Here is a 53,429-nt window from a genome sequence, read left to right on the forward strand (position 1 = left end):
TTGCTTCCTGAGCCGGGCCTTACGGCTTACGAGTCCTGCCTTGTGGCTTGGGGTGTGTCAGCCTACATCCCATCATTCACTTCCGTCCACCTTTGTCTGTTTGGCCCCCTGTGCTCTCTGTGCAGCTTGGCTTTGGCTTCCTAAGACCATGCCGCACATTTCTGTGGGTTGTAACTGTGCCTGAGGAATCTGTTTGGCCCAACCTGAGGGAGGCATATCCCTCAGGCAGTAGCCAGACCCGCTTATCATACTTGTCATACCTACCAGCTTGGATTGTAGCCAACATGGGGGTGGGCTAGGAAGGCAGACCGGTAAAATGTTCACTGGTAACAGATTCAATATTTTTAATATCAGATCAAGCTGTTGGTAAACACCTGTCAAAGCTCATGCCTGTCAATCTTTCCGTGTTTGCGTGAAACAAGCCTCACCTTATCGCTATCTGCATCGGTTTGCTGCATGTCACCATGAGGTGGCAAGTTTCACGCATCCACCTGATCTCTCATCTTATCTGCCTTCACAGATTTTGCCGGAAGGCTAGCAGCCAATTGCCAGGAAGGATCACCTCCAGGGAGCTTCCTCAGCTGCCCTCAAGGGCTCTGCTTCTGGGGTCTCCTGGGCCCACAGTACTGGGCCAGGGTCTCTTTTCCTTAGATCCGCTGGCCTTCAGTGCAGCACAAGCCTAGTATTGTGGAACGGTTGCAGAAGTCATCCTGCTATGAATATTTAGCAGTCCTTTCTTTGTCTGGTATGTGTGCTATGTTTTTGCATGAATCAACACCTTTAACGACATGGTTCTTTTGTATGAGGGCATCCAGCCCTGGGCCAGTAAGTATTGCAGGTGTCATCTTCCCCGCTCTTGCCCGGTGACATGCTTGACTGTCCAGTTACTGTCGACACCTGGACCACCTGAGCTGACCGTGTCACGGCAGGTCAATGCTGTCCAAGACACCAGGCTGGAGCTGTAAATCTCCCTGCTGCTAAGAGCCTTTGGAGCCCCAGCGGAGAGCCTAAATCTCTTAGTTTGCCTTCCTAGCACAGCTTAGGCCACTTAGTGCGCGTCAGGCTGGCAGGCCACAGGATGTTCGGGTTCCAGGAAGAGCCACTCATGCCTGTTGGACCAGGTCGAGCTGCTTTGGATCCCAATATGAGACACCAGGCTGTCCCATCCAGTGGTTATGATAATAAATAATAATGAAAACTTTATTTATATATCTTACACGCAACCTAATATGCACTTGAAGGTCTGAGAGCACGGTTCAGAGTATATCCTGAAAGGCTTTATATGATGTATTCTGGTCCCAGTCTGTTTAAGACTTTGTAAACTGTCAGGAAAACCTTTAGAAATCAGGCCCAAAGCGTATAGGTAACCATTGCAATTGATCAAGTACAGTTGTCATATGAGCTCTTTTTCTTCTAGCTTTCTGTACCTGCTGTACTACACTATCAGTTCGCTTTTTTGGGAGACCAGCATGAAGAGCCTTACGATGATGAGTCCCACTAGTGACAAATGCACAGGTCAGTTTCCCAGCAACACAGTGACAGAGAAGCTCGTAGTTATGATGTTCCTGCTCCTGAAGAGCTGTGTTAAGATGGAGCCGTAGTTGGGGGATAAACATGCCAAACAAAACTACCGAGTACTGTTTTGGCGCATATGGAGTGGAGATGAGACCTGTAACTCTTGGCTTACATGCGCTTCTTTCCTGGACCTGTTAGTTTAACCGTAATCTCGCAAGTGGATGTGGCAGGTGCATTACTTATTCAATCTTCTTTTGTTTTTATTTTTATTTGCGAAGGGGATCTTGTACTTAAGCATTATTGGCTTTGCCCGACTAAGCGTGCAAAATGACAAACAAGGTTGCCTCTCGACCCTCCTTGTCTTTCTTTAGCCAGGTAATCGGCATCAGGGCACCTGATCCGTTTTAGCTCGTCAGCCACCCGCGCTCCGATCCCCCAATAAGCCGTATTTGTCAAACTAAACGCTTGATCTGTACCAGGGCATCCGCTTCAGGTGAAGCTCCAGGAGCAAGATGAGAGTTTTTCAGTTGGGGTTTAAAGAGGACGCACTTCTTAGCTCCTATTTTCGCAGCTGCTTTTCTGAGTTAATCCCAGGATCTTTCCCTTGCGAACATGACGGCAAAGCCATCCTCCACATGGACTTACTGCAGCTCAAGTGGCTCTGGGGTTACTCCGCGTGCCTCTGAAAGGGCTTTAAGCTACGAGGTGGAAGGAACACTTCTTACGAGGGGCTTCGAAGTTAAGGTCTTCAAAAACAAACAAAAAATACTCAGTATGGTCCATGAGTCGATTTGCCTAGTGTCCTCTGATTGTGCCCCATGATCCCACATTCTCCATTCGTGGAGACCCCAAACTGACCATCTTAAATCATTAAGCAGCGGTGATGCTGAATGCTTCTTTTGTGTTTGTGCAGATTCGTGGCAGGCGGTGGGCATCCTCCGCTGGCTTTTGGGGTGTCGTTACTCCTCGGCCTGGCAACACACTCGTTCGTGGGCGACACGGTGGGATGGGATGGTTGCTAAGTTAATTAGTCAGACTTTTCTGGGGTTTTGGATGATTGGATTCAAAGCACACAAAGCTGATTCTTGGATGATTGGATTCACAGCACACAAAACTGGACGCACTGAATGAGAACACTGGTTCCCAGTTTTGCAGATGCATGTTTTAGGTGTGTTCACTTATTGCACCTCATGAACGTGCACCAGTTACCCCGGTATGATGACTCCCAGGTATCTGAACATTTCAGTTCATAAGTGCGCTGTTCACCAGATTGACGTGATCACATTTTGTCACCAGCCCCAGAGGATGAACACACACACACACACACACACACACACACGACTGTGCGTACAGGATGACGATATGTTGGGAACTGGTGTCTTCGCAGTTCATTTTTACATGCAATGTTGCATTGTGTTCTGCTATGAAATGTGTCAGGAGTGATGAGAGAAACAAAGCTGTGAAGATAATTATAATCTACCATACTTTGTACAGTGTGAAGTGCTGTAGAACCCGTTTCCCTGCTTACTTTCTAGCATGTTACATCATAGCAAAGTCCTTTGTGATAAACGGGTCATATTTCACATAAATTATTTCTACTACAAAAATCGGTCCTTAAGCACCCCCAACAAATAAGTCAAAAATCAGTTTTTGCTACTTTTTTAATGCAGCTATGAGAAAGACTGGCAGCTAGATTGATAAAAAGGGTGGTCTTTATAATAGAATAAAACAGTAATAAACCAGGGATACTGTTATTGTGTATGCTTGCTGTCATTTCTGAGTGAAGTTGTGGTGGTTCTGGAAAGGGTTAAAAATTTTTTCCTTTAGACATAATATTTTCTTTGATATCCAGACCTATATTTACGTGACATTTGTGTTTATTTACATGAGCTCCACATTATGCACCTGTTTTGAAGAACAGATAAGGTATGGATGTAGGGTGAACTGGATATAGTATTTCTCAGTTGTTTAGGATTCAAACTGTTAAGCAGTCATTGAACTAATCACACATTTTTGGGATCAAACATTAAAATTATTTGTACAGTACAAAGTACATGGTTAGGGTTAGTAGAGTACAGAAGTACAATAACTTTCACCATTTGCTCATCCAGTCTTCATTTAGCACCAGTTAATTTTAACCTGAAAAAGCAAGTTGTGTACTAACACATTTGTTTTAATATGATTCAATTCAATTCAATTCAATGGGGGGCGCGGTGGCACAGCGGGTTTGGTCGGACCCTGCTCTGTGGTAAGTCTGGGGTTCAAGTCCTGCTTAGGGTGCCTTGCAGTGGACTGGCGTCCAGTCCTGGGTGTGTCCCTTAATCCCTCTGTTACCAGGTTAGGTTCTGGCTTGCCTCAGGACAAGCGGTTGTAGACATTTTGTGTGTGTGTGATTCAGTTCAAATCCCAGGAAATTGAGAGCTGAGCCGGAGAGGAAAGAAGCATCCCAAGCAGTATTGCAGGCAGCACTGTGCCAGGAAGGTGCTGGTCTTTTGGGTGTCCTTTGCCCCCTGCGTGTGATGTGCCCTCACAGCCATCTGGTGTAGGAGGACTGTGGCATGTGACAGATCTTAATCAGGTCACTGGGAAAAATGTGCAACCATTATCCTGATCTTCATGCCCACTCCCTCTTTGTGTCTCCTCTTTGTTTTTATTAGGTATGTGCCTGCTTGGCTGCCTCAAGAATTCTTCTGTTTGCTCAGCAGAGTGCACTTCTTCTCCTTAAGAGAGCTCCGTCCGTTCGGCTTTGGCTGCCTGACCGCAACGAATCTGGTTTCGGTGGCTGCACTGCAGTTTTTCATAATTCTTTCATTTCTCAAGTCGACCCGAGTCAATTTTTGATGCGGTGCTTGTTTTTGTTCATTTCCGCCGTGGCTGTCTCACGGTGATGCTAATTCTGCTGAGAGCAGATCTGAGTGTCAAGGGTTCATTTCTCTTTAAAACAAGGGGTCACAAATGATTTGGTCCTGTTTCAAAGGAACAGGCTTGGAGAAAGTAGGAAGCGTTTCGGGGTGGGATGAAAAGTGGAAAAGCTGCTAACTGCTGTGAAACGGCCTAATGGTGGAGGGTTCACACTGCTCTCCAGTTGCAGTCCAGCCTTTTGGCCAGTAGATGGGATCGGCAGTCCAGTTCAGAGGCCTCGGACGGCACAGCTCAGTGTTTCGGCAACTGATGAGTGACCCATTGTAAGTAGTGTATCTAGCAGTGTAAGTCACCGCGGTGAATAAGGTGTGTGGGCTGATAACACTACATAGAGTTCATTGGAAGTTGCTTTGGAGAAAAGCAACTGATAAATAAATAAATGTAAATGTAACAGCGCAAGGTGCTGTCCCCGCACACATGTACTTATCGATCTCTATGAGCCTTTTTAGGTGCTCTGAACAGCAACGGCATCCTCTCTGCCAGCCTTTATGGGTTTTATTTATTAATGATCTTAATGCACCTCATATTCCTCACTGATTTTCAGGATTCCCAGAGTCACTCCTGTGCCCGTTGAGGTCATCATCAGAAAAGGCGCGGCTCAGATCGTTTGCTTTTCCACCTGCGGGAACAGGTAGCGCTGTCAGCAGGATGTCTGCGTTCGATTTTGTTGTTCATGAGATGTGAGCGATGGAGAGAGAACTTTTGCTGCAGTGGCTGCATTGTCGACCAGTCAGTAGTGGGCAGTGGGCCTGAAGTGAGCGGGGCGTTTGTGGGGTGTCAAGACAGTCACTCGGCCTTCTGGATGAGTGGCACTGAAATCCATCTCGTAGTGTGCAGGGTGGCGGCAATAGAGGCTGTGGGCGATGCGTGGAAGAGAAAGCGAGGTGAGGAGCCGATTCCCATTTCCTGCCGCCGTTGCCTGTGGTCAGAGCACCCCATCTGTTTAGCTCCAGCTAATCCCACCCCAGCTGCGCCCAGTGGACCTTGTGACAGAGTTGAGATCCTGTACTTTTGCCTGGACTCTTAACGGAGCGGGCTGGTGGGGGGTTGGGGGTGGCGGGGAGCTTCTGGCGTTTCTCATGACTCCCTGGTCACATGATTCCAGGCTGTGTGACACATGACGCGCTCATGACATTAGCCAAGCTTGCCCCCATGTCGTCCTCTCCTCTCTGCTCGAACCTGCGCGAACACTGGACGCGCTTCGCAGGCTGCTCTCCCTGCTTCCGATCAGCAGAAGTCGTCATTGGCTGGAATTTTGGGAGGCGGAGACAGGGTCCCGGGGCAGCCATCGCATTGGCTGGTTTTGGCGATTGAGGGGCCAGGATGCAGCGAAAGGAGGGCAGATGGGATCAAACCGGACCACAAGGCCAAGTGCGAACTTGGCGCAGCTTTGACTCACACACACAAACACACACGCATACATAAACTTATTCGCTGGCTTTAATAACAGCTACTTGACTAATGGAGCGATGAAGTCATTTGCAGGACGTGAATCTAAAGGCATCAAAGCAAAGCCAGAGTCGTAACGATGTCATGTTTTTCAAAAACGTGCACACATTTGAGGGACTTCTGAATTTTCGATTTTGTCCCCACACATCGACGTGTTAAAATTTGATTGATTTTGCAGCCAATTTGCAGCAATGTTCATGAGGGTACTTAATTCTCTTGGAACTACTTGGATTTTGGTTGTGTTCAGCTGCCTTAAATCTCATACTATATCAACATCATGTGATTTAAAAGGGTCGAAAGTTAATCTCACTATCGTTGCGAATCCATTGTCGTCTAGCCTTACTGTAAGATTTACCTTACTGATGCTTTGGTCCAAAGATATATGGTAACATTATACTTCTTGTCAACATTTTTTGTTATCCCATTGGAGCAGAGCAGATCTACGTTTATTCAGAGGGCACATCTGCGGCAAAGGATCCTGTGATCGGTTTCATCTCCAGTCCTAGGCTGATGCATTTTGGACAGGGGCTGGACAACACGGGGCTGGGTGTGGGCGGGGCCTCTTTGGGGTTATCGTAGTGCCTCGGCCCAGACGAGAGGCGACCAGGTTTGGGTGTGTAAAGCCGGCCAGTCGCCCAGCAGATCCAGCCGCATGTGGATCAAATCAGAATTATCCACTAATTGACTCTTTACTGGGCTCCAGAAAGTCCATAATGGACTTGATATTAAATCCCCCCCAAAAGTATTTAAAGTGTGTTCCCGAGCGTTCCTGCAAAGGAGGCGGCCGTGCTGCAGAGATTGCCTTTTACAAGGGGGGCGAGTTAAGCCCTGCGGGTCAGTGCGTGCCCAGCCAAGGCTGCTCTCAGACAGGATTTGGGGACGGTGGTGGAAAGCAACAGGAGGAGGGCAGCGAGGAGCAGGGAGAGGCGCAGGAGATCCGCACCAATGACTTCCAGATGCCCCGCACCTCCCCTTTTTCCCCCCCGCAGATAGATGCTGTGGCAAAAGTGTGCAGCACAGGGTTTAAACCTGGCTTGGCTTTAATGGAGATTGACTGCTTTTTATGTGGAAATTCAAATAGCATAAATTTTGAACGTCTGGGCTGTCTTTTCATTCTGCATTTAAACTGCGTGCTTAAAAAAAGAAAAGGCCAATTAGGTTTCGACTGGATGAGAATGAACTTTTGTTCTTTTATAGCAGTTTAAAAATGAAGGAAACAAAGGCAGAAGGGAAATGGTTTTAGCCTGGTAGAGTTTCTCAGATTTGCTGTTCCATCGAGGTTTTAAAGCATGATTACCTCAAACCACAGGATACCTTTCTCTGTTTTATGTTTTTCTTCTTTTTTTTTTAATTATTATTATTATCTTGTTCCCCCAACCTCCTCTCAGGTTGTTTAGGCATCAGAGTATACTTGCAAGAAATTGCTGCTATTCAGTCATTTCATGCAGAAGTGACTCACTCGTACGATTACTTCTCCAACCAAACATGTTTAAAACATCTTTCAAATTCTTTTAGTTTTTTCTCTGCCTTTTACTCCAAATAGACCTGGTTGTTCCCGGCCACAGTCCAGTTTTCTCACAGATCTGGATCGTCAGTCCAACCATTAGAGGACCTGATATGAGATGTCCAGTCCTGTCCTGTCGGTGGGCTCTTTATCGGTAGTGTTGTTGGATGAGACATCAGTCGGATGGATCACTGTACCAATATCCTTTTTACTCCATAAATTGTATTAGGATTATTATCAAAAGCCACCTTTCTGTTTAAATTCTACACATCATGAAATTCATGCTGTTTATGTTTTGCAAAATCATACTGCATTTTTTTTTCCTCAAGGAAACACCTTAGGTGGGATCATACATCATACAATGATATTTAAAATCTGTATGCGTCAATGTGTCTTTTTGGAAATATGTTTCAAAGAATGTGACAAGCTTTTTATCTGTGTTCAGCCAGTAGTTATCATTTCCAATAAATTCAGTTGAGGTCTTATATGGTGTAGTACTGAACATTGACTGTTTTTGTCGATCTTTGCTGTGTCATTGTTTCTTGCCGTTGATATGGGGTGCTGTTAATCCAGGCTAACTAATGTTTGTTTGAATACTATGAAAAGTAGTAAGTAAGTCCAGCAGTTTCCTGGAAAACCTAGGAAACTGATGTAAGAAAACCTGTAAGCCTTTAAGAGGTCCAGCATGGTTTCACTTAATTATGCAAGTGGATTTATTGCATCTCTTCAGCTCTGCCTTCCCTGCACTTCCTCCAAATGGCCTTTAATGAGCTGAGCTCTACCTGCAATAGAACTACATGAACCTGCACCTCTCCTGTTAATGTCAATATCTTCTTTAGTCCTTCCTTAGTGAAGGGAAGAACCACTGTCGTCAGCCCAAATTCAGTTTCCCCAGGCTCTCCCAACAAAACGGGAGAATGTTTCTACAGGTTGAGGCCCCTTCACATCACTGCTTTTTCAGCCTTCTGCTTGGAAGCTTCTGTCCTTTGAGTGGTTGTTCTAGTGGAGAGTGACTCCCATCCGACCATGCCAGAAAGAGATATGGGTTCTAGAGAGATCTAGGGCAGAGGCATCCCAGTAACTCCAAGCTATGATGAGTCTATTTGCTGAGAATAAGGAAGAATTTTAAATCATCATCAGTTTTTTGAAATTGCTATACCCATGACTCTAAAATAACTGGTTCACGAAGACGCTGGTTCAGTCATGGACACGTGATGCAGCACAAAAGGAGTCTGCAGTATGTCTAATAATACTGTGTGGACTAGTCTGAGCTGTGGTCATGCACTTTTTACACTGTCTTACTCCACAAATCTCCAACTTTTCCTGCCTGCTGGTTCTCTCCAGTTTGCCATCCCTTCAGAAGCTCTTTGCTCCCTCCATGAATGGTGTGTTGTTGGGAGGATACAAAGAGAGACAGTAGCTATCGGTTATCAGCTGCATTCCCCATGATTGCGGAGGACGAGACAGAAGTGATAAAAAGCTTTGACATGGTGTGGGTCAGGTCAGAAGGGTGAGAAGCTATGTATGGCAAAAGTCATATTCAGGTCAACAGAAGACTCCTTGCCCAGGGTCAGCTGAAGAAATGTGGGAGAGCAATAACTTTAGGCTCTTGTACTTGTAATATGTCCTCTGTAGTGATGCCTTCTACAGTCCTTACATAACTGTGGATGGAGGTGTCTGTAGGACTTCAGCTGTTGTCTTGCTTGAACATTTCCTGGATTAATTGTGTACAAAAAAGCAGGGGAGTCACGATCTGAAACCCTCCAGAACCTGGCCAGTTCCACATAAAACATTTAGAATAGAACACAGGTTTAAGTGTGAAATCAAGAAAGCAGTCATACGGGTGTGAATCAAATGGTGGTAACAAAATTTGAATGTTTAGCCAAGGAACAACCATGGGAGGCATAAAAAAAATTATTTATTCAGGAGGAGTGCGAAAAGACTAACATTTTCAAAAAAAACAAGCCGTACACTTGGAAAAAGAATAGGGTAACAAGGATCAGCTGACCACAGTATTTCCTTTCTCTGTATCCTAATATCTAAGATAGTACAGGTCTAGGGAGAATGATGCCATGCCCTGTCCTCTCCCAGTTCTCATATGGCTTCTTGCCTGCTAGAACCATTGTGTATTTTTTTAAATAAGGATTTCCCCCTTGCCCCCAAAACTAGTCCATTTGGTCTAAGATTAATACTTTATTCTGCTCTCCTTAGCTTCACGGTGCTTCTCAAGCTCCCATCTGGTTGCAGGGGCAGTGGGACGTGCTACCATTACAGGTACTGTTGAGGAAAGCATCGAACCCCCACAGAACAACCCAATCTCCCAGCACTTTGTGCTGTAGGATTTCAATCTCCGACAAAGTGTCCATCACTTTGACCAAACTCGTTTTATAATTGCAGTATAGCGTTTGCACAAAAAATTCAGTCAGTAACAACATCTTCAACACCGACTTGCAATTAAAGCAACTTGGGGACCTTTTTTTTTTTTTTAAAAAAACATATATTGTTTTTTAATAGCAACAGTTATGGCTAATTTGTCAGAAAAGCACAATCAAAAAACTTGGCCTTCTTCAATACAAGAGCCAGAAATCTCCTTCATAGCCTAATACTGTCTGCGGAAAATGCCCTGCTGACCCAGCTGTATGTGAACTCACAGGTGAGACCTGCAGAGAAACACAACTTAACCGTTCTGCTGTTGGCTAAACTGAGCAATGTGCCCCTTTCTAGACTGCTCTTCTCTCAAATGAAACGGACCACTTGAGGAGCCTTGGTGAACACCTGAGAAAAACGTGAAGCAAGCAGTCAATGACACTAACCTCTCACTTGTACCATTGAGGAAGAACTTGGCACAAAAATATCAGGTAAAACACACAATATAATTTATTTACATTCTCTTGCCTTACTTTGTTGGTTTTTTATATCAAACAAAAAAATCTCCTCAGTATTTTGTTAAAAATGGGTAATTTTTACCCTCTTGCTAGTGCTAAAATCATTGTTTTCAACGCAATATCAATAAATCCTAAGAACTGGCACTATTTTTTTTCCCTTTTAAATTGACCCGAACAAGTAACACCTCACATTTTATTGTAGTGTTACAGGTATCCTTCCATTGTTTTGTCTGATCATAATTTTAGACAATATACACTCAGTAACTGTAAAGCTTAAGTTCTTCTGACCATTTCAGCAGACTATAAATATTTTTTGTATATGCCTGCTCTAACTTCAGCTTTTCAGCATTAATTGATTGGCACAGAGCAGTAGTCTTAATAACAGTATCTACCATGTTACTTTTTTCAAAGAAAGATCCCATAAATCCCATAAATAACGTATACTTACTGATTATTATAATTATCAAAAATATTTTTGCGTATCAATGGTATCTGATACAGCACATTAAGATCACTGTGTGCCATCTGCAATGTTTCAGAATTTGTTTTATGGAATTCTGTACAAAATACTGTAATGCAAAGTTTTTTAGAAACCAATAAAAAAACAAGTCAATGCAGACAAAAGGCCTTTAGCCTGCGAGCCGAAAGAAATGTGCTGCTTGAATTTAACCATAAAGTCTGCACCCTGCTCTTCCTAAACTACTTACTAGGGCAGTTGTTCCCGACCCTGGTTCTCATGAACCTGTGCATTCAACCAGTCACAGTTATGCTGTCCATTGGATGAAGTGCATTATTGAAATAATACTAAACCAAACCCCTTGCATTTATGAACTGTAATTTATTGTATTAAACTGAATGTATGCCATTTGCAGAATATCTGTTATAGTGAAAAGATTGGCAAACGTTTTCTTTCTCATTGCTGAATAATAATATGTTCATTATTTTTTGGGTGTGTAACTGTTAAGTACTTAATTTTCCGTAGCTTTTTAAGTTTTGATGAACACTGATTTATTCAATTCCAACTAAATTTCATGAAAAATAAAATGAATGAAAAGCTGTACTGGTGAGAATGAACTATTTCCATACGCTAATTTGGTTTATGGAGCATGTCCTCTAACGTTTGTGGTTTGATGTGTTTTGAGTAATGTCAACACAAGAGATCCTTGCAACAAAATCCCTCATGCACAATGGTACACAAGAACCACAGTTGAGAAAGACTGTACTATGGCTTTAGTGTGCAACTCGGTAAGATAATCATTACTGCTTATGTATGTAATCTCATTTCAGGATAACTAGAAGAGAGGTCAGCTTGCACGGAGTGACAGCTCTTATTGTGCAACTTGGTGTGGCGTCTCGGACCCGCACTAGCTGTCAGTCCAGTGGACCCCGGTGTTGCTCATCCCCATTGGGTACTGATAGGGGGGGTCCCTCACAGGCTGGGGGCTCTGAGGATGAAATGCTGAAAAGTCCCTGTGTGGAAGGGGTCCTGGGGACGTCCCTGGCTTCCTGGGGTAGAGGGAGGGGTGCGGCGCTCTGTTCCCTGGGCCGAGCGCAGGTGAAGATGAGGATGAGGAGCAGGGGGAGGAAGAGGAGTGTGCAGGTGGCAGACCCCTCTGTGTGCCAACAGGAGCGTAGATGGTCATGTCAGGGGGTGGGGGCTGTGGGCGCTGTGCTGAGACTGAATGGTGAGGCATCGTGGCAGAGGCGGCAGCAGCAGCACTGCTGAAATGTGTAGCAAAAGGCTGGTAGGAGACAGCATCCACCGCCTGCATGCTGTACCGAGGGTAGGGCTGCACAGATGCCCACATATTACAGTTTAGTGAGGGCGGTGCCAGGCTGTCCACTCCAGCTGGCCCCCCACCAACCCCAGGATCCCCTTCCTCTCCTCCGTACATGCAGGCTTCTCGGGTTCCATGTGCTTCCCCACAGTAGGAGTGGGACAGCAGAGGGGGCTCATAGGAGGTCGGAGAACGGAAGTAGTGCTCTTCCGAGACAGCAGAAGGCGCCGTTTCCAGGTACGGACGCTTGCATCCCAACTCCAGGTGCCTGGAGTTATCTGAAATTAAGGAAGTATTAAGCGCTATGGAAAATAACATGTAAAGAAAAAGCTGCAAGTTTTAGTAAGAGCACGTAATTTCGATATTTCAAATAATCTGTTTTTGCTCCCATTCAGTTTCATTTTCATCTACTCATTGTTTCTTGACTTTGAATACTGTGCAGTTTCAAATAACTACACAATTTTTTTTAAGCAAAGGCATTAAATCGGATGACGAACCAAACAGTAAAATAACCTGAACAGAAAAGCCTTAACATTCAGGGCAAGTCTGGGATGGACCTCATTGAACCAGGATACCATACCTCTGTGTTTGAAGCAGTGGTAGAGCAGGCCAGGCTCTCGGCCAGAAGGAAAGGCGTTGGCGAGAGTATCTTGGGTATCAGAGTTGGCCAAGGGGATGCCGCTTTCATACTGGTAGTGAGGCAGGACTTGTGGGTGTGCCTGGAGCAGTCCTGCACCGAGCTTTCCTGTCAGATGGGTGTGTGAGGTCACCAGTCTCTGCCGGACCATATTCTTGGAGATCACAGGGTAGTCCTTCCTGTGAGGGATGCAGGGTGGAGAGGGAGGTGAGTGGGTCTCATATGACTTTACCATATGTGTGGCCTCTTTTAATGCCATGCTTGCGGTTTCCTCCTACTGCTCCATAAGTGCCACCGATCATCAGTGGCGACTGCTGTCAACCCGGCGCTTTGTGTGAGAGCGGCTATCAAATACAGACCCATGCTGACGAGACAAGCGCAAGTCCCCTTCGTCACTGCCCCGGAAGCCCTTAGCAAATGGGTTGTTCTCGATCTTCAGCTGCGTGATCTGGCAAGAGGACAACATGCTCAGTCTGCGGTTTCGCAGCAGCACCTGCCAAGCCTCAGCCTGCCTGTGATCATGATTCATTTGAACTGTACACGGAGGTGTTGGGTGAAACTCAACCTTGTGGTTTTGGTAGGACGTCACGGAGATGAAGGCCGTTTCGGGGAACACGTGGGTGCAGTAGGCGGTGTTTTTGGAGCCGAAGCCGTTGTTCTCATCCGCCTTGACGATGTGCAGCCTGGGTTGGTACTTGTGCATCGAGTTGAGGATGATCTGCAGAAAGGAAGTGGAATGAGACTGGATCCCAAAAACACAGCAGTCAACTAATTTCAAGAAAGAATCGCTACCTTTTTATGCAGTAATTTAGGCTAGACACACAGAAGACAGTGGCACAAGTGATATGAACACATTTCCACTGTGGTTTACGGTTGTACGTGGTGCTTTGATCGGGAATGTTTTCCAGCAGATTCTGCGTAAGATGTTGACTATGGTCAGATTTGGGGCTGCTGTACGTTTCTCCCGTCAGACCCTACAAGCTTACTGGGTAAACCGGATGTGTTGGTCATGCTGTTGAGTCTCAGACTGCAGGTCTGTGCTCACTGAAGCGTTTGGACGGGGTCACCCCCAGCCCTGCTCTGTCAGGGGCGATGAACATCAAACCTTCCATCCCCCCTCTGCGCTCCAGAACCGTGGAGCCTCCCAGCAGGCTCGGTCCAGGTCAGACCGGGGGTAGAAGAGGAAGGGGGATGCTGTCGCCACACTTTCAAAGAGGAGTCAGGACCAGCAGGGCACAGAGGGCAATGCGGGGTTAAACCCAGCCAACACTGCAACTACTGCTGTGCCCTGCTGACTGAGAGATGCCTGGGTGCAGTGGGGTGGGGGGAGTCGAGGGCGGGGCAGCTGGAGATGCTGGTGACCTTTGTTTGGTTGGCTGGCTACCATCTTGAGATAATGCCTTGTGATATATACTGCAGCACTGATGCAGGAACCAGGCTGAATCCTGTCCCATTCTATTGATCAAAGGGATTTCTCAGATCAATACAGCTCCTTAGCGGATTCTTCCCTTGTCGATATGCCGCCGCCGCCCCCCAGACAGAGTGTGCAACGCAGCCGAGCTCCGCTCCGGAGTCTGTGCGTTCTGCCCTCACCGCTGATGAAGCAAGAGCATGAGACACCACAGGTGAATATGAAGATGAAGGAGGACACACATGAGCTAGTGGCTTACTGCACCATCTGCAAGGGAAAGGGGGGCTGGGGGTGTCGGGTCCCGACAGGAATGCAGCCGTTTTAGAACAGCGTCGCATAAACTGCCCGGCATCGGCACAAAAAGTATTTGAAAAAGCCAAGATCAGGGAAGTATTTTCACGCTACGCTCCACACATGTAGCTGATCCACAGGGGAAAACTTCTGAATATTTGGAATGCCATGCACTGCATAGACCCCCCCAGCAGCAAACGACTGGCCAATAATGCCTGGAGATGACAACCGAACAACACTTCCTCCAGCCTTTCCAAAATCATATTCTTCAGCAGCGACATCTTTTATTGTATTTCATATAGTGTGTTGATTTGAGTGTAGCCTTTGATATCCCTGCTGTTGTTTCTTCCAAGGAATGGTTCATTTTTTAAGTTAAATTGACTTTTACAGGGGTATTTGAGAGGTGAATTTTACTGTGCACTGGCTCAGCTATTGGGTCTCGGGAATAGCGAGGTGTCGGGCAGGTGAGCTGGTCCCGTTGCAGGGGCAAGGAGCACTGAAGAGCCCCCCACGGACACGGGCGTCGCTGGGGCTTAGTGGCCTCTCTCCGTCCTCATTACTCGCCCTTATCACTTCCCAGGCACTCGACTAATCCTGACAGCCCGACCCGGCGCTGATCCAAGAGGTTATGAACCTAATGAGCTTGCTTCTGACGGGGATGTCATTTGACAGGCAATCCCAGCGTCCCTCTAAGCAGCGCTACCGCGGTCTTGCTCTTCGTTCCCGTTGTGCACGCACATGCGCACCTTGGCCTCAGAGTTGCGCGACCCCCCCCTTGAGAGACTTCCTCATTTCCCTGTCTGAAATGAACAGTCAAGATTGGCGCTTGCGTTGTGCTTTTGTGGGAAAGTCAGCCTGTTTATGTTCTGCGTCAGCCAATACCAAACAAGCCGTTTCTGGTCAACGCTCTCTTATTCTTAGTGTGTTTCACCCTTGTGTTAAGTGAGAAAGTATCATGGTCACGTTGTCCATGGTCTGCCAGTGTTGGTCCCCTCCTTTTTTAGTACCCATGTGGTTGAAGTTAAAGAGTGGTTGGAGTGCTTGAGTGACTCTAGGGGACTTGGTCGGTTCTCGATGTAGCTGAAGGTCAGGGTTAGGGCACAGACTGGGGTTCGGAGACTGGTCTGAGACCCATGGGGTGGTAAGTGAGCCCTTTGACCTCGCTCTCATTGTGAAGATGATGCTCCATTGTGTGATGCTGACCTTTCCACCCCTAGTGGCTGTAAGGGCTGTACAGGGTGCAACCTCAATGCTGCCATTGTGTCCAACGCATGGACGCATGTATGCTGTCCTGGACTCTCTGTGACAGCCTGCATCTTTTGGCTGTGCGGGGCTCTGCTGCTTGACACGTCAGTGTGTAGAGGGAGGGCAGGAGGTCAATGGGGTCTCTAGCCAAAGAAAAATTTACCCAGATAAACACTCTCATTCTCTAGCCTTTGTGTGTGTGTGTGTGTGTGTGTGTGTGTGTGTGTATGAGGGGGAAAAAGAGACACACTACTTTTCAGAATACTGCTCCTCTTCCTTAGAGAGCTGCTGGCCTAAAAACCCACCCGACTCCCACTATATCACTGTCTCCCTTTGGGGAAGAAAATTATACAGAGGCAGTGTTTTGTTTATGCGGTTTGCACTGACACTTCTCTTTGTGTGTGTGTGTGTGTGTGTGTGTGTGTGTGTGTGTATGTGTGGGACTAGAAGGGTGTGTATGGGTTGGGGTGTGTACTCATGCACAGATTTAACCATTCTCAACAGCATAACCCCACCGTCTCCCAGTACCCATCTGCTGACTCACGTGACCAAACGGATCCAGGTGGTTGTTGGTGAGCTTCAGCTTCTGAAAGGAAACGAGCTGCCGCATCCAGTGGGCGCCTGTAGCTGGGGAGTCGGGGTGGACGTACAGCCGCCCGGGCATAGCCGGCTCCGCTTTCCCCGCCACCATCCTGCCAAGGGACCGCAAGGGACCCCGAGTTCATTAGCACCGCACCCCTTGTGACTGCAAATCCAGCAAGGCTGGTTCAGAACCCCTTTTTATGTGGAACACATGTACAGGAATGGTGGACATGGAGCATGCGAGGTTTTGCGGTGACATTATGGGATCGTTTCCCATAGGACCGGAGGGGGGCAGCTGCTTCAACCGTAACATCATTGTTAATCGCGTGCTTCCGAGGTGTCGCTGAAGGAACCCAGAACCAACGCTGGCAAACGCTGGAATTCCAGGCCATCCCACAGATCTCGAAATATGGCCGTAAAATGTCAGTTCTTGTTGGATAGTGCACGTTTTATTGAGATTTTCTTGGCATGGCTACATTTAGCCTTTTTTTCCCCAATAGCTAGACACAGCTATTTTGTTCTGCACCAACCTCATCCTGTCTGCTGTGTCCTTCCCTGGTGGCACTGCTCAAGGCAGAAAGGAAGGCAATGCGATGGGCAGCAGGCATCGCCCAGCTGATTTCAGTTCAGTGCTGCTGTCTAGGAAATTTCTAGCATCCTGCAGTTATTAACTGCACCTGCTGTTTTCCCTCAGTTGTATGTTAACTGCTATAATAATAATAATATTAAGAATGAATATCCCTTTGAATATTTACAGGTTACCTGCATCCTCCCTCTAAATTGGGATACTTCAGAATCACCTCCCTTTTACTTGTGTTCAACCTTTAATGTAGCATTTCACCTTGTACTATGGCAAAGTCAGTTTAACAGCTTCTACAGGTTTCCTGTGTGTTTGGTCCAGCTTTATCATGTCAGGAAGTTTGTAACATTTTCAAGAAATATTGAATGTATTCACACCCTTTTAAGTGACTATATATGGGTCCTGTGTGGCACAAAGCTCTCGTGATGTGATAGGAGGGTGGCTGTTAATAGCATTATCTTTAAATGCTTTTTCATAAGCAGCAGGAAAATGACTCTGGATTAGCTGTCTCTGACCCACCACTTGTTGTCGCAGAACTTGTAGCGGTGATCATCGGCCGGGACGATGTCCGCCAGGAGGATGTACTTGGTCTTTGGGTTCATCCCCGTCACCTTCACCTTGTAGCCAGGGAACATCCTCCTGCAGAGGGCAATGGGATGTAGGTGAGGATGCTCGACCGTGCAGACCGTCCGCATGCAGTGCCGTTCTGAACACCTTGCAAGTCCACCGTGACCCATGACTTTGTCCTTCACACCATCAGTAACGCAACAAGCACGTTGACCAAGCACCACATTTCCGGTTTGTGTTTCTATTCACAACAGTACGTATAATTCATCATGCTAAACTCTGCCTCAGAATAAATGTTCTCTCCACCAGTGGCTTAATGACAACTGGATTGGAGCAAAGTGTCTTTACCACCACGGTGCAAGAAGGGCAAGCGTGGATAAGTCCTTCTTACGCGCTTTCCGTCGGGCTTTTAGCAGGACTTAAGCGTGCGGCTGTCGCAGGAGGTGTCCGCTCGGAGGTGGACGGGCGGCCGATTACAGTCCGCAAGATCCACTTTAACGTGTTTGTGAGTCGGATTAGTTGTCCTGTGTCGCGAGACGGGTGTGAGCGGAGTAGAGGGCGCGCAAGATGGGCTTGACCTCCACCACGACCTTCTCCTCTGCCTCATTGCCAGTGCTGGGTCTGCTCAGACAGGTCCACGTGAAGCAGTACGCGAAACAACGAGACGACCCCCCTCGTGGGTAAATACCAAACAGGACACTGCTGTCTGGTATGCTTAAGCATTCCTTAGTAGAGCTCATTCTTAAATCTTAAAAATGCAAGACCGTGCCTGATAATGATAGATATATTTTGGGGGTTGAACTCCTTTCTTCTGATGGTTCTTCGAAAAAAGCCCAGCACCGTGAAACGCAGGATTGCGGCTGAGCTTTCAGACAAGAAAGGCCAGGATGACAGACAGAATATGCTAATATAGTCGACACAGCCGTAAAACACATCAATGGAGCTACGGTCCCTGACCTCTTTCCCGAAAAAGGTTTTTTTTTTTTTTTTTTTTTTTTTTAATACCCTCCCATCTGTGTCAATGCAGGTTGCTCAAGAAGACTGACTCCCTTATAAACCCTAAGTGCTTTTTAATGGTGGCTCAGGTACTGCTACAGTTTACACAGCTGGCACATCAGTGCCCCCGAGCGCGCATCCACAGAGCGCCGTCCCATCATGCCACCGGCAGCCGCCAGGAGTTTCGTGTGCTCGCGTCCTTAAGAGAGCCCCTTCCCAGAATGCCGTGCTCCAGACGGTTCTGCAACCCACGGCTCGAGAACTCTGCGGCTATCAGTCATGTATGTCAGGATCACGTTACCTCTAATACCCTGTAAGAGAAGAGGAGAGATTTGGAGGGAAAAATGCTATCTGTCTTTCCGGCCTGATCCAGTGACAGCGATCGCTCTCAGCGTTTTGCGTCTGCCGAAAGGGCCATGGGGCCAAGGTGGGGAGAAGAGGCCTTCACCTAACTGTGGGGGAGTGGGGATGAGGATGAGAACAGTTAGTGGTTGCAGAGCCCGGATCGCTGTCCTGCCAACTAAGCCTTAGCTGTCAGAACAGGACAATCTACGAGAGGCCTGAACAAAAACAGGACCGCGCTACAGTCCTCCTGCAGTTTCACCATGGATGACACGGAACAGTGACTCAGAAATGTAAATCCGGTAGGAAAAAAGGTAACGATGGCCCGTTTGTCTCGCAGTCCTGCAAACAATTCGTAATGGACATGTCTCAGAGATTGGAGTGTTATAATGGGCCTTAAAATCGTTGTCTAATGCACTAACTCCACGGTTCAACACTCGATGCCATCGGACGGTGTGGGGAAGCGAGGGGACCGGTTACGTCTAGTAGTGTTCCGGCCGAAAGTGTCAAGCAATCAAGACCGAGATGAGTGTGGACCGTCACACTGTCTCTGGAGCAGGCGGGCGGTGTCAGGCAGCTGGTGGAGACCCATCGGACGTGGACGCAAACATAATCTCTTCCCAGGTGACACTTGAAGCCCCGTGTGACATCATACCCTTTGGGGACAGAGCAGTAGCCCTGATGGATCGCATGGCATGTCTAATAGGGCTTCTTGCCGACTCTTCCCAGATCAGAACCTGTCTGCGCACAGCTTTTGTTACCGGCTGCGGTGCCAACTGATGGAGCGTCGCTCCTGCTCTTCCCCGAAACAGAGCCATCTGCCAGAAAGCTCAGATTAGTGCACTTCAAACCTCCAGAAATCATTTAATAGCGGATTGAGTTGTCTATATTACAAGTAGGAGTAACAGGACTTGACTTATTTTGGCACGCTGGCGGAAAATGACGAGTTTGGTACAATTGATTATACACATGAAGCTCTGTCCTCGGTGCAGGGGCTTCTGGGTAGAGTAACTGGTGGTCACAAGTTGAATTCAAGTGCGTGAGCTCGTGTGCATCGTGTCAGTGTCAGCGCGCGCCCGGTCCCATCTGTTTCTCCCGCCTCCCTTGCCTGCCTGGGCTCCCGGTGACTCACTCTGTCTCTGGGAAACGCCAGCGACGCGAGATCAAACGGCGGCGCGGGATGATGGAGCTGCTGGACCTGAGAGGCGGTGCTGATCCGTGGGGTGGGGGGCATAGCTCCTCTTATCAGCCAACCCCCACCCCCCCCAAACCCCGGACGGGTCCTTGCACAGACGAGCGCCGCCCACTTTGAAGTGTGGGATTAGGCTCTCCGAATAACAAGCTGGCCAGGTTCAACTGGAGTTCTCCAAGGAGTGCGTGCAGCGGAGCCGTCCCCACACACACACGCACACACACGTTTCGCATTTGCTGCCTGCGCACCGACGACGCTTTACCGCCGCATCTCTAACTCGCAGTTTATTCGGCGCCGTGACTTCTCTCATGCCCGCTTTTATGGCTCTCAACATGTTGCGGGTCCAACGCAGGAGGATGTTTATGCCTGGAAGGTGTGTGCAGCCACAACACCTGGGCAACATCCCTTTTAACAGTCGGCGTGAAGGAAAGGCAAGGACAAAGTGCCTGCCTGTGGACGGGAGCCCCACACCTCGCTGCGAACCTCCTTCCCAAGTATCGTGCACCGAATACAAAAGTGTCCCTCCTTCCTTGCCTCCAACTAAAACAAATAATACCACTTAACAGGCCAGTAAAGTGTCTGCTGCGCGTAAGTGCATCAGAAGCTGGCCGCTGTCGGGCCGCTTTGCTCTGCGGAACGTAAACAGACACAGCCGCTCCCCCTTTTAACAGGTTCAGCCTGTTTTTCTGGGGTCCCAAGAATCACGGTCATTCTTCTGTTTATCGCCACTTTAAAGTTGTGAAAGAAGATAGTTACACCATTTTATCGTTTGTTTCGGGATATAGAGCGTTTGACTTGAAACCACTCCCCCCCCCGCCCTTTATTCGGTGATCACCTCCAGGGAAAATAAGGGCTTATTCTGGTCACATCAGCATATTAGAAATCTTCCCTTAGTTGCCATCCAGGTATATCCTTTTTTCTGTAATGCATTTAATCACTGCTCTTCACTGGCAACGTGCAAAGGTGCCTTAGATGACCAAGGCGGCCGTTCAAATTTTATAGTTATTATTGTTTTATGCGTTTTTAAATATTTCTACCTTCTGAAATATGACCATTGTCAGAAGCAGTAAGACACCTTTAAGTTTACGTTGTTTTAAGTGTAAAGCACTATTTATGGTCTTTAGCGTAGTAATCATTTATTTTTTCCACTAAATGTTATATTATTTTTGCACGGTATGAAATAGTTTTTTATGGTTCAGAAAGAGAAATAGAAAAATTGTCTAACTAGTGTATATATCTCACTGTAAACTATTTCAAAAGTAGACACAAAACTTAATCCATGAGCAGTAATTCTAAGGTATATTCATATTCAATTTATTTAATGTTTTCCAGGTATACCCTTTCTGCAGCATTAATTGGTAAACTTGTCATGTACATTATTACAGATGTAACCCTATTAATGTCAAATGTCATTGGTCTATTAATCGCCAGTTTTTGATTATGTTCAGCTTTTCGGACCTTACAGTGTATATTATAGACGGCTTTGGTTTGTGACACTTTAATACCTAATTTGATTTTCCTTTTCAGCGTGGCCTGCAGCTCCAGGGAACAACCAGACACGTCAACATTCCACCTTTCGCATGCGGTGAGAGTGACTTGATTACATTTCCATGTTATCACAACAGAAATGTTCTGTTTTTTCAAAACCACTACAGTTGTGTGAACATTTCTGCATTGCACTGATTCATTTGTAATTATTTGTGAGGCCTTTCTCTAAGGTGACTAAAGGAAATAGGTTAATAGCACAGGAAAAGATAGCTTACAATAAACTATAATCGATAGGCACTTAAAGTGTTTACCTACCGCATCAAATTCTGTACGTATTTTTATTGCTGTGATGCTTAATTTTTTATTGTTCAGGCTGAAGGAATTTGCAGTATATATGTATGATCTTAAAAAAAGCACGTTTATCCTGTTAAGTCGTATTAATGATGTGATCATCAAAAGCATTTATTACTGCTGATCGTTTGTTATTGACATTACGGTAACGCTGAAAGCCGTAGACAGTGTGAGCAGACCCAGTGACATGCTGGGTATATTCATACGTTGAGATGCCACCCTGCAGCCGGTGTGGCGGCGGACTCTCACCCAGCCCATTCCGAAGCGGTGCTAAGGCCTTCAAAGCGGCTTTACGGAGGCTCCGCAGCCCATCTCTCACGACACCGCAGCGCTAAGGTGGAATTACCATGACCTCTTACATTTCCAGCAGGAACGTTTAGAGGAGTGAGGTTTCACACTGGCAGGGAAGCGCCTTGAGTCTCCCTCTGGTTAATGTCCGGGGTCCCGAACCTAATCCTCAGGCGCCTTAAATCTAGCGCTTGGAGCAGCTCTCTGCCTTTCATAAAATACTTGCTGGCGTTGGAATTTGGGCTCGGCAGAGTCCGAGGTGCCCCGCTCCATTTCTCACCGTGAGAAAAAATAATAGTACTCCTGATACACGAACAAGATAACGAAATAAGTAAATGCACGTAAAATGTACGTCCCATTTTGCGTATCTGAACTATGTGCGGATCAATACTTGGAGCGATGTGAGCTTGGAGCCGACGGTCACTTGCGGACATCGCAGTTTGACAGCACTGACCCTAAAGCCCAAAGCCCTGCACGCCGGCTGTGATCGGCTTTGGCCTCTACTCACCGGCCCGCTTTAGTAATGATCATCTCGGTTCCCGCCTCGTGAAACTTCTTCCACAGCTCCCGCTCGTGAAGGAACACCTTGATGTTCTCAATGCTCTGGAAGCACCAGGGAATTTGCAATTAGTCATAGTATCCCCACTACCCAATACGTTCACAATATTAATTTCCTACCGTTAAAATTAACGTCTTCTTTTTTCGGAGAAAAATAACAAAACCTTTCGTGTGTGAAGCTTGAGTCAACAGGCCTATTAGTTACCCTTTAAATTGCTGATGTAATCCACTCATTGTGTTGCTCTCTGAGATGTATGTCACTATGGAGAAATGTGTCTGCTAAATGAATAAATGTAAATGTAATTAATATTGGCTCTGAATCACAATCTTAGGTTAAGACTATCAGGGGAAAAAAAAAAACACTCTTCTTTACGAAGACAAATGGTATGATGAAACACCAAATGAATACACCACAGTCGTGGAGTTTACTGCAATTTTATTACTTTGTTTTCCTGGTTATGCTATTTTAATTTGCAGCTCTGCATATCTGGCTGTGCATTTTTCAGGCCAAAAAAAAAAAAATAACATAATAATAATATATTATATAAATTCTAAAAAACAATTGCATTTCTCCAAGAAGCAACATGTACTTCTGTCCTGAATATTAGTCTGTAATTCCTTCAAAAATTATGAGAAAATACTTTTTTTTTTTTTTTTTTGGAAAGTATAGGAAGTGCTTTCTATGCGCAGAAGAGGCCGTGTTATGTGCTGGGGGTGCTTCCTCTACCTGGTCGGCCTCATTGCTGTGCTGGTCGCTGGCCGGTGCAGCAGGGCCCAGGTTCGAGGGCTCGGGGGCAATCTCGCAAAGCCCGGGAGCGTGGGCCGCGTTCACGCCTCCATCAGTCACAGCCGAGACCTTCTCCTGGAGCATTTCCTTCATGACAAGGGGGTGACGATAGCAGACGTGACACCAGCTCTACCCTCACCACACGCACCATACCTGCCCACACACAACTTCGGTACTAACAAACGGCAAATATTATAAATGCTAAAGACCATGCAAAAAACCATAACACAATTCAAAAATAATTTAATAACGTATGAAATAATGTATTTACAGTCTTATTTTACTGCGCATCTAAAGTGTTCTTGTGTTCAAGCATGATAATCACATAAATATACATTTCATATTTAAGAATTGCTGTTCTGCCCACCTCAGTATTCCTGCATAAAATCAATAATTTAAAAGACCCAACTAATATATATTGTACAACTGAATAAATTCTGCATTTGCTATATACGCACTTTCTGCCGCTAAATGCATCAATGATGATCATGAGCCGCATAGTTTATGAAGCTCAAAACTCTTTTTTAAATTTTTTGATACCACAACCAAGATTAAAATAAAATGGTTCTTCCGAACTTGTCCTTTCGAAAATTTCTAGACAATTTATCATTCTCTCTTATGTAATCAAATTTTAAATATGTTCTTATACACCGAACGTATATTTATTATAATATGGTAATAAATGTTTAATATCAATCCGATGAGCTCTTGGTTATCCAAAATATGAAGGCTCAAAGCTGAAGTAGAGCGAAATTTTTTTATAGACAAGAAGTTTAAAGATTCCAAACAAGGCTGCCCCTATTTTTAGTTCCTTAATGGTCTTGAATGTAAGCATGCGAAATGGGGACTGCTGAGTTTACCGACGATGGCAGTGTATCACGTATGTGTGTATAATCCTTTCTTCTAAAACAGAATGTTCCGCACTTCATCATTTCATTGTTCACGACAAAAACAACCGTCCTTACCAAAGACACGAACCCAACTGTGGCTGTCACTGAGGACGTTTCCCTTTATTTCTACTTTATCAGACATTTGAATAGTCCCGATAAGTCTTCCGAACGAAGCCGACACGTTTCCAGTCCTCATCCTCCGTGCCGAGTTCCCTGCTGCTTTTTCACCAGTTGCGTCGCGTGACGCGGCGGCTCGTACTTGAGTGGCAGGGTTTTCCACCAATTACGCCCTTTCTGATCCGTGCAGCAACAGTTCCGTGCACAATGGTGGCATGGCGGTAATCTCCACGGCACCGTAATCTGTGCTGATCCTTCATGTTATGAAAGACCGCATTATTTTATGATAACATTCAGGAATACGGAGCGTTAATGTAAACCAAAAGGCTCGGGAAGGTGAAAGGTGATCTGGGCCGATACTTGTAACATCCTCTGAATGGTATGAAGATGCTCAAATAGTTCAATAAAAAGGTTTTTAAAAGGCCCTGGTGCAGAGTTTCTCGCCAGACACACATTGTGCACGCTAAATATAATGGAACAAAGACATAACTGCATGTCCCGGCTACCTGGGCTTCACACCGGGTTCCTTGTATCGCAGACGTTCTTATTCATCCAGAGACACAGCACAGCTGGACCTGGATTTTAATAAACACTGACGTGGGAAACTTGTCGCCAACATTTCAAAGCCCTGGTTTCAAGAATAGGTTGAGATCCCTTTATTCTTAGCAATTGTTCGATTAAATATTTACGCTCCCGGCATTATTGCACCCCAGGTTTTACTGAACCGGGGCAAGACGACGCAGAGCCTTTTTGCAAAAGGTTCCCATGTTGAGCTGACTTCCCATTACCCTCCATTGCACCGAAACGCACATTAGACTCGATGTCACATTAGAAAACGCGGCACAGCCAGAAACCCCCTCCAGAATGGAAAAACTTCAGGTTTCCTACTGGTTTTTGCCGAGCCCCCCTGTGACCGGCAAAATATCCATTTGGCACGTCAAGGTCCCCCCCACCCCCCGGTCCCATGCGTGTAAGCATTGTGAGTGCACACCCTTAAGATAAAAGGAGGGAGCCGAGGGTCCGCGTAAACTGGTGCAGACCTTTGCAAAGGCTAATAAAGATAAGGTCTGACAGCCGCAAGGGAGGCTGCTGCAGATCAGCTGCGGGCTTGTGCGGTGAAAATGCACCTTTCGCTGGCGATGTTTAGCTAAGCACAGTGAGCTAGCACTCTGTTTATATCTGTGTCAGTCCAGACATATAATCCGCTAAGCTATCCGAGGCAGATCCCGCCCCACGCTTATGGCAGCTGGGGAGGACACATTTGGTGCCCCGCTGTCCGAAAATGTCCACCGCAGACCAAAATCTCCATAATGCCCCGTGCTCTAAAGCGATGCATTTAATCTGATTTCGGGGAGATTTTCACTTTTTCAGACCTTTATTTCAAATACGGATCTTTTTCGTCCCCTCCGATCACAGCGCCTCACATTGTTTACACGTGCCTTAATCGTTCGTATTTCGAACAGTTCGGTCAGATCTTTTCGGAGCTCATTTCGGGTTTTTTGCTTCACTCTTTTCCAGTCGAGCATCTGGCGGAAATGTGCGATGCTTGTAATTAAAACGGCAGCCATAAATCTCATCCTCGGCTGCCATTTTGTGCGGAACTCGATTCCTCTTTTGCTGTGTTCTCAAGCATGGAGGAGCATCCCCATATAGGGAACATCGTGCGAAGCTGAAGGGTGAGCAAACCGTACCTATTAGATTGTATGCAGAAATGGAGGGAATATATTAACTGCAGGGCCATTCATTTTGCCTCGTGTCTGCAAAGGCCTACATCAAAACACAGGCCAGGTGTGGCGAGTCCAGAGGTCAGGGGTCACAAAGGAAAGGTATAAATGAATAAAGACAAGAGAAACTGGGATGAAGACGTGTTTATATTTCGGTTAACCTTTCTTGAAAACACACGGGAATCAAAAGCGAGTGCTAGAAAAGATAAGTGTATATTAACACTGAAAAATGGTGCCTTCGATTAGTTCAATTTACGAGACTGAGATTCTACCATTCTGTAGGCATTTACGATTTTCTTACTACTGTACAGTTTACTTTTAACAACTAGTCTAGATTAGAATAAACAGAAAATGTAATTCTTTTAACAAAAACGCCAAATATCCCATTAAGAAAGAATGCAGATTTTGCCACAAGTAACATTTAACGGATTAGCTTGCTTAAAGTGAGAAGATATTGTTTAGCAAAATGTAAACGTATTGATGTGTGCTTTGCGGTTCTTCATATATCAAAATCACAATAAAAATTATTTGTGTAAAGCTACATTATTGCATTTTTCTTTTAATTAATATTTCCTGAATTTCTGACATTGTTCAGACATCTTCTCTTACTGGACTTTTTCTAGAAATTATTATTACACACAATATGAAATTATTGCCTTGGCCAGCGATGATGAGACTAGGCTTGGTACTAAAACATTTCACCAATACAAATACATTTAAAATGTATGTATAAATACGCGATAACGCAGCAGTAGTGCAGCGTTGTGTAACTACAAATTATTGACACGATAGGAAATAGTCAAAATAATGCAAATTCCCAGGGTGCTAAACGAAATAAAAAAGCTGATCATAGTCCTTCATGAAAAAGCAGTTCAGCTGATGTCAGTTTTCATGAGAGATTAGAGTAGGTCAAAAAAGGATAATAAAATCACGATGATAAAAACTGTTGCACTGAAATTAATTTAGAAATTTGGTCTGACATTTTGCGAGCAGATTGTTGACAGAACTAAACCGTAAAAGAGGGAGGGAAACGTGCGGCCTGGTGCGCAAAGCGCGTCACTTGCGCACCGATGCGCCGCCGACGCGCGTTTCTCGCACTGCCTGCTCGTGCGGCCCTCGGGGTGTGTGGTGCGCTCTCCTGTCAGCGCTGTCACCACACACACGCGCGCAACACACAAACACACAAATACACACACACCTCATTCTAAAGAGAGCCCAGAGCAGAGCGGGCCTAGCTAACGCTCCCTTGAGCGTCAGGCAGCGTGCGCTCCTCATCTCAACATCCATCCTTCCGCAACTTCACTTCATCCTTCAGCAATTTTTCACATAAGAAAAACCTCCTCTAATTCCCCTTTGACCGACGAAACACTTTTCACTGACAATTATTAAGGAATACTGAATGCGTTAGGCGCGTGCCGCATGCATGCTAAGCACAGCCTCGACACACACACACACACACACGCGCGCGCGCGCACACACACACATTTACTACGTACACCACAAAAAGCGTGCATCTTTTGACATGTGACGCGATCACTCGAAAGAGATCAAAAGATCAATTAGATAAAAGTGCTTACGCAGTGCAGAAAGTAAATGTTCTGATCCCATTAGGCTAGGCACGAGACGAGTTTGCGCAGCCCAGGTCTCCCCTGCCTTTTAACTCTGTTTACCTTGTTTATTGTTTTACCTCATTAGGTGTAGGTGGTGGAGACCTCCATCCTCGTGCGAAGAGCAGGGCAGGATGCAGAGAGGCTGCACGCGCTCCCCCGGCTACAGCATCTCCCTCCGATGATAACCGTCTCTGTGATATTTGCGCACCACCACACACAGCCTCCCGTTACGCACCACTTTTTTTTTTTTTTTTTTTTGTTCTGATCCTGTGCTCAGTCAGGTCCGCGCCGCGGGTCCGCCCCAGCTCTGGACGTGGTGATGTTGTCTCGAAATCGTTCGAAGAAGAGCTCCCGCTCGACCCCCCGATGTCCTCAACGTGGCGCCGAATTATTATCTATTCCGTGTCCCTCCATCGTCATCATCGCGTCCCTCCGCGCGCGTCCCCCTGCGAGCATCGCACCTAGAGCGCGCGGCGAGCGCACCGTTGCTCAAATTCCCAAATCTCTTCCCCGCCGGGCATTTATCTGTTGTGAAAGCTCCTATTAGTCCTCTTGCACACAGACCGTGAAGCCCCTTTACCCCCCCCCGCCCCCAACACTCATCAGCAAACCACTTTTTTGCGGGGGTGCTGTAAATTAACAAGGGTGCGAATAGATGAACGAAACATTTCGCCCACATTTGCTGCACGCACTGAATAAATGTAAGATACTACATTCAGCTGAAATCTTTTAAATTCTCTTTATTCAATACCGAGATGTTGGCGGGTCTGTCTTCATCAGGCACAAGAAATTATTGGGGGTTAGTGTGATGGACCAAAATAAAACTGGCATTATCTTGCCCTGACTTGCACCTGGGAAGTGAACCATGTTTACGTCTTGGTTTTCTACTCAGAGTTTAGGTGTGATCCGCAGGGAACATAAATGACTAATACGGGTCATGATGAAAGCGCAGGGGTCCCTCGCCCGGTCCCTGAGGACTTGGTTTCAGCTGGGCACTTGTGCTGCGCGCCGTTGGCGTGTGCCCATGCGTGTGTTTCCTTTGCGAATTGGGAAATTTGTTGAGGTCTTGGCATTTTTTGGAGAAATATGGTTGTGGTTTTGGAGTAAATGGGTTGAGGCCTGAAGCTGAAAGACCAATAAATCACCTGCCGAAGACGAAGGGTCGGCGAGAATTTGACTTATATCTGATGGTGACGTGTTAGAAATGAACGGTAATAGCCGACACGTCTTCCTCGTGACCATTTGTCATTCCTCAGCCTGTTTTTCAAGCCATTCCTCTATAATAATTTGACTAACAGAAATGTTTCAATGATACATGGACATCTCTTGGTCACATTGTTTGTTTTGCTAATATAACAAATATGTGGCAATGAAGTGTCAAAAGGCCCAAGGCTTATTCTTCCTATTCTCTTATTCTGTTCTTATTCTTATAACTCTTATTCTCTTATTCTTCTTCTTTCTCACCAATATAAATAACTACTAAACACCTTGGCCTCTCTCAGTATTGACATTGGCGCCATTTCATTGTACTCCGCATCATGTATGATCATAGCCTTTTTGTGACTTAATATGCTTTCAGCTTCATTCTTTTACCAATAATATGTTGGTGCGGACAAGATTTTGCCTTCTCGATTTTTTTGAGTTAATGCATTATCTTTGGTTATTTTAACATTTTCTGATTACATATAAAAAGTTATTGTGTATTTTTCCATACTGCTGCTTAATAAAAGAAAAAAATGCAATGGTAGTTCCTTTAAATTTCTCAGATGAGTCATGCTTAACTTTTGGTGTGATATGTCTACTTTGTCTGAGGCCTTTCTAATAGAGAAACAAAATCCTAAAACTTTTTAACCCTTTTAAAAAGCATAGCTACTCAAAAGCATTGACTATTGTCTCTGTGCTGTTTCATCTTATCAGAATGGAACCATGTGTATTTATCATGAGTGTCACAAACATCTCGTGGCTCTTTGAACCAAAATAGTTTAAATATTTTATGGAGGACATGTAGGACAGTTTTCCTGTGATTCTTCAGTGCGCTGCACATTCTTGTTACTCTACCCTCTATTATTACTCTACTTTGTGTATGTTGTACACAAACCACATGTTACAGGGGTCGTTTTTTCATTTTTATTATTACAGTTGTTTACATTTTATTTTTAAAGTATATTTAAATAATCTCCAAACAGGCTATAAATAATCTTTTTAAATGTGCATTTTCACTAAGTATGATAACTGCTTTAGGCCAAATGAGATTTATGTTATATAAGGCTTATTATAGCTTAGGGCAAAAGTGCTGTGATTTTCGCTAAACAAATTATCACATGAATCACTATATAAGATTATTTGCGTATGATGACGACCCTAAATATTGGTGCAAGATTTTTTTCTGTTACTTTCATGAATTTATTATTCCGATAAATATTAATCCGCAGCTGAAGTGGAGGCACATTATTGCTCTTTCTACCTCTCTGGATGGAAGCGTTTGGGAAAAATGCAGTATTGACACTAATGAGATTAACCATTTCAGTTATTTTTTTTCCCCTCTATCTCTTGGTGTATGAAAGTGTTGGATCGTTCTGAGATTATACACGTTTTATGTTCGTTTTTTAGGTTCGCTGAATTGCCACGGCCTGCAATTATTATTATTATTATTATTATTATTTCCTCTGTTCTGTGCACCAAACTGTGGCTTTGCTGAACCCCCGGCCGTCACTCTGAGTGTTTCACACGTGATGGAGCGCAGGCGGCCTTACCTCCCCTCCATGGCACCAGTGACCAGGTAGCCCTTGGCTTGCGAGACCCCCGCGGACCCCCGCGGACCCCCTCGGCTCCCCAGAGAGACTTGCCTGATGCGGGGCTCCTCCAGGTTCCTTCGCTCAAGGCAGCACCTCACAGGACCATGGAGATGATGGTGCTATCAAACGGTGCAATTTTTTATAGGGGCCGAATTATAGCGCTGCCTTTCGCAAAGGGAATTTAAAACGTACTAACTCACTCCCACCGTCACGTGGTGCAGAAATTAGGAGCAGGAGCAGAATAAAGTTTAATGTGCGCTTTTTCGGGGAGGGGGCTGGGGCTGGGCTGGGGGCTGGGGGGCTGGGGGTGGGGGGTGTCGCCCCACATGTTCCGTTTGATGGCTCCTAACGCCACACATCCACAAGTCGCAGTGTTGACTCGTGTCGCACTTGGCGCCCATCTGTGGCCTCCTTCTCCACTCGGTTCCAGTTTAAATGTTTTCTATAATTCATTTCTTTCTCGCACCTTTTCTTCTCCTTTTTTTTCATGGGCCGGATTCGTCGATTTCGTGTGCTTCGCGGGAATCGTCGCCTCCCGCATCTTTTCCCAATCCATCCAAATATCATCATGTGTTTCCCACAGCTGACATACACCTTTACCTTTCCATTCTTTTTCCACCGATTTTACACTTTCTAATTTTGTCCCCCCAGCGCACTGACACGTGCGCACATTACAGCAGTACTTTAACTAACGGTACTTCTCATTTTTACTACATCCACCTTTGATGTTCACACTTAATGAATATATGCGTCATATGAATTGCGCTGTTATTATTATTATTGTTGTTATTGTTATTGCTACTGTTTTATTAGCATATGTTAATAATATTAATAATAATAATAATAATAATAATAATAATCCTATCGTTTAAAATGCTGTCAGTTCCAGTGCCGCGAATGAACTCGGAGAGATTGTAACAAAAAGCACTGGTTAACAAACAATGACTAGTTTACTGCGGACACTTTTAAACACGCAGTAAATTAAGAATTATAGAAATCTGAATTGAACAAAAAAAATCATAATTCGAAAGTAAATCATTTTATTCGCTTGAATGACTGTTTTTTGTTTCCAAAAAAAAAACACACACAACCGGAACGTGTCCACCTAAAAGTGTATTTTTTTTTACATATAAAAACATAGCATTCCGTTATTAATAATTCAATAAGTACTTCATAAAAACATACGTCGTGTCGTTTACTGGCTAAATCAACTTATTATTGTACAGAATCAACTGGGTAACAGTTTAAATGGACTCGCTGATTTTGTATGAATTATGAATTTATTTGTAAAAGAGGATGATGGTGATGATGATAAAACACGGTTTGATTACAAATCAGTCCTAATGTTATTTGTTTAAAGTGTGTGGGGGAAAAAAAAAAAACGTGAAATTGGCTCATTTCCTCCAGCTCTTTGTGTTTCCACCTTTCTGAGAATATTTGAAAACAGCTTTTTCTTCCCCGTTAATGATCCGCACGTCTCGGACAACGAGATACATTCGCGGGTTTTATTATTGCTCTTCGAATTGAACAGAAAATATAATTCTATATTTCATCTGCTAACGAAAGGTGTTCAGCAGAAGTTCAGTGGTTTTTTGCTGTCATTTCCCTGCTCCTTTCTTCCTTGCCTAATTATTCTTTGGATCTGTGTTTTGCCTACAGTTTTTATTCGATATTTATTGGTTTGGATTCCGTCGTTTTAAGTTTGTTCTGCACGTGAGACTGTAGTTCGATTTGTGAGCCGCGTTTCTGGGAAATCTGACTAAATATGATTGAATAAGTCATATTTCGTGAACTTGGCCAGAATAACGGTCCTCAAGCTGATGGGTCATTAATGAGCTCCAGCCAGTGAAATGTTTCCCTGTTAAAACATCATTTTTAATCACACATATTTATGAGAAAAACATATATATATATATATATATATATATACATGTAACATATATTATATATAGTGAACAAAGACCTTAACTGAGTGACTTTGTTGTTCCTTTAGGCCTTTAGTACAAGAACTTTTTCCTTCTCTCATTTCATTACGCAGCCAGTCTGCCAAATTTGGTTCAATATACCCCTTTTTACTTCAGTATTTTTTACAGGGTATACAAAAGGGAAAAACCTGTCGAGCTGTGGCACTTCTACGGCTCTTACAATTCAAAATAAAAGGCACGTTTACATAAATAACTGTGAAGATGTACGGGTGCTGGAGGATGAAGATGGGGTTGAGGATGATGATGCTCGGGCCGCTTGGCCCTTGTTGCCCTGCGGCCTGGGAAGGAGGGTGGGAAAACAGGAGGACTGCTGTGAGCCAGCATCCTGCTGCTGATTTACACTGGTGGGAGGAAGGATATTATTTCTTTCCAAAAACATTTTCCCCTGTAATTGGGAGAGGTTGAAAAGGGAGCTTAGTGAACAAGTGACAAGGAGATTTGTGTGTGCAGTGCCGGCCACTTGGCCCTCCTTAATGCCCCTGCACCCCGCAAGAGCCCAACTAATTTTCCACCAATTAATACCACTGACCTGTTCGCATTCATTTTTCTCCCTTTCCTTTCTTTTCATGAATTTACCATAGTACGCCGCATTACTGCAAATACATCTATTTATCAGCACGTTCCGATGCCTGATTAGCGCTCTGCGGACTGCGATTACCTCTAATGCCTGTCAACATGGCGTCTGCTCGTGTTGTTTTTACGCCTAGTTGACTCCCCTAAAAGAAGGACCTGATTTGTGCCAGCAGGGCATTATGGGTACAGCCCAGCTCAGACGAGCCTGCCGACTGGAGAAGCGCTGGCGGGGGCGGGGGCGGGGGAGGGGGGGGGGCGACGTCACAAACGCAGGCAGCATACTCAAGTCAGCGTTACTTCACACCTCTGCGTACACGTGTGTTTCCTGCAAAGGAGGCTCCTCTTTGCACTCGGTCAGGATGAACCTGTGCTTTATGTGGAGTTCAGTAAGAACACGGTACCGTACCTTCAGACACCCTGGATTGCTTGTTATTGATAGCGGGCAGCTCAGTCCCACAGAGACGCATACACTGGACAAGCTGTGCAGAAGGGCGACGGGGTCACCTCCTCCTGGCCAGGGGTTCCCAGGGTGACTCCGACATCGATCCTCGCCTTGATGCTGCTCTTTTCCACATAGGAAACATTTGGAGAAAAAATAAAAATGTGCTTTCATAGCTGCCGTTATCTTCTTAAAACCCCCAGATACTGGCTGCAGACCCTGGGTTGTAAATTAGTGGTCAGCTTTTTCATTGATGCTACTTGGAGGGATGAGGTGAGAGATTTACTGTTTACACTTAGACGCCATTTAATTCCATAACTGTCTGCTTCCCGCTGTATTTCTTTATTACATTATTTGCAGGTGAGCCCACAGAATTTTGTGTTTTCACTCTGCTTTACGATGTGCCCGAAATATAATTTAGTTCCTTTTTCTTATTCCAAATTGAGCATGATTTACATTTTCTGTTCATATATTTTTTGTACATTGTCTATATATTTTTCCTTCAAAAATACATATGTTCAACACAGCTTTCAACATCACGGTATAAGTTTTTCAATGTGTGGGAAAAGTGTCGGCTTGAAGGTGCCGGTGTGTACGCTCGGAAACCTGAGGGTGGGTGGGGGGGATGTCGGAGGTTGAGGCAAATCGTACGTGAAAACATGTCATCCCGCTTTTCCTAGTTGTCTTGTTTTGACGGTGTAACGTACCTCAGACATGCAGTAAAATTCTGGAGACCTTATTGCCCCACCTGCACGGTTCAGGAAGTCGCAGTGCTTTTCACTCACAGCACAGAGATCTTCTTCACCCACCATTGAAGAGCTTTTGTGCCTCTTGCTTCTCTTGATGCTCAAGTTATTTTTAATATCACAAATGAAAATAATTATTAGAAAAAAAGAGTACACACCCCAGCTGCCACTTCAACCATTTCCACAGCTAACAGAAGGTGTTTAAAAATCAGTCACATAACTCCGAAATATTGCTGTTTAACGGAATATGAGGATGGATATGTGATCTGAATTTTAATATTTAACTGGAATTTCCAAACTCACTATTTTATTTGTGCCTTACACGATGTAATTGAGCATACCGAAGTGCAGATTAAAGAAAACAAGCCTATGGATACCACGCAGTTTAAAAAGCGTGTGTTATTAGCCCACCCAGCCATCCATTTTTAATAAATCTCTACCCACCTTGTCCATTCTTAATAAATTCAGCAAAACTCAGTACATACTATGTTAATACCATCTAGAAGGAAAGAGCCAAAGAAACTATCCAGTTGTTAAGATTATGAGGTCTTAAATTAAATGCACACTTTCAGAAACCGATGACGTGTACTCTAGGGGTCGGTAAAAGCTGAAAGGCAGAATTGAAGTACTGACTAGAATTAACATGTACAGATGTATAAAAGTAGCGTGCTGGTCCTGAGACTGACTGGTGCTGGCTGGTGCCGAGCGGCCCGGTGCATTGTGGGTCCTAGCGACAACCTGGCTGCGTTTCAGCGCTTTAAACAAAGCCTCAGTGATGCCACGGTCCCCGGCCACGTGACGCGGGACACCGCAGAGCGGAACTGCATCTGGCTCATTATAAACAGGCTCGCGGTGCAGTGCATTGTGGGTCCTCGAGGATCTCCCCCTCCTCCTCTTTGAGTTGTCTGCCTTGATCAGCCTCCTTTGACTCACAGCGGCGGGCTCTCCTTTTATTTAGGAAACACCCTTCACGGGCTGCTCTGAGGTGCCAGTCCTCCAAGCGCGCGCTGCGAGCGTCCGGGCCGGCGGGGGCCTGAATAAATCGTGCCGGTGCCGCCGTGCCGTCATGTGACTCTTCAAACCCGGCCACCATCTCCTCTTCCGTTTCTGTCCGTGCAGTAAAATCCCCAGTTTGCACGTGTGCCGTCAAATCCCGTGCAGCCCCACTCATATCAGTGCAGTGATTTTTTTTTTTCTTCCATTGTAAGAGGGAGAGGGGGGTGCCTGCGCTTTACCGCAGTATTGGTTTTTGAAGTTCAATGTCCCGCGATCCTCGGCATTCCCCCCCCTCCAAAGTGTTTCTGACCTCATGCAGCCTGTACGTGTGTGCAAAGAGGACAAAAAGTGAGCAATAACTTGATAATAACTAGGTTAGGAGCACATTAAGCCTGGCACCCCGCTTGAGGGCGGTGCGAACGTGAACGTGTGTACGTTTGTGTGTGCGAGAGCGTGTGAGCGGGTCCACGCGGCGTTCACATGCAGCCTGAACCCGCGGACGTGCGAGCGGATTGTATGTTTTTAAAAGAATGGGCTAGTTTAGTCTCTGGCCCTCTCGGGCTCGCCACTCCGTCCATCATGACACACACTGTTAGTCTTTGGTTAATCTCGAGTGTTCATCTCCGTGTCAGGCCCGGGGGGGTGGGAATGAGTGCCGCAAGCAAATGATTTCTCCGAGGTTGAACATTAATATCACTCACGGCCTAAACTACATGGCGTTATTTATTCTTGAACATTCACAAAGACCGAGAGGAAGATTCCTTTGATTCCTTAGCCGCCTTCCCCCCCCCCCCCCCCCCCCCACCTTCCTTGCCAGCATCTTCATTTAGTGTAGCTAAATTCAACTTTTTGTGCAGATAAGTCTGGTCTTTTTTTGACATCTGTGGGTGATTTTTATTTTTGTGCAATAATGGCAATGCTAAAGCAGCTCTTCGGTTTTGTTGGATTTCCTCGGGCGCTTTCGTCTCGGTTTGCGTTTTGAGCGCGTGCTTTGTTCCGCCGACGCCCCCCTCTGCGACCGGTTCACGGGGTATACCGGTGCGCTCGAACCTACACCTTTGTCCAGGTGCTCTTTCATGTCTTGCCGAAGCTTTATTAACTGCATGCTCGCCCAGCTGACCGGTCAAACGGCTCCGGTCAGTCTTGAACGTGCCCGAACATGACACGCCAGCTGTTATTGCTAGTAAAATGCCACTTTAAAGGCTAATAAAGTAAATGAAGGTGTATTTTGAATTATAAGAGGACTGCTTGAGATGTCTGAAGTGAATTCCTTTTTATTTGCTCCGGTTTTCCTAACAAAATGTTGCTCTATACACCCGACCCATTGCAGTCGCCTGCCTGTAAAGATTTAATTGCACATTTGCACTTCCCAGAGTGACAGAAACTCTGTTTTTCTCATGACTTTTTTTTTTCTTCCAGTCTGAAGCATTTATTGACACAATTTATGGGATTTATTTGTTGAGCGGGCACCTGACATTCACAGCCTACAACTTTCCACTTTTAATCATTTATGCTGCTGGATATTTACTGAAGTAATTCAGGTTAAGCAACTTTCTCAGGATATTAACAGCTGTTGATCATGGGGGATTTGAACCTACAACCCTTGGTCACAGGGCAAGTTGCCTAGCAACTACACCACATGCTGACCCCTAAGACTTAGACTGATTTGTAGCACTTTGGAAAAGAATAATATACTTTGAAATAATTTTAAAATGTATACAAACACTTTAAAGTAGCCTACAAAATATCTAGGATATATTAATGTATAGAACTAATTACATATTTCTTAGAATAAAGCAGTATGCAAAAATGTGGCATTTATAGGATCATGATATTAAATTTCTTGTCTCTACTGTAAAATGAATAGCATTTTTACTTGTAACTTTTGAGTTGTGAATGTAGTGTAGTGGATATATTCAGTATTGTCTTATACTAATTTTGATCTCTGTGCATGTAAGTCATGAAAATGACATCCTTTGGAATATAAATGTATATGTTTATGCACATCTTCATGCACTATAACTTTTGAGATCATACCTGTTAAACAATTGATAAACCTTCACACAGCTACTCCTGTAATATAATGCAAATGTTTATATATTAAAAAAAATATTACTAGGAAGGTGATTAGGAATTGTCAATATTCAGATAAACCCTTATGCAGCTACTTGTGCGATGAACACTGGTTCATATGGTAGAAAGTAACTAACTGCACTTAAAAATCACGCGTCTGCATCTGTCTGTGCATATTGTATTTTCTATGAGATGTACGTCGCTTTGGAGAAAAGTGTCTGCTAAATGAACACATGTAAATGTAATACATGTAATTACTATTTGTGTGTTGTACATTTCTATATATCTGACAGACGTGGTATATTCACATTTATGGTAACGTAATGTAAATGTGTGGTTCAACATTATGCTTGAACGTGGTACAAGCATAATGTGTTGATTTGGTATATTTTGTTCCCATTCACTCATTTCTCATTCACAAGCATTTTCAAACAACACCATGTTAACAACATTCAAGAATATGTTAGATAAATTTTTATTTTAATTAGTAAATGTGAAGTGTTTCTATTTCTTTAACGAAAGGAGGTTATCGTGCCATCTGGTGGTAGGATGTGGGTCTCGCGAGTAATCTTTTGCTCAGAAGTTAATAACTATGTACAGTAATTAGACATGAAACAGCTGTGCTTATAGCTTGTATTCTGCTCTGTTTGTGCTGCATTATGCCACTATGTTATATGAGTGTGGTTCTAATAGCAATTGAAAACGATATTATCATTATGATTATTGTTATTATCAATAACAGTAAACTAGAAACCTTGGTACTGACTTACCTTTTTATTCTTTTACAGATTATATATAACATATACTATATGACACTTGGCAGACGCTTTTCTCTAATGCGACTTAAAATACTTTCTTATTTACCCATTTATCCAGACTGGTCATTTTTACTGCAGCAGTTCGGGGTAAATGTCTTGCGCGGCAACAAAAGTGAGATTCGAACCTGCGACCCTCGAGTCCGGGGGTGGAGCGCTAATCACCACACCACATGCTGCCTTTATTGGATTAAGTCTAGTGAAGCGCTTTCTCTGGTTTTTACACTGATACATATTTACCACGTGAATCTCGTAAGGTACCGATGACTGCATGGTGCTTTACCTGAAGGGTATGAGTTTTAGCGCCATCACTGCACTGGCTGCGGCTCGTACTGTGGTGGCCAATAGGGGGCGCTGTGTGTCTCATTTACACTCCCGGCTTGGCGCTGCTCTCCGCGGGAACAGCAATGAATCCGCTAATACCAGTCACACGGTCGGCCTGGAAGTCAGACAGAAATATCAGCTACTTTACAAAAATTAGGATTTTTCTTTCTTTTTTTTTTTTTTTTTTTAATCCTTTGATAAATTGACTATACAGTGAGATCCGGCTGTGACACTGACCTCTGTCGCGTTGCTGCGATGTTTGAGTCAACACTTCTTTGTCCAGTTTGCACGGGGAAGAATTCCTCACATCACATCATGTGGACACACACACACACACACACACACACACACACACACACACACACACACACACACACACACACACACACACACACACACACACACACACACACACACACACACACACACACACACACAGAGAGAGAGAGAGAGACACAGAGAACACTGGTCTACAACACACGCTACATTTCATAAAGTCTTTTTCAATAAAACCTTATTCCGAGGCGTCTTTGTTTGCATGTTATTCATTTTTATTTTCATTTGTTTTTAAACAGCATATGAGGTCATGATGAAGCGCGGTGTGACGGAGTCCTCCCCCCCCTCCTACCCCCGTCCTCGCTCGCGAGACTATTCTCGGACCCGTTTCCTCGCGCCCTTATCTGCGGCAGGAGATCTGTCTCCAGTCGAGTGCCGCGTTGTCTGTATTCTCACCCAATTCGGGGTGTGTGAGGGCGGGGGTGCGTGGGGAACGGGGGGTGTCATGCGCCAAGATAACGGCGTCTCCCCCCCGTGGACTCAAGCACGCGTGGACGTATGGTGTGTGCGCGCGCCGTGCCCGGTAATGACTCCGAGCGCAACCCTTTGAACTTCCTTCCTCCTGCTGGCCGCGCGCTTTAACACACACACGTAAGATTAAATCACACCTGTGGAGTAATGACACCTGTTGATTACAACACAGTTCGCAGAAAAAAAAAAAACAAAACAAGAAACAGTGTTACACTGTTTTTACCGACAATGATGATAAGAGAAGAGAAAAGCGGCCGCAAAGAGCAGCAGCAGCAGGTCCCCGAACCGAACGCTCAACACACGTTGACAATATGTTGCGTTACGGGTGTTTGTTTTCTTTCTTTCTTTCTTTCTTTCTTTCTTTCTTTTTCTCTCACGTGACCACGGCACGAGGCCTTCCGGAGCAGGGCGACGGTGTTTCGCTGGAAATCTCTCAAATAAATGTTGCAATAGCTTTTCAAAGTCTTATGGGACAGGGTCGCTGTGGGGGCGTGGACAAGTGGATAAGTGACCCACTGTCCCGCGTCCGCGTGTGTGTTTCGGTGTGGAGGCGCTCGCTCCTTACGGGCCGGCAGCAGCGAAGAGTCTCCAAGTGTCCCGCGTGCTGAGTGACGTGGCCTCGTGGCCGCAGCACAGGACAATGGCCAGTCACTCTGCGCTATCTATAGCGGCCATTGGAGCCTATTGATCAGCCATTGACTGATGCTTTCGGACAGTTTGTCCTCCTCGGAGAGTGTGGGGTCAGGCTTCTCCCTCTTAATTGGACATAACGGGGTGTAACAATGGGGCCCTTAATAAAACGAGACTTGTGTGATTATCTTAGGAGAAAGAAGAGAAGGGAGAAGAAGGGGCTCTAATGAGGAGCCGCGGCTCTCGGCATCTCCCCGGCCCTTTGTGCGCGGGTGTGGGGAGGCTGTGTGGCCGGTGGGCAGGCGACAGACGCCGGTTCCTGGACAAAGGGCTGTCTGCTGCCGGAGTGGCGGGGCGTCCGCGCGCCCATCGCCCCCCCCCCAACAACCTTCCTCCAACCTCCGCTTAACCCTTTCACCATAATACGGGCTCTCTCGCGCTCCTCCTTTCCGACGCGCACCATGCGCACGCAACATGCACACAGAGCATGCATGGGTACACACACACACACACACACACACACACAACGTGCAGCATGCATTCATTTCACATGATACATACACTCAACGTGCACACATACGCGAGGCCGTACGCAGCATGTGTGTATCCCGCAAAACACTTAAAACCAGTAACGCGAAAATGAGGAAAAGTCGTTTTAAACGCACAGTCATTATTATTTACACGCAACGAGAAATCAGCGCTGCCCACAACTAGCAGTTGTTGGGTTTCTCTTCCTCTCCCAACATTTGTTTTGCGGACCTTTCTGTCTCTTGCTTGCATATGTTATTGTATATTTGTATGACGCATTTATTCTGTAAACTCTGCAGACGTACGGATATTCCTCTCTGTAATTACGTGAATCAAAATCATTTGCCACCCACAGCTGCGTAAACTTTGTACGGTATTATATTCTGCAGAGAGAATAAGAAAAAAGTTTGTGCAACTTTCAGCAAATACGTCAGAATTTCCATGGTGTCTTTTTAAATACAAAGACAGTAATTATGATTAGAAGGAAAAGCCACAAAAGCACAGACAAGAACACACACACACACACACAAAATATACAGTGTATACATCTGAACCCATAATGACTTCGACATTCATAAACCCAAAAAAGCTGCCACAATAGTGCACTTCCTAAAACCTGGAGGTGATCCGGCTGAAAAGTGGTTCTCAAATTAATACTAGTAATCTCCGCCTTAAACATCATAATTTTGTGCAATACCTAAAATAGTTAATTTTCTTTTATATGAAAATCAATATAAAAACATAGAATACATCAAGAAGCTGGTAACGCTCCATAAAGTATGTATCAACGAACCACCCCTCCCCATTTAATATAGATCGAATCCCCCATTGCCACCCCACCCCACTCCCACCCCCACCCACGTTTATGAAACAGTTAAATTTGACAAGTGCCTCCAAATGCGCAAAGGAAACGTGTTATTGAAAGGGTTTGAAAGGGGGGCGGCAGGGCTTCCGTATTAAACACAAGGCGTCTAAAAATACCTTAAAATTACTATTCTATTTCTATAAATACCGAGGCAGAGACAATGCCATACTGCAGCGACTAGGAAACTCAGATAAAAACATTAATCACGAAAAGGTCCGAAATAGTGCGTCCGGCTCTCTGCACGTAATGTCCGAGCAGAACAACACCACACTCACACTGAAGAGTGTGAACTTTCAACACCAGACACTGTGGGTACGCTGTTAAAGTCATGCGCATCACTGTAAGAGAAATACACAAAAATAAGAATGTTGATGGTTTAATGTAGCTCTGTGCGCTCGGGATGCCAAATTATAGAAAATATAATAGATAATTACACAAAATTATTTAAATGGCACAGCTTGTGTGTGTGTGTGTGTGTGTGGAAATACTTCCAACGGCATACTAGTGTCTTTCACAGGAACAGGTGAGTTAAAGCAGATACCACATTTGATTCATTTGCACCTCGTACAGTTTGCAATATCACTTCCAGTGTAGTTTGTACAATTATTCTGCAAACATTTTACTTGTTAATATTGTTTCCAAACAGTTCTCAACCTCGTTTCCAAACTTCATAATTTGTAACATGGTTTGCAAACAGAATCGTTTGAAACATTATTTCCAAACATTATAACTTGTAACTTTGTTTCCAAACAATATAATTTGCAACAATGTTTCCAAACAGCATTGTTTACAAATTTATTTCCAAACGGTATTTTCTGAAACATTATTTCTCAACATTATAGTCTGTACCATTTTTCCCCCAAACAGTATAGTTTGCAACATTATTTCCAATTCTGCAGTTTTTTTTCTTGCTTCTCTTACACATGGTTTTTGGAAGTCACTGAACTAACAGAAATTAGTTTTAATTAATTTATGTTAATTAAACATTTCTTAGACTGTATTATCAGACTGTCAGCAGGGTTCTGTGGCTGGGTGTGGCACACCTCAACGTCTTTTTCTCCGCAACTGTTTCCCATTTTTTTCATTGCACCATTATTTTAGGAAGTAACCTGCTTTAGGACTAAAGAAATGTGCATAATCCACTGTGTAATCCACTTCAGTGCTTCAAGGCACAAATAAAAAGACCAAGTAGGGCCTGCAGTTTAAGGTCCTGTAATAGTAACTATTACACTACTGCTAACGTTGGATGAACATGAACAGGGAGCAGTTATGCAAAAAGCTAAATACACGAAATTAAATTTACGCATCTGTTTCGCTTCTTAATGTCACCTCTTCCGCTACACAGTACGTGTAGGTCTGTCCACATCTTTAAACTTACATCTGCAACGTTTGGATATCTTATCTGGTGTCATTTTTTCCCCTTTGCAAACAGTCAGATTTATGCACCAGGCTAATAAGACGACATTATGTCAGATACTGTACACCTCTTTTAGTGTAAATTTCGAATACGTGGTATTTCGGTGGTGAACCGCGCTTTTTCTGCCTGTAGGGGGCGCATCACACCTGCTCAGCCTTTCCGAGAGCGTCCCTACTTCATTCTCGGGCTCCTGCTATATACATTTACATTTCTGGTTATGGCTTATAAATAATACAGAACAACAGTTTTAAACACATTAATTTTTTATTGAAATTGTGAGAGAATTCAACAAAAAAATTTGAGTTTACCCGAATAGCCAGCATAACGATACGCTTTTCAATTTAAATATATATAGCGCCCACCTTGAAGAGGAATGTAAATAAATCTCTTCTGTGCTGGAGTGGAATAAAATAAAACCTGAGGTTTTCCTGCCATCTGCATGCCCCCCGCTGCCTATCATCGCGCGATGATGATTTGGGAGCAGTCGTCATCATCTTCCTCCTCCTCGCGATTGATTTGTGTTGATGGAGCAGCGGCACGCGAGCCCACCCCCCACCCCAACCCCACCCCACCCCTCCCCCAGCGCCGCATCATCACAGATACAGAAAACATCTCCTGTTTCAAACAAAAAAAAAAATCGCTAAATAACTTCTCATTTACAATATATGTAAAATGGGAAAAAGAAAAAAGGAATGAGTTAAACTCTAGATATTATATACACGCCAATGTACAGCTTTGAATAAATTAATACCAAATTTGCTTATTCTGGGATCCGTATAGCTTATTTACAGAATTACTTTTTTCTCTAATTACATAAATAGTTGCGATAACACCTGTCCGTCAGCAGTTATTACATGTGATTTTTCTAGCATTATTACTGAAATCAGTTCTCCTGACGGAACATTTAGATTTTCCATCCCTTTTGAAATGTACTTATCGACTTTTTGGCTGCAGCTTGTGTACGTTTTACTCTAATGGACACCCTCTTCTACACTACCGCAGGGGAACAAGGTAACATACAGATTCATTCACGCACTGCATTACTGTAGACAAACGTACATATTACCCTGAAGAATGCTTTTTAATTATTAATATTATTATTATTATTATTATTATTATTATTATTTTAATACACTGACGTTGGTGTCATTTCCTCTACTCTGAACCCCCGCCCCGGACCCCCCGGACAGTGTCTCTGCTCCGCAAATGCAGTGTTCATCAAGGCTGTTCTTCCGCTTTGAGTTTTTCCTTCAAATGTCTCGTGTCTCTTTCAAGTTTTAGCCACTTAAAAGCGGCCAAGGGTTAGCGCGAGCCGCGTGTCCTTTTTGGTTGTCCATTCCAAGAATATTGCGATTCTCTGTTTTTTTTTTTTTTTTCCTTTTTTTTTGTTTTTTTGACCTTCTCAGAAGCGCACCCCAGAGCCAGTTCCTGTGTCGGGTACTCCGTTTACTCCGTTTACTTCGTTTACTTCGTTTACTCCACTCATGCGGGCCGAAGTGTCTTACTCTGCTGCAGTGTGCTGTACAAAATTAATCGATAACCACCTGTGTGTGTTTCAAGCCATGTCATGGAGAGGATGAGGAACACGCTTCCAGCCAGGGTGAGAGTCGCTCACTTCGGGGAGTCTCGGCAAGGCGAGCTCTCCCTCTGGCTCTCCAGGCCGCTCACGAGCCTCTGGATGTTCTGCAGTTCGTTCATGGATTCCTTCAGAGAGCCCTTGGGAGACCCGCTCCTCTGGCTCGAGCCCGCCTTGTGGTTGTGGTGCTCGGGTCCCGGGCTCGTCTCCCTGCTGCCCGGCTTCGAGGACTCGGAGCCCGGGTTCAGGCTGCCGCCCGGCAATCCGGTGGTGAGCAGGTTTGTGCTTTGAGGGATGGACACGGGGATCTGGTAGGGGCTGAAGCGCAGCCTGGGTCGCGAGCTGCTCAGGAACGGGTTCCTGGAGAGCGACGTGGCCGCGGTGCTGGTGGGAAGGGCTGAGGCGGCCGCGGCGGCCGCGGCCATGTAGGTGTACGGGTAGGGGAAGAGACCCCCGAAGGTGGGCATCGGGATCCCCTGGAAGGAGACAATTAATGACGCGGTGAGACAACGTGGAAACGGTAACCGCGCGAGCTTCGCGTCACGTGCCCACTCGTCACGCGGCCGCCGCAGTCTGCAGACGTCACGAGTGGGGCTTATTGGAGAGACAGAGGTGATCGATACCGCACTCGATAAGGTGTTAAAAATTAAAGAAAAAAACTGAATAAATGACCGTTTCTCTCGGAGGTTGTTTCGATGCTCCGAGCATCGCTTGTTGGTCAAATATTTACGCAATATATATCCGGGAAAAAAAAAAAAAAAAAAAAAAAAGTTTAAATTCTTCAATGCGGGAAAAATGTTTCCAACATAATTTATCGCAGATAGATATTTGGTCTTCAAAGGTGTACGTTTGGCCCCAACATCTGTCGCAAACCCCTTTTCTGCACCAGTTATCTACCCCCAATAAATTATGTAAGGAGCATTTTTTTCTACGCTGAAGTGCGTGTACATTTTCGAGACACTCCGTGCAAACGGCAAGACGCAAATAATTTATAAAACACCTCTAATACAATTCGTCCTTGTCCCTTGCAGACGCCGTTGCCATTAAAATGCGCACAAGCAAAATGAGGCTTTTCTCTCTATTTAAAACATCTATTTAGGGATGTCACTTCACATTCACGTAGCATAAGACACTGCAGAACTGCGCTGTTCCGAAGCCAAAACTGTAATTTTCTTGTTGTTTTCCTAACTGGCTAATTAAGAGTGTTTATGTCAGAAGCAGTTAACAGATCACGCAGCGGCTTCGTATTTATCCACTTGGACAGCGTGGCCGTGGGCCGGATAACGATTTATGATCACTTAGATCACTTAAACTTAAAAGTGCGCCGTTTTGTTAATAAAGATCCGCCCAGAGTCGTAACGACTGAAAACACCTTTTCCTGCATTTCTCAGAGGTATATTTACACCCTCTGTTTGCCCGAGTGACCCTTCCCGCAGGTGATGCGTTTTCCCTACCTGAGAGGCCAGCATGTGCTGAGAGAGGTGGAAGGGGAATGGGGTGGGGGTGCTGGCCGAGCCCTGTCCCGCCAGGCTGCCGTTCTCCAGACCCCCTGCTCCGGACACGGAAGCCAGCAGGTGGCTCATGCCCATGGCGGAGAAGGCGCCGGGGGCCATGGCGAACTGTCCGGGATGGATGAAGAGGGGCTGCCCGGTGCTGAGAGGGTTGAAGAACTGCTGACTGTGCAGACCCGACAGGGCCAGGCTCTGCAGGTGCCCCGCGCTGAAGTGCGAAGGGCTCTCCGTTTGCACCATGAGGGGCGAGAAGCCGTCTTTGGCCCCGGCCAGGGGGCCACAGTCCGCCTCCTTCTTGGAGGACTCGGCATCCTTCCGGTGCCTGTTCTCCGACTTGTCCTTCTCCAGGTTTCTGATGCTGAACACGGAATCGCTCTGTTTCCTCGACTCGGGGTAGTCGTCCTTCTTCTCCGGACTGGGCCGCTCCTTCACCCTTTCTTCACCCCTGGGGCTGAAGGGGGTCGGCGACTGGGGGTCCTGGCCTGGACTGCTGCCTCCAGCGCATCGCTCCTCCTGGTGGTCGAGCTCCTGCTCGCTGTCGGTGAGGGTCTTCTCTTCTGCCAAAAATAATTTTAAAAAAAGTCACATTAAATGGAGCAGCAGGAGCCTGGCAATCGAAAGGTCCTGGGTTCCAATCCCACTGCTGTAACACTCTTGATCAAGATACCCTGAACCGATACAGTGAAAATTACCCAGTAGTATAAATAGGTGAAATAACACCAAGTAGCAAAGAGTACAAACGCAATGTTGAGCAAAGCGGGTTCGTTTGAACATAACGAATGAATGAATGTTATTAAATAAGTTTCATTGAACGCTAAAGCACATTCTCTTCGGCACAGGTCAGGCTCTCTCATTAGAAACATGCATGTGAGGAATATAAACACTGCAAACGAGCAGAAAGCGCGTGGTGTTGGAGCGCGAAACACCCGTGATTAAAACATGCCGGTTCACACCCACGCGCGAGCTCCACTCCTGCGACTATTTCAAGTGTGTGGCAGTGATTTAGTGTCAAGCACGCCTCGTCCAACCGCTTCCTCCCTGCATGTCAACTCAGGCGTGCTCTGCGCTATTAACATTTTGTACTTTACATGATTTATATTATTTCTGCTTTACACGAATTGAGAAATGTGCACAAGCGGGCACGGGTGAAGAAATAATTTTCATTTCTTATACGAGAAATCTGGAGTGTATGCAATGTTTACAGTTCCTTACGCAAAAACTTGCTATGCAAATGAAGATGAACTTTTAAATAAAAGTGTGGGCATAGCTAATTGTAGCAGATTCAGGTATATGCAAAGTCGAAAGAGCAATAAAAATATGAATGTATATTAAAGCTCACGATACATTGTTTATGAATGAAAATGTGCTCTTAAAGAAGCAGTTGTTGCGGAAAGAAGAACACAGGTATGACCGGAGGCAGCTGTGTGTGTCAGCACCGGGCTTGTAACACACTGAAGCGCTCTAGTGACCTCACTTCCATACAGCTGGTATTGCGCGCGCACGCGCGCGCGCCTGTGTGTTTCGCAGCTGTTAATACAGACATGCACGTAACAAGGACCCCCCACCCCACTAACCTCTTACAAATGTACAGACTGAAACACACTGTGTGTGGAGTTGGTGTTCGATTTTATTTAACTCGTCCTACCTGTAATATTAGTGACCTATTAAATTATAAGCTGGGACTGATGGATACCATGATTTAATATACCAAAAAGGGTGTCATATTTCAGTTTGTTCACATGTTTTAAATCAACCTTGTAGGTAGCCTAAACAGGGAGGGCATTTAAATAATCCAAATTATTTATTTTATCACATTGATATGAAATATTCATTATAAGTATGAATAATTTCGGAAATAATTACACTCATAAGGAATATTATGCTCAGTATGTTGATCTGAAATGTGACCATACACACCTCGACTGGGTCGGCCGAACCTCAGCGGACTGGACACGGGTCCGAGGGGCGAGTGCGCTGCTTCTCTCCCTGGTGCAGGTTCGCTGGAGGAAGCGTCCGAGTCCCCCCCATCCCTGTCCACCTTGCATTGGTCCTCGTACATGCGCAGCGAGGGGAGGGTCAGCTGCTTCCTGTAAAGAAAACATGTTTTTTTTATAACTTGTGTCTGTCGAGCAAATAGCTGTGCACATTTAAAAAAAAAATCTAAAAAAGAACGGGGCTTGATTGGCTCAAGATCATAGTTAATATGAAAAAAAAACAATATGAAATGTTATTATTGAATCATAATGATACCAAAATATTAATTAAAAAAAATATATTTCGCCCTATTTGAGTTATAATACTAGTGGGTAGACAAGTTTCGGCTTTAAAAGCAATACCTCTTTTCCCGTCTTCCATTGCCTGTGTCTCTGAACCCTTTGGCGAACGGATTATTATCAATTTTCAGCTGTGTGATCTAAGGAAAGGAGAAAAAGGACAATGTTTATCCACTGCACAGCCTATAGTCCTGTTCAACTGGTCAAAATGATGCTCATTGTTCCGCAAATACCGCCGAGCTCTTTTTCTGGACACGGAACTTTCATGTCAAAACGTAAAGCCTACAATTAATAACAACTAGGCGGAGAAGGTCATTTCGCAGGTGAGCGGCGGAGTAATGGTGGTGGTGGTGGGGGGGGGGGGGGCACAGCGCTCCGTGCACGCGCATCCCGCACCAAGATGGTCACGTGACGGCCGCTCCCCGCGCTCTTCGGCCCCGCACCCCGAACCCCGTTTAACACACCCCGCGCTTCGTTACAAACGATGGCACGCGAAGGTCTGCATTATTAATGGATTTTTAATGATGGGAAGTTATGAAGTTGTTTTCATGGCCCCCAGGAGAACAGCGCGAGACTGACGCATCGCAGAGCTCCTTTTATATCTCCGTCCGTCCTTCCCAGAAAGGAGAGCGACGAGGCAGAGACAAAGAGAGGCGCGGGGGTGTGAGGAGCGCGCGCCGCGCGCACCCATCGCATATCAATTATTAATTATGAGCCGCGAGTTTTTGCCGCGTCATGCGAACATGTGAAACGCCACATCCGAGCGCGGAGGAACTCTCGTGCGCGAGCGAGTGCGGTAAAAACAAGATGACATTACAGTGCATGATACAATCACGGCCAACGTGCATTGTGTGTGTTACGCCGGCTGCGCGATGTGGGCTTTTTTTGCAAGAACGCACGAGGCGACCGGTCATCCGCGTGCAGCTCGCCACGCGCTCGTGGGTAGCCCGTCGCGCGCCGCCGATGCAGCTCGTAGACACACACACACACACACACACACACACACACACACACACACACACACACACACACACACACACACACAGAGAGAGAGAGAGAGAGAGAGAGAGAGAGAGAGAGAGAGAGGGAATCCAGGCCCTCTGGCCTCCTAATCGATTGTGACTCTTCGCCATAAACTTAACGACCCCAACAAGCCCACCAGGCCCACGGTCACGGACGCCAATTACCATCAGAAGGGTGGGGGACAATTAGCGGTGAAACACACAAAAATGCACTATAGGACCAGAATGATCTCTCATCTCGCGTCATCAACCCGCAAACATTATACACCCTTTTTATACACTGCTCATGTGTAAGAGAACATGATGCGGAACAGCAGCGCTGTCATTGCGGAGCAACAAAATCTAACATGTTTCCTTCAGCTAATAAACGTGAATCATTTTCATCTGTAAATGAAGACTGTAAGAGAACGTCGCTGTTCCCAATAACTTCACTCACGTACAAATTGTCGAGACAACAGCCTTTGTATGAACCACACAAAAACACACATCCCACGACTTCTTTACTTAGTAAGCAACGTATTAACATTTACATTTTTCTCATCCAGCTGGAGAAGCAGTTTATTCTCTCATGAAAAAGGCACCAATTTCACAACCTGCACAATTTATTTTACCTGCGCAAAGTGTGCCAACCCTAACCCTAACTCTAACCCAATATAATAATCCAGGCTAAGGCAATGCACGAGGCACTATCATGTTAAAATGACTTTTTATTTTTATTACAGTATCACAAAATACAAGTGGGTTGTTACACTAAATAATTAGTTCCCCCCCCCCCCCCCCACACTTAGGGAGGTTACAGAGAGGTCAGCTCCCTGTAACCCCTGTAAAAGGCGTACAGTACATTTAAAGAGAAAAAGTAAGAAGACGTGCAGGCGCGTGAACGAGTGTGTGAAGGTGCTCCGGGGCAGAGTGTGTATCCGTACCTTGTCGTTCTGGTAGGCAGTGACTGCGATGAAGTCCGTCTCGGGGAACACATAGGTCCTGAAGGTGCTGTAGGGCAGCTTCAGGATGTCGTTGGCCCTCACGATGTGGAACCTGGGCTGGTACTTGTGCATAGAATTCAGAATGGTCTGCAAGTAAAAACAAAAATTATTGTTATTACAGTATTTACATTTATTCATTTAGGCGACGCTTTTCTCCAAAGCGACTTGCAGTGTTGGGCTGCCGGCAATTTTTTAACCCATTTATAGAGCTGTGTAACTTTTACTGGAGCAATTTAGGGTTAGTACCGTGCCCAACAGTACTATTGCTGGAGGTGGGATTCGAACCTGCAGCCTTTGGGTCGAAAGACAGCTGCCCCTATTGGTATAAATTATTACCAATATTATATTACTTAAATAACATATAATACTTCTGTAATATATTATAACGATGTGGTTCCTGATGCTTGTCTTTAATGTCAGCAAACGATTCATTAAATTAATTTAATTTGAAAGTATTATACTTTTAAAAATCTGCTGATCTCGAACGAAAATAATAGATTATTAATACTGAAATCTCCTTTAAATATTTCCTGGTACAGTCGGAAGTCAGCAAAAATAATGCAATGTAAAATTTAAAAAATGCCGTGTATATTGAGAGATAAATTTATGATTAGTATCTTCTGAAATATAATCACTTAGATTTACGATATGACGAACAGGAATATTAAACCAGTAGCTCTGTGGGTTATTTGATTTCAAGAAACCCACATTACGGGCACGCACACCCACACCTCTTGAATGAAACAAATGCACGTCTCCCAGTCACGATAGTGTTTCATCTATGATACTTTTATTATGATAAAAGTAATAAACACTTATTTTGGGAGGGGAGGTCACTGTAACTAAGATGCTGTAAAAGACTGCAGCAAAGTGCAAATGGTTGAGTCTGACATGGAAATGATCCATTTGTTTGCAGTCAGTTTGTCTGCACCCTGCTTTCGGAGGGTCATTGTCATGTCGTTTGGTTTAAATTTTAATTTTAGCTGCATTTTTCGCTCTGCACATCGGAATTAAAGCGCGGGAACTGGGTCTGGAGCGAAGAGAGCAGGTCAGGAGTGCGTTTCAGGACCTGGCCGTGTCTCTGAGCCCCTTTCCGGCTCCCGCTTTGACCCTAAACATATTTCTCCTGCCCACAAGAAAGGCCATCAATTGATTTTATGCCCTTAAAAAAATAAATCAGCCAAATGTTGGGGAAATATACATAGAGGCCTCTGATAGGGAGCCGTTGCAAAGAAGCCAAACCTGACTTGTATTTTTATAAGGTGCAGACAATATTATTTTCTTTAGTTTTTCTATAACTAATTGCCATTTTGAAGTTTGTCAACATTTCGGAAGGAATTCCTGCGCAAAACCATAAGAGACATTTTAAAATATTAATTGGAAAATTATCATTTTTGCTATTAAATGATAAATTAACTGATACCGATAAATTAATTACATTATTGTAGCTCATAAATCAGTGACGCACGCGCATTTTTTGTAATAGGAATTTCTCTGAGTGGGCAGCATGCTGAAATGAGGTTCCGTTAAAAAGCGAGTAACAGAAAATGTAAAAAATTCTGCCCATCTTTAATAAGAGCATTTTAACAGACTGGTGAATAATGTAGAGCTTCACATCTGCTCCGACAATATTTCTCACAGAATCTTCAGCACGAGAAGCCTGACGACTGCGCACTTGTAGAAGCACATAATATTTATTATTATTTCTCCTTCCAGCAAACACACACACACACACACACACAGACTGTACTTACAAATCCATGCTTGTCCGAGATGTTGTTGGTCAGTTTGAGCTTGTGGAAGGCCACGGGTTTGGCCATCCACTGCTCGCCCGTGGCCGGACTGTCCGGGTGGATGTACATCCTCTTGGGCATCTCGGGATCGGCCTTCCCCGCCACCATCCAGCGCGAGTTGTGGAACTTGTACCTGCAGTCGTCCGCGGCCACGATGTCCATGAGCAGGATGTACTTGGCCTTCTTATCGAGCCCGTTGATTCGCACCTTGAACGGAGGAAACATTCTCCTGCAACACAGACACGCGTGGGTTGAGTCGTGGGTTTTTGTTAACGCGCAGTTATTTACCCATCTATACATTATTCTTACTGCATCAATTCAGGGTAAGTACCTCGATCAAGGGCACTGCAGCAAGAGGGGCATCGAACCCGGGACCTTCTCCTCGCTTTACACTAAAAAGCCAGCGGGACTGGAGTGAAACGCCTCGTGTTTCACCGTAACATTTTACATTTTTAAATGGAAGAGAAGGACATTAAGAGGCACTTGGACCGCAGGTCAACACAACCCCGACGCACCATGTTCAGTAACATTTTCTAAGACCGCAAGACGTTCCCGTTTAAAATAAATCTAAACGGGTCACATTTATTTAGCATAATCCTTTATTTTCCGTTTTAACGGAGAAGGTATTTATGGTTATTGTTTAGCACACATTTTAATGCAGCGTATGTACACAATAATAACAATAATAATAATAATAATAATAATAATAATAATAATGTCGCCGAACAGAAGCCTTCGGCTACATATACGCGCGCAATTCTCCTTAGTGAATTCGCATTTCACAGGACGTTGACGCAGCGAACGATCTTTGAAGAATATTTATGACATCGGCCTATGGCTTAAATCACAATCTTCTTTTTAAAGTGACAGCCTGTTTACAGAAACCAGGAGCTCAGCTGTCACGACAGAATGCGCACTTTGATCCACACAGCGCCTCGCTTTTCTGCGCCGAATTCCAGGCTGCAGGTTCTTTCCTTTTTCCATTTGCTAAATCTCGCTTGTCTCCCAGATTTCCATGAAAGAAAACGCGAGCAAAAATGATATTTCTTCATTACGCGCAGACACCCAGAGCAATGGCACATTGACGAGCAACTTTTTCGCCGCAGCCTATCTAACCGAGGCGATACTCCTGACAGTAGAAAATCGATTACATTTCCCTCTGTCAGAGAATTTCGAGATAATAATGTTGTTGGAGCCAATTTAGATAAATATAGTTACACAATCTGTCTGCATGGCTGGGGAAAAATAATATACATTAGTTATTATCTTTAAAAAAATATCTAAGCACGTAATTGCAGAAAGCTTAATCTAGTGCTGTGGCTACATCGTGTATGTGAGGTCGTTTAAATTTCTAAATATTTAAAATTCAGTGTTTCCAGCATAATTCCAGATACACTGGTTTGTCCAGTCACTCACTGTAATCTTTTTATTAAACATACTGTATAAATAGGCGAACTGAAATACACACCCATGTGCAGTGCACGACTGGATATAGCTGCGATGTACACGAAAATGAAAGTAAAGAAGGATTTCTAGACAATAATAATAATAATAATAATAATAATAATA

At 45.0% G+C, this 53,429-nt stretch overlaps 2 protein-coding genes across 3 annotated transcripts in view; both read right to left on the reverse strand.

The window, feature by feature from the left end:
* Window positions 1-10,712: 10,712 nt before the first annotated feature.
* On the reverse strand, window positions 10,713-28,312 carry tbx4 (T-box transcription factor 4). Of its 2 annotated transcripts, none has more exons than XM_018748370.2 (9): window positions 27,787-28,312; window positions 23,309-23,455; window positions 22,532-22,626; window positions 17,319-17,438; window positions 16,182-16,329; window positions 13,256-13,408; window positions 13,050-13,138; window positions 12,634-12,869; window positions 10,713-12,331 (listed from the first exon to the last, which is right to left on the reverse strand). In XM_018748370.2, the coding sequence occupies exons 2-9, from the start codon at window positions 23,450-23,452 to the stop codon at window positions 11,640-11,642; spliced, it is 1,677 nt and encodes a 558-aa protein (XP_018603886.2). In that variant the 5' UTR covers window positions 23,453-23,455; window positions 27,787-28,312; the 3' UTR covers window positions 10,713-11,639. The 2 variants fall into 2 exon arrangements, with proteins under 2 accessions (XP_018603886.2, XP_018603887.2); XM_018748371.2 differs by lacking the exon at window positions 27,787-28,312 and adding an exon at window positions 27,677-27,741.
* A 14,974-nt stretch (window positions 28,313-43,286) lies between these two features.
* Window positions 43,287-53,429, reverse strand: part of tbx2b (T-box transcription factor 2b) — an 11,003-nt gene continuing 860 nt past the window's right edge. Inside the window, exons 2-7 of the mRNA XM_018748333.2 lie at window positions 51,822-52,089; window positions 50,008-50,154; window positions 48,126-48,202; window positions 47,707-47,876; window positions 45,733-46,346; window positions 43,287-44,754 (exon numbers count right to left, since the gene is read on the reverse strand). Coding sequence (XP_018603849.1) covers window positions 44,314-44,754; window positions 45,733-46,346; window positions 47,707-47,876; window positions 48,126-48,202; window positions 50,008-50,154; window positions 51,822-52,089 — 1,717 coding nt within the window. The 3' untranslated portion in view covers window positions 43,287-44,313. The remainder of the gene's footprint in view (window positions 44,755-45,732; window positions 46,347-47,706; window positions 47,877-48,125; window positions 48,203-50,007; window positions 50,155-51,821; window positions 52,090-53,429) is intronic.

Source organism: Scleropages formosus, chromosome 10, assembly GCF_900964775.1.
Source record: "Scleropages formosus chromosome 10, fSclFor1.1, whole genome shotgun sequence".
NCBI classification, from domain to species: domain Eukaryota; kingdom Metazoa; phylum Chordata; class Actinopteri; order Osteoglossiformes; family Osteoglossidae; genus Scleropages; species Scleropages formosus.

Excerpts from the sequence above, each read along its gene's own strand:
- tbx4 (XM_018748370.2), bottom strand. The coding sequence starts at position 23,452 with ATGCTCCAGGAGAAGGTCTCGGCTGTGACTGATGGAGGCGTGAACGCG. Across the intron at positions 13,409-16,181 it reads ACCTGGATCCGTTTGGTCAC|ATCATCCTCAACTCGATGCA; the intron begins GTGAGTCAGCAG and ends TCCTTTCTGCAG. Across the intron at positions 12,870-13,049 it reads CGCTTGTCTCGTCAGCATGG|GAAGGACTACCCTGTGATCT; the intron begins GTCTGTATTTGA and ends CATCCCTCACAG.